The 52742-nt window shown below is 37.2% G+C and overlaps 2 protein-coding genes and 1 long non-coding RNA gene across 5 annotated transcripts; 1 reads left to right on the top strand and 2 right to left on the bottom strand.

Annotated features, from left to right (window-relative positions):
* Positions 1–23770: 23770 nt before the first annotated feature.
* Positions 23771–26070, top strand: LOC130731971 (uncharacterized). 2 transcript variants are annotated; one of them, XR_009016901.1, is made up of 5 exons: positions 23771–24293; positions 24381–24431; positions 24593–24762; positions 25052–25304; positions 25954–26068. It is a non-coding gene; the product is annotated as an uncharacterized LOC130731971 (long non-coding RNA). The 2 variants fall into 2 exon arrangements; XR_009016902.1 differs by lacking the exon at positions 25052–25304 and having other exon boundaries at positions 23778–24293; positions 25954–26070.
* A 2150-nt stretch (positions 26071–28220) lies between these two features.
* On the bottom strand, positions 28221–50808 carry LOC130738799 (protein translocase subunit SECA2, chloroplastic). 2 transcript variants are annotated; one of them, XM_057590956.1, is made up of 31 exons: positions 50484–50801; positions 50201–50405; positions 50040–50104; positions 49537–49657; positions 49328–49419; positions 49101–49166; positions 48930–48994; positions 48748–48835; positions 48520–48585; positions 48271–48386; positions 47420–47510; positions 45283–45366; positions 45101–45193; positions 44900–44995; positions 44713–44798; positions 41152–41230; positions 40911–41024; positions 40602–40697; positions 40460–40523; positions 40051–40340; positions 39323–39378; positions 35253–35370; positions 34872–34952; positions 33032–33111; positions 31531–31585; positions 31382–31451; positions 31064–31253; positions 30841–30964; positions 29315–29389; positions 28756–29239; positions 28221–28661 (listed from the first exon to the last, which is right to left on the bottom strand). In XM_057590956.1, the coding sequence occupies exons 1-30, from the start codon at positions 50691–50693 to the stop codon at positions 29078–29080; spliced, it is 3198 nt and encodes a 1065-aa protein (XP_057446939.1). In that variant the 5' UTR covers positions 50694–50801; the 3' UTR covers positions 28221–28661; positions 28756–29077. The 2 variants fall into 2 exon arrangements, with proteins under 2 accessions (XP_057446939.1, XP_057446945.1); XM_057590962.1 differs by lacking the exons at positions 28221–28661; positions 28756–29239; positions 29315–29389 and having other exon boundaries at positions 31040–31253; positions 50484–50808.
* Positions 35394–39243, bottom strand: LOC130738818 (DNA repair protein recA homolog 3, mitochondrial-like). The gene has a single exon (XM_057590985.1). It carries the CDS (start codon positions 38530–38532, stop codon positions 37552–37554), a length of 981 nt encoding a protein of 326 aa, XP_057446968.1. The 5' UTR covers positions 38533–39243; the 3' UTR covers positions 35394–37551.
* Positions 50809–52742: the final 1934 nt, after the last annotated feature.

Genomic DNA, 52742 nt, shown 5'->3' with positions numbered 1-52742 from the left:
CTTTAAGTGAATATCCATTTCTTAAACTATAACTCATCCGCTTACCCAAACAACCTGATAAGTGTCGTCACGTTCTCACAACTCATAACTGGATCTTGATATCCATAGTCATAACTTGTTATGCTAATATCATTCAAATCTTATCACACGGTTCATTATGTCCGCAGTCTCATAATCAACATAAATCGATTACCAACTTATAACCAACTTTAACACTCTACACAACTCAGAATTTCCTTTACTTCAAGATCTCTCTTATACTATACCTCAAGGTCTTAATCCGCAACTCATCTTCAGATCTCCAATCTCCTACTCGTACGTGATTCTCAACTCTCAAGGTCAATCTTAACCCTAAGATTCCAATCCAACTTAGTAAATCTCACTTAGTAATCTGAGCATATTTTCTTTGAAATCCATATTAACAACCTCAAGGATTCAACTTATGCTACAACTTTCTTTTTCTACTTAATCATTGATTCAACACTTAGTCACTCCCGAAAACTCCTGACGATTCTCTAAGTCTTACACATTCAAGTTAAACTTCCTGGGCTTAAAATCTAAACTTTTATCTAGTTTGCATCGGTAATGTCCTTTGACCCTTTAACACCTTTCAAGTGAAAATTCATTTCTTAAGACTATAATGTCTCCACAAATTAATCATGTACTTAGCAAAACTTATTCCTCGAACTCGACTTCAACAATCTAGTTCAAAGTTAATTCTTCCCCATCTTGCTACTTATCAAGCTATCATCTATAACCTGATTAAATCCAACCTATTTGGTCTCTAACAATTCCACTCTGTAATCACATAACCTATGACTTCATAACTTCCGAGAAAATACCTAATATGTTTCCAACATTAAATCTTTTGACTGAGTCTACTTCTACTTGGAGTAATCACACGAACCAACCAATTAATGTCTATACGTCAATCATCAACTTCCAAAGGTTCAATTCTTAATCTTGTACAATCAAGTGCTTAACACGAACTTTCCTCCCAAATTCAACTAATCTTCGATCAGATCAAGTTAATCTTACCAATCCTTCTATCAAAGTCCATAGCCAGCTGTGATTCCGAATATCACCCCCTCAATATTAAGTTGATCAGACCTAATACATCGAAGGTGGAAATCTAGAAAAACCTACTGGATCAGTCAATGAGTTCATATCATCCAATAGTCACAAATATCTTGATATTAAATCCTCAATGATGTCGCTTCGGAACTACACACTCCCGACATCATAGGTATAATATCCATACGAAATCTCTCTAAGATTCATTCCTTAGCTTCTAGCTTCTGGTCAGACGCATCGGTACAAGACGACTTTCTAGGCTTAACGTGTAATCTTAAACCTCGGGTACTTCTATAGCTAAAATACGAGCTACGTTCAAATAAGGTATTAGTAGGCGTAATAACTATAAGGTCAAAGCTTAGACAGTATAAATAAGTTAGGTGTGTTTGCACACGCTACGAGAGTAATGGAATATATTATACTGAAATGAGAAAGAATGGTTAGAAAGTTACCATCGTTCTGTTAAGTTAGACAAACAGTTAGTACTCATCATAAGATAGCATTTCCATAACTATACAATATGATTAAGCAATAACTTCAATCAATTTTTAAGCGAAAAATCGCTTGCAGACAATCAATTTTCACTCTTTGCAGAGTCACACAACCTAGCACAGAAGACCTATTCCCCAACAACTCCCGAAAGACTCGACCGTGCTCTGATACCACAATGTAACACCCCGATTTCGGTGGCGTCACTTTAGTAACCAAAATAAACTTAATGCGGAAAAACGTGAATATATATTTTTTTTATAATAATAACTAAGACAAGACTGAATTAAATAAAACCCAAAAGCGAAAAGCAATAGAAATAATATACAATATATAAACAGCCCCCCCCCCCCCCGCTGTGGTAGCAACCTCGTCACGAGTAACCTCCAGTGACGGAAAGAAAGGTGCAACGCCCGTAGGCAATATATACAAACCAAATGAAAAGGGTGAAGTGCCCGCAACACTATCCCTCAAAACTGAGAATCAGCTGACCCAATGGCCTGAAAATGAGACTTCCTAAGTCCAACCAACTCTCTGTGATTCCCGTAAGGAAACCACACAAAAAGCTATAGGCGGATCTACCCTGTCCCCTAAGTAACAAATGAAGCAAGACTGTCAGAGCTAAAACTCTACTCCTACACTAATCCTAACTCGAGGAGCTCATACCAACACTCAAAACTATGTGCTAGCATGATCGTCGTCTGAATCAGACTCCAGAACGACCAAGTCTACCAACCCTATCCGTCCTCCCCTCGCAACCGCAGTGCGCTCCGATGCTGGACTCACGGGCTTAGGGCCCGAACCCTGATCATCGATGATCGCAACGGTGGGTGCACTAGACCCTGCCGAAGGCACTCCCACTGGAATCTCCTCTGAGGGATCCTCCTCGTCTGAAGACAATGGTGGTGGTGGTGGTCCTCCAAGTCCTGGTCCACAATGAACGCCCGGTGGCAAGTTGAAGCTGATAGAGCATCGCCTCAACACTCCTGACCTCAGAAGTCCTCCGCTATCCACGTGATCCTCCATGATACGCCCCGAATACGTCGCTCGGTGGCTCGCGGGGTCAACCACCCACGACCCGGGGTCGTCCTGATCGATCATCTCATACCTAATCCCCCCCCGAAGGGTGGACCATGGTATACCAATCCGCAATATTCATCTGACAAAAGGCGTTGTCCGCCAAAACACACACAGAAGACGCGAGGGTCAACTCTAAAGAACTATGTAGATAATAAACCCAATAGGTACAAATAATAGATAGCCACTTAGGCTTATAACTAGAGATATCATTCCTAGGGTTGCATGTTCAACAAAATCATAACGACAATAATAACAATTAGCATGTTCCAAGTAAGTTTATCAAATAGCAACCACACTCATCAACTAAGTCAGTATGCATGTTGCGTGATATGTATGCAGGTTAACCCAGTCAACCAATATGCAATCCGGAACGGATGGACATCATCGGATCAGCCCTTCACCAGCCACGGTGGTGCCATTTCGGCCCGTGATGTCTCTTACTCCCACTGGGTAGTCAGATCAGCAGTAAACCCGTAGGTCTGCCATTTCGGTCTGCTACAAGAGACGTCTACAAACGCTCTTTCACGGCATTCCGGGTCTTATGACCATTTTGGAAACCGACGAGGTCCAGAGTACGTCCTGTGTTAATACCTCATTAATGTTGCATGTATGCAAAATGATTAGTCAAACAACGTCTCCGACCTCACTCGACACGTCGCCACGTGTTCTAGGGAAGTTAAAGTCTCTAAAAGCTTACCCTAAGGTAAAGTCGATTCTGCGACAAGAGACACACTTCACAACACACATCGCTGCTCCAACAGCACAAGAGTATCACGTACTCGGGAACTAACGGTTCCCCGGACTTATCCCCAGGATAGCCCCAACAACATCGCTGCTCCAACAGCACAACAACCAACGCTGCTCCAACAGCACAACAACCAACGCTGCTCCAACAGCACAACAACAACAGACTCAACACTTGGATCCGACGACACTTCTCGTTTTCCTAAACTATGATTTCCATCCAAAGCCTCCTTTCGAGATTATTACCCTTACTTAAAGATTTAGAGGTTGTTTAATGTCTTATGAATTTTCTTTTCAAAATAATATCCTTTTTAGTCTTATCGCAATTCCTATAAGTTCTCGGGATCTTCGAATCCCCAAATGACTCCAGAGAATGTCTCGATCCATAAACCCTATACAACCCGAACCTCGTTCGTCCTATCAAACTTTCTCAAAACTCTCAAAATAAAATCGGCATGACCTGCCCGCTATTCTCACCGTTCAGAATCTCAGATTCCAGTACAGAGCATATTTAAATCATCACAATCAACAACATGTCATATATCAATAAATCGCATCATAAACACTTAGCACTTAGCATATACAGCATGCACCACACATCCTAGATTACCCACATAGCACATAGCATTTAAGTCAATCTTCAAAAACATTCAGTAGATGAATCATCTACATTGTCAGCCGAAGCCTCAGAAAACATTTTCAATCACACACAATCTCAGTGCATAAACAGTAAACAATGTCGAAATATCGACCCTAAGCATTAACTAGAGATTCAGTGAGAAGCCCTCACCTGAAAGTTCTCCAGAATGATCAACTAGTGCTTCCTCGCTCTCAAAGTGTTGCTCCTCGGGAAATTCCTCAAAAGTTCCTTTAAAACAAAATCACAGAAATACTATCAGAATCTATCGAAAACTAAGTTATCGATACGTACTAAGGTTACTCGAAGTAATCTATACTCTAAGGTACGATAATCTAGCGCGAAAGACAAGTTTTCGGAAAAAGGAAATTTCTTCCTCCCCCTTAATAGGGCTCGGCCACTTTGGCTAATTATGGGGCTCGATTTTTCTTCGATCAAACTTGGTTCCTATGCTTTCATAAGCCGTAACTAAGGGTATTCTGAACTCGGAAAAATTATCGGATCAAAAACTGTCGCAGGGGTATTTTGGTCATGATTTTTAACTTAGGATTTTCAAAACTGAAATCCCAAAAATAAAATTTTGCAGGGACGTCACCAACGACGTTTATGACAACTAATCCTACTAGCACTAAGCTAAGGCGATAGTTTTCAGCCTAAAGGTTGGAACTTTACTCAAAAACTACATAAAATGGGTATTTTAGGTTCAAATTGATTCCGGCGGAATTCCGGCGACATAACGGAAAATCTAATCCGGCAGAAGTCATCTTGGGCACATGTAGAAGAGGTTTAGAATCAGAAATGAAAGATTCAGGATAGTTTTGCAAAAACCCATAAACTATCCACTCAGAAAACTCTACAGAAAAGCTATGGAAAAAGCGATCGGAGGTAAGGATTAGCGACTATACCTCGAAACCTTGAAGCAGCAACTGATTGATCGACGATCAAGCAAGGTTTGAACAAAAGCTCTTCTTCCTTCTTCCTTGTTCTTGGCCGCGGGTTTGAAGAGAGAAAATGGAGGAGAATTTGAATTTTTCTTCCTTTCTTTGCTATATATAGAAGGTGGAAATTCGCGGGAAAATGAAAGTTTCGCGAATCTGATTTTTCCGGCATCATTCTCCATGAATTCTAAGATAGGTTTTGGTAAAGGAATTCCCAAGCTAAGAAGATGTCTCCTTGTATTTTTGGCAACTAATGCAAAGTCGGTGCAAAGTCGGTGTAAAACTATTTTACCCGATAAGTTGCTTTTTGCCTCGAATGTCGGAATGGAAAACTTCCTTCTGAAGAAAGATTGAAATCATCAAGAGAAATGGGTGTACGCGTGTAGAATATCCATTTGAAGCTCTGAATAGATAAAGTCCCCATAGTCGGGTGATTCTAGGGTTTTGAAATACCAGGGATTCGGTTTCGGCAAACTTCCGATGGTTGGAATCGGACGTTCGTAGATCCTAGAGTTTCGCCTTGAGACGATCGTGATATATGGAAAAAGAGAAGTTCTAACATTTCTCTGAAGATTTTTGGAATTAACTGCCATCGTGCCTAAAAGTGAAAATTAGCTATATACTAGGGTTTCTGACCTAGGTTTAAGCGTGTAACGATCGTGCTATAACTTTTATCGATCATAATGCAATCCTTGAACTTTTCCTGAACTTTCTCCTTCATAAATATATTTCATTTAATAAACTTTCGTTCAGGTTTCCCTTCACATTTCATCAACCCTAATCGTGAATAAGAAGTTTATTCACTTAGCATAAGCTTAAAAACTTGGGTCTTACATTACTACCCTCCAAAAAGAAAGTTTCGTCCTCGAAACTTAAGGGTCCGTAAAAGTTCTGGATATTATTCCTTGATCTTTTCTTCTAATACCCATATAGCACCGTCCGTGTCTTTGTTCCAAGTAACTTTTCACTAAAACACTCTGCTTTCCCTTCGATTGTTTCACTCTTCTAGCCCCAATGCTGGTTCGACGGCGTCTCAAAAGACATATCATCTTCCAACTCTATGTTGTCTGGTTCGACCACTTGCGTTGGGTCTCCGTTTGAAGTAATACTTGTTGGCATTCGTGCAATTGCACAACATTAACCACTCGTTCCCTTGCTTTTGTTCGTCCAAAATGTTGTTTAGAAACTCGGTACATCTCTACGCTCCGGAGTGAATGCTCAACTTGTCCTCGTGACGTGCACTCATGATCCAAAACTCAACTCAATCGCTTGATCACTCCTAGACGAAACATTACGTTGGAATCTAATAATCCATTAATGTCACTTCCAACTCCGTAAATATCGTCGCTCGCACCATGAAATCAATCTTCTACTTAGTCATCATTCAAATTAAAACTCGACCATGAGTCTTAATACCTTGTATATGACAAGACTCATCCCCTTTATCATCAATTCATCGACCACTCACAAGCTAGTCATCCTCTTATTATCTAACAATCCATTATTGTTGTCTCCGTCCTCAAGACCTTCCTTACTCAAACCAATTTAGACTTACTGAAATTCCTAACGCTTCGCATAAATCGAGACTTATCCTCTAGAAGATCAGTTCATAACTGTACCCCAAAGGTCTTAACTAGTCATTTTATCATCCGATCCTCCAACCTTCTGAGGTTCAACTACTATCGTAACTGCTATCACCACTACACCCCTTATTCATACATGATTTTCAACTCCCTAAGTCAATCTTAATCATAGGATTTCTTATTCAACTGAGCAAAATTCACTTGCTAACTCTAGCATGCATCACCGAAATCCATGACAAAGTTCCATTCACTATTAGACTCTGAGTAGCCTGTCCAAATATGATAACTTCAAGTATTCAGCTTAATACTAACACTTTCCTTCTTGTAACTTGATTACCATCTCGTCGATAAACTTCTTAATCCCTCAATACTCCTTAAGTGAATATCCATTTCTTAAAACTATAACTCCTCCGCTTACCCAAACAACCTGATAAGTGTCGTCACGTTCTCACACTCATAACTGGATCTTGATATCCATAGTCATAACTTGTTATGCTAACATCATTCAAATCTTATCACACGGTTCATTATGTCCGCAGTCTCATAATCAACATCAATCGATTACCAACTTATAACCAACTTTAACACTCTACACAACTCAGAATTTCTTTACTTCAAGATCTCTCTTATACTATACCTCAAGGTCTTAATCCGCAACTCATCTTCAGATCTCCAATCTCCTACTCGTACGTGATTCTCAACTCTCAAGGTCAATCTTAACCCTAAGATTCCAATCCAACTTAGTAAATCTCACTTAGTAATCTGAGCATATTTTCTTTGAAATCCATATTAACAACCTCAAGGATTCAACTTATGCTACAACTTTCTTTTTCTACTTAATCATTGATTCAACACTTAGTCACTCCCGAAAACTCCTGACGATTCTCTAAGTCTTACACATTCAAGTTAAACTTCCTGGGCTTAAAATCTAAACTTTTATCTAGTTTGCATCGGTAATGTCCTTTGACCCTTTAACACCTTTCAAGTGAAAATTCATTTCTTAAGACTATAATGTCTCCACAAATTAATCATGTACTTAGCAAAACTTATTCCTCGAACTCGACTTCAACAATCTAGTTCAAAGTTAATTCTTCCCCATCTTGCTACTTATCAAGCTATCATCTATAACCTGATTAAATCCAACCTATTTGGTCTCTAACAATTCCACTCTGTAATCACATAACCTATGACTTCATAACTTCCGAGAAAATACCTAATATGTTTCCAACATTAAATCTTTTGACTGAGTCTACTTCTACTTGGAGTAATCACACGAACCAACCAATTAATGTCTATACGTCAATCATCAACTTCCAAAGGTTCAATTCTTAATCTTGTACAATCAAGTGCTTAACACGAACTTTCCTCCCAAATTCAACTAATCTTCGATCAGATCAAGTTAATCTTACCAATCCTTCTATCAAAGTCCATAGCCAGCTGTGATTCCGAATATCACCCCCTCAATATTAAGTTGATCAGACCTAATACATCGAAGGTGGAAATCTAGAAAAACCTACTGGATCAGTCAATGAGTTCATATCATCCAATAGTCACAAATATCTTGATATTAAATCCTCAATGATGTCGCTTCGGAACTAAACACTCCCGACATCATAGGTATAATATCCATACGAAATCTCTCTAAGATTCATTCCTTAGCTTCTAGCTTCTGGTCAGACGCATCGGTACAAGACGACTTTCTAGGCTTAACGTGTTATCTTAAACCTCGGGTACTTCTATAGCTAAAATACGAGCTACGTTCAAATAAGGTATTAGTAGGCGTAATAACTATAAGGTCAAAGCTTAGACAGTATAAATAAGTTAGGTGTGTTTGCACACGCTACGAGAGTAATGGAATATATTATACTGAAATGAGAAAGAATGGTTAGAAAGTTACCATCGTTCTGTTAAGTTAGACAAACAGTTAGTACTCATCATAAGATAGCATTTCCATAACTATACAATATGATTAAGCAATAACTTCAATCAATTTTTAAGCGAAAAATCGCTTGCAGACAATCAATTTTCACTCTTTGCAGAGTCACACAACCTAGCACAGAAGACCTATTCCCCAACAACTCCCGAAAGACTCGACCGTGCTCTGATACCACAATGTAACACCCCGATTTCGGTGGCGTCACTTTAGTAACCAAAATAAACTTAATGCGGAAAAACGTGAATATATATTTTTTTTTTATAATAATAACTAAGACAAGACTGAATTAAATAAAACCCAAAAGCGAAAAGCAATAGAAATAATATACAATATATAAACAGCCCCCCCCCCCCGCTGTGGTAGCAACCTCGTCACGAGTAACCTCCAGTGACGGAAAGAAAGGTGCAACGCCCGTAGGCAATATATACAAACCAAATGAAAAGGGTGAAGTGCCCGCAACACTATCCCTCAAAACTGAGAATCAGCTGACCCAATGGCCTGAAAATGAGACTTCCTAAGTCCAACCAACTCTCTGTGATTCCCGTAAGGAAACCACACAAAAAGCTATAGGCGGATCTACCCTGTCCCCTAAGTAACAAATGAAGCAAGACTATCAGAGCTAAAACTCTACTCCTACACTAATCCTAACTCGAGGAGCTCATACCAACACTCAAAACTATGTGCTAGCATGATCGTCGTCTGAATCAGACTCCAGAACGACCAAGTCTACCAACCCTATCCGTCCTCCCCTCGCAACACACATCGCTGCTCCAACAGCACAAGAGTATCACGTACTCGGGAACTAACGGTTCCCCGGACTTATCCCCAGGATAGCCCCAACAACATCGCTGCTCCAACAGCACAACAACCAACGCTGCTCCAACAGCACAACAACCAATGCTGCTCCAACAGCACAACAACAACAGACTCAACACTTGGATCCGACGACACTTCTCGTTTTCCAAAACTATGATTTCCATCCAAAGCCTCCTTTCGAGATTATTACCCTTACTTAAAGATTTAGAGGTTGTTTAATGTCTTATGAATTTTCTTTTCAAAATAATATCCTTTTTAGTCTTATCGCAATTCCTATAAGTTCTCGGGATCTTCGAATCCCCAAATGACTCCAGAGAATGTCTCGATCCATAAACCCTATACAAGGCCCGAACCTCGTCCGTCCTATCAAACTTTCTCAAAACTCTCAAAATAAAATCGGCATGACCTGCCCGCTATTCTCACCGTTCAGAATCTCAGATTCCAGTACAGAGCATATTTAAATCATCACAATCAACAACATGTCATATATCAATAAATCGCATCATAAACACTTAGCACTTAGCATATACAGCATGCACCACACATCCTAGATTACCCACATAGCACATAGCATTTAAGTCAATCTTCAAAAACATTCAGTAGATGAATCATCTACATTGTCAGCCGAAGCCTCAGAAAACATTTTCAATCACACACAATCTCAGTGCATAAACAGTAAACAATGTCGAAATATCGACCCTAAGCATTAACTAGAGATTCAGTGAGAAGCCCTCACCTGAAAGTTCTCCAGAATGATCAACTAGTGCTTCCTCGCTCTCAAAGTGTTGCTCCTCGGGAAATTCCTCAAAAGTTCCTTTAAAACAAAATCACAGAAATACTATCAGAATCTATCGAAAACTAAGTTATCGATACGTACTAAGGTTACTCGAAGTAATCTATACTCTAAGGTACGATAATCTAGCGCGAAAGACAAGTTTTCGGAAAAAGGAAATTTCTTCCTCCCCCTTAATAGGGCTCGGCCACTTTGGCTAATTATGGGGCTCGATTTTTCTTCGATCAAACTTGGTTCCTATGCTTTCATAAGCCGTAACTAAGGGTATTCTGAACTCGGAAAAATTATCGGATCAAAAACTGTCGCAGGGGTATTTTGGTCATGATTTTTAACTTAGGATTTTCAAAACTGAAATCCCAAAAATAAAATTTTGCAGGGACGTCACCAACGACGTTTATGACAACTAATCCTACTAGCACTAAGCTAAGGCGATAGTTTTCAGCCTAAAGGTTGGAACTTTACTCAAAAACTACATAAAATGGGTATTTTAGGTTCAAATTGATTCCGGCGGAATTCCGGCGACATAACGGAAAATCTAATCCGGCAGAAGTCATCTTGGGCACATGTAGAAGAGGTTTAGAATCAGAAATGAAAGATTCAGGATAGTTTTGCAAAAACCCATAAACTATCCACTCAGAAAACTCTACAGAAAAGCTATGGAAAAAGCGATCGGAGGTAAGGATTAGCGACTATACCTCGAAACCTTGAAGCAGCAACTGATTGATCGACGATCAAGCAAGGTTTGAACAAAAGCTCTTCTTCCTTCTTCCTTGTTCTTGGCCGCGGGTTTGAAGAGAGAAAATGGAGGAGAATTTGAATTTTTCTTCCTTTCTTTGCTATATATAGAAGGTGGAAATTCGCGGGAAAATGAAAGTTTTGCGAATCTGATTTTTCCGGCATCATTCTCCATGAATTCTAAGATAGGTTTTGGTAAAGGAATTCCCAAGCTAAGAAGATGTCTCCTTGTATTTTTGGCAACTAATGCAAAGTCGGTGCAAAGTCGGTGTAAAACTATTTTACCCGATAAGTTGCTTTTTGCCTCGAATGTCGGAATGGAAAACTTCCTTCTGAAGAAAGATTGAAATCATCAAGAGAAATGGGTGTATGCGTGTAGAATATCCATTTGAAGCTCTGAATAGATAAAGTCCCCATAGTCGGGTGATTCTAGGGTTTTGAAATACCAGGGATTCGGTTTCGGCAAACTTCCGATGATTGGAATCGGACGTTCGTAGATCCTAGAGTTTCTCCTTGAGACGATCGTGATATATGGAAAAAGAGAAGTTCTAACATTTCTCTGAAGATTTTTGGAATTAACTGCCATCGTGCCTAAAAGTTAAAATTAGCTATATACTAGGGTTTCTGACCTAGGTTTAAGCGTGTAACGATCGTGCTATAACTTTTATCGATCATAATGCAATCCTTGAACTTTTCCTGAACTTTCTCCTTCATAAATATATTTCATTTAATAAACTTTCGTTCAGGTTTCCCTTCACATTACATCAACCCTAATCGTGAATAAGAAGTTTATTCACTTAGCATAAGCTTAAAAACTTGGGTCTTACATTAGCCTGTGACGCCTTGAGCTGACGAGGGCGAGGATTGATCGCCTTCTATGTGGAGGGACGCACCACACCCGAACAAGATGTATTCCGAGACTGTGTAGGGATGGACTATACAGTTGAGGAGGGCATAAGAGATTTGATTGGTACTACTCATAACAACAAGTTGCAACTTCTTTTCGGGAGCCCAACTCATAAGAACTCCATGGTTAAGTGTGCTAGCCTTGGAGCAATATTATGATGGGTGACCTCCTGGGAAGTTTTCCCGGGAAGCGCGCGATTGAGGACAAAGTGCGCTGAAAAGACTCGTGTTGTTACCGTGAGGCCAGTCGTCAAGTCAGGATGTTACAATTGGTATCAGAGCCGACCTCTCCCAGTACGGTGTGGTTCGAGGACGAACCAAGCGGAAGTTGGTGGGCCTGTGACGCCTTGAGCTGACGAGGGCGAGGATTGATCGCCTTCTATGTGGAGGGACGCACCACACCCGAACAAGATGTATTCCGAGACTGTGTAGGGATGGACTATACAGTTGAGGAGGGCATAAGAGATTTGATTGGTACTACTCATAACAACAAGTTGCAACTTCTTTTCGGGAGCCCAACTCATAAGAACTCCATGGTTAAGTGTGCTAGCCTTGGAGCAATATTATGATGGGTGACCTCCTGGGAAGTTTTCCCGGGAAGCGCGCGATTGAGGACAAAGTGCGCTGAAAAGACTCGTGTTGTTACCGTGAGGCCAGTCGTCAAGTCAGGATGTTACACAGGGAATCATGGCGGAGGTCCACGAAGGGGTATGTTCTAGCCACATAGGGGGGCGACCGTTGGCAGTAAAGGTGTTAAGGGCAGGATTTTACTGGCCGACAATTAAGAGGGATTGTCTAGAATATGTTAAGAGGTGTGAAAAGTGTCAAGTTTTTTCTGATTTACATAAAGCCCCGCCTGAAGAGTTAACAACCATGATGGCACCTTGGCCATTTGCTATGTGGGGGACTGACATTCTAGGACCTTTCCCAGTAGCTAAAGCCCAACTGAAGTATATCATTGTGGCGGTTGATTATTTTACCAAGTCGATAGAAGCGGAAGCAGTGGCGACTATTACAGCCACCAAGGTCAGGAGTTTCTTGTGGCAACGTATTGTGTGCAGATTTGGGGTCCCCATGGCTTTGGTAATGGACAATGGGACTCAATTCACAAGTAATGTCACCAGAGAATTTTGTGCAGATATGGGAATTGAAATGAGATTTGCTTCAGTAGAACATCCACAGACAAATGGACAGGCCGAATCATCCAACAAGGTTATTTTAAAAGGCATAAAGAAGAAATTGGATGAGGCGAAAGGTCTTTGGGCGGAGGAGCTACCAGGCGTCCTATGGGCATATAACACAACTGAGCAGACAAGCACGAAGGAAACCTCATATCGTTTGACTTATGGAACTGATGTCATGCTCCCTGTTGAAATTGAGAACTAAAGTTGGCGAGTAACTCGGTTTAATGAGGACAACAATGGGGAAAACTTGATAGCAAGTTTAATCATGCTGCCTGAGGAACAACGGGAGACACACCTAAGGAATGAGGCGGGGAAGGTCAAAGTTGCCAGGAAATTTGCAACGAAAGTAGTTCCAAGAACTATGAGAGTGGGGGACTTAGTGCTTCGAAAGAACACTATACCAGATAAGCACAACAAACTTTAGCCCAATTGGGGTGGGCCTTACAGGATAATTGGCGATGTTGGAGGAGGAGCCTATAAATTGGAACAACTCAATGGTCAAAAGATTCCCCAAACATGGAACGCCACTCATTTGAAGCAGTATTTCAGCTAAAGGCAACAACAAAAATGAATGAAGTCGCACTCTTTTTCCCTTTCTTTGGAAAGGTTTTTAATGAGGCGGCATATGTAAAGAATGAAGGGACAATTGCTCCCAGTTATGAAAAATGAAAAAATCATTTCAAGAAATTGTTTATTTTTTTGATTTATATGGCGAATTTATGCGGCGCAAGTCGTATCAGGGTATCAAAATACCGCGAATAAACCTTTCGGAATAAGAAAGTGTCGCCACCAAATATTAAAAGCCTTGGCAATTCTAGTGGCCACTAGAAACCAAGCCACGTCGAAAAATCGACTAAGGTATATCAACCGATAAACGACAACGATTTAGTAAATAAACAACGCCAAGATAACAACAGTTGAGTTAAACGGTAACAACAGTTGAATTGAAAAGAACTTCATTAAGATAACAAAAAGGGTGTGACCCTTACATCTCTTAATACAACAAGGAAGAAAAAGGGCAAAGCCCAAAAACAAAGACACTTAAACAAAATAGAACAACTGAAATCAAGCTAAGTTCTCATTGTTGGCGTTGTTGTCTTGACTTGCGACAGCTTGCGGGTCCTTCTCGCCATCACCCCCATTCTTTCCCTCGCCATGAGCATCTTCACCTTCTTCCTCAGGTTCACTCTCGGAATCAAATTGAGGAAGAAGGGCAACGTCAACATCATCATCGCCAACCACCTGACCATCTTGAATCTCCTTCAAAAACCCGATGCGAGAAAGGTCAAAGCCAGGTTCAACGACACTGATTTGCTCTTTGGCCGCCAGAAAGCCTTGAGCAAACTAAATGGATGCACGCCCTAAAATGGAGGCATTCAGGCGTTCATATTTCTTTTCCAGCTTTTGGCACTTAGCCTGAACAGCAATATGCTTGACATTGATGGCTTCCTTTAGAGATTTAGTCTTTTGAAGGAGCAAGTCAGAAGTCGCCAAGTCTTCAGTTAACTTAGCGCATTTCTCTTCAGCAGACTTCAGATGCTTATTGGCGGTTTCAGCGTCGACTTTCGCTCGCTCATACGCCGCTTTATAGTCAGTCGCCTTCTTCTCCAAACGATTCTTGGCCGCATGCAAATCCTTCACATAGTGAGCCATACCCGCCACGGTACTGGCGGCGGAAAGTGCATTGTGAATGGCCATGGAAGCAATATTGAGGGGGCCTTGACCAGAAACATCTTTGTGAAGTCGGTTGTCAAAGGTTCGATTCATGAAGTCCAAGCCATTGAAGTGAGGATCGGACAAATTTAGCAAAGGAAGAGAAGCCTCGCCTCCAATGGCTGAACTAGTGCCAGCAGGGCCAAACGGGGTCGGCGGGCGGTTAATTATTATGCTTGCATCTTGTTGGAGTGGTGGAACATCGCCATGTCCCTTCTTTTTCTCAACCGGCCTACTCTTGGAGGTCGAACCGGTGGGATTGAGAGTTATCTGGTGAAGAGGTTTACCACCAGCAGTTTTTTCAGCAGCGCCTGAAGTTTTTTGGCGTTTAGGATCCCTGAGGTTGTCAGAATCCGAAGCGCCTTCAAGCTTCTTCTTTTGCTCAGCTTCCGCCGCTCTTTTTCTCGCCGCTTCAGCAGATTGGGCGAGGTATGCTTTCATATTCAGCAGGCTGGCATCGACTTTTCCCTTACCCATCGTGGCTGCACAAGAAAGCATCAGTTAGAAGTCACATATGAATAACAAAAAACCAAGTTATAGATGAAGATTATAAACTTACTAAAAAATTGATTTAAGGTGCCGGATTTCGACGCCTCAATCAAATCATGACCAGAGATTACTGGCAAGGAGCGGAGATAATCGGCGACCCCTCGCTCAGAATCATCCAAGGCGTCATAGGAAACGGAGATTTTTCGACGAGGATTTCTCGTCCAATAAAAGGGGAAGAGAGGATTGTTATCGAAATCTCGGAACAAGTTTTTTATTTCGGGCGATTCAACAACCTTAAAATATTTTTTCTGCCACACTTTGTAGTGGCTCTTGAGGGCGGTGAATCGGCTCATTTTCTTGCGAGCTAAAAGAGGGACCCACTTTACGGACGTAGGTTTCTTGGTAACAGACTTATAGAAGAGAAAAAACAAGGGGTAGGTGGGCGTGAAGCTCAAATGCTCACAAAGAATTTCGAAGCAACGAATAAAGCCTCAGGCGTTGGGCTGGAGTTGACAAGGCGCCACATTCAGAAAAGATAGAACGTGGCATATGAAAGGTGAGAAAGGAAGTTTAATATTCAAGTCAGTGAAAAAATAACCATAAACGAAAAAGAAATCGAGCGATTCATCTGACGAATCTTTGCGTAAAAGAACACAGTCATCCTAGCCGCATGGAAGGACATTCAATTGCAGATCTTCGTTATTAGAAGTGGCGGGATTTATCTTCGTAAACCCTTGGGCAGTTATCCGAAGCGAGTTGATGCTCCCAATACTGCTCCAGATGGAACACCACAGACATTTATCTTCAACTAAATGCACGTTTTTACGCCATTCGGGCGAGGATAAATCCCCATTTGAAGAAAGAACAGAATCGACAGAACCGGCGGGGCCGGAATCATCGTGAGTAGAGGGCGAGGATTGAATTTCAATAACAGTGGGGGCAGAAATTTCCCCCTCTGTGGAGGGTGAAGAAAGCTCCAGGGAAGAAATACTAACATTATTTAAAGACATGCTGGGTAATTTCATAAAAGATAAAAGAAGAAGATGAACAGTTTCAAGAAAGATAAAGAAGATGAACAGTTTCCAGAAAGAGAAAACAAAACGAGAGGAAAGGGTGTAAAGAACTCACCGGAGGAAGAGATGGAAGATTGGGTAAGGAGAACGTCGGCTAAAGGGGAACACCGTGCAATGACGACGGCCGGAGTAAACAAAGGTTCGTCGGAGTTTGAAGAGGAGGAAGTAAGGAATTTCAGAGTTCAGAGTAAAAAAGTTCCGGAAAGGTGAAGAAACGAAAGATAAAAAGGGGTTTTTATAGAAGAAAAAGAGGAGAGAGAATGAGTGGGATAGTGGAGAGTCGTGGGATTTGAAATTCAAAAAGCTATGAAATGAAAAGTTGTAACTCCTCGAGACGCACAAACGGAAACTGCATTCATGGCAAATGATGACGAAATCCCGGAAAACTAGGATTACGTGTGTCAGTTGAAAAGACGTGATTGACGGTTACGACAATGGCGACATATCAACAAAAAACAAAAATGGCGACATATCAATGAACGAAATTGTGGCGACATGTCCACGGTTATGAGGGACGGCGATATAATTAACAAAACACAAAGCAAACGACGAAAGCAGGCGGCACATAAGTAGCATATTAAGACATTTCGACTCAACCTACTTGAGCCTCATGTCTTGGGGGCATGTGGACTGGGCGGGACATAAGGATTCCTTATTCCCGCCCAAATCAAGCAATCAAATGAACGAAAGCAGCCAGGGCGGAAATTACGAAACAACAATGAATCCCGCCCTTCCTTTAGACGGGCCCACAAGCCAGCTGGAAGATTCCCTTAGATTTGTCTTATGTGCATAGAGGCTTGGGCCCCGGTTGTCAGGCCCAAGTACAGGGAAGGTCCACATCATGATCACTCCCTCTATAAAAGGAGAGGTCAACACCTTGTAAAAGGTACCTTTTGAACATTTAATGAGAATATTCCTTTTATGATATTTTTGTCATTTTAGTGCTCTGTTAGGGTTTACTTTCTGTCATTCTCTTATGTAAGTTTTCCCTAGTACAGAACATTATCATTACTTTCTAGAACTAAATTAAAATAGAACGGGCATTTGATGATCTACTTTTTGGTGGAAACGAAAGTGCCAAAATGAAAATTAATTAATTCTAAGATGGAGAATGAAAAGGAGATAAGACAAAACAAATTATGGGGCAACTCGATTGCCAAACGCTCCCCATGTTCTAGCTGCATCATGAGACCAATAACAAATGTCATGGGCCAAATAGATTTGCTAACTTATTTCAATTAGATTCACACTTTCTCTTTTTTTTCCACAAAGTTTGTCAAGTGATCGACTATCGCATTGGTCCAACTAGACTCTCCATTAGAATATGCTATAAATGGATGATTTACCAATAATAAAGTGTTAGTCTATGTGTTTACACATGAAAATTCACTTGCAAACAAATAATTGAAAGAGTAATTTAAGATTTGGATCAAATAATGGGATGCGAATGCGAGTTGTTTTTATTTAGTGGTTTAGACGCAATGGCAAATATGTTCATTGTGTTGAATGTAGTTCGCAATAAAGTATATTTTTCAAAACCTGAATCAAAATGACAAGTTACTCTGGGAAAACTCGGAGAGCCAATGTTTCGGTGAACGACTTGCATTTCGAAATTGGTTTTGAAGTTCAAGTAGAATCCGAAATACACGAAACTAAAAGACAAGCATGAATAATTAAAGGAGAGCATATGGAAATTGCAATTATCTAAACAAAGCTTTGCAAAATTGATCTATGAGAAACTTCATGCTTCTCACCTAACACTTCTTTGCCTTCGTATAGAGAAGAAAACACCGTCGACAAAGAATAAGTGGGGGAAAAAATGGGCCCTCCATCAAAACAAGAGCTAGAGTCCACTAACCGGTAAAAATGTCATTCAGATTTCAATTTCAGAATCCGCGCAAAGAGCAAACATATTATATGTTTCCTCTTTGCGTGGAGAGACGAAGTTCTGAAATCTGAATGACATTTTCGAAAAAGTGAACCGTACCCCCTTGACGAAGACCACTCCTAGGGTAAAATGCGGGGAGTTTCTCACAATTTGATTAAATACAGAGACTACAGGTTGATACACAACTCATAATCATCCTTATACGAATCCATCGAAATCCAAAATCTCGCATTGATGCCTCAAGAAGTCTCCAATGCAACATGTATATCATCAGTTTTTTCCAAGTCTAGTTTAAAAAGGAAATCCCCTTGTTTTTTCCAGGATTTCCTTTAGAAATAGATAATTTCCTACAGAACAATCGCAGTATCATTAGTACTCCTTTTCGGAACAAAGCTCTCTATAGATGGCTAATGATTTCCTAAAGCACAGGTTAATTAAGTCCATAAATATACTTTTATTGTCTAATTTACCTTATGTGGACCTTAAGCTAGGAGGATCAATAATTTTGTTCTATAAGAAATAATAAAAAAAGTGGATATAATTCTCAATCCACTATTTTAAATATTATTGGTACACCTAAGATGAATTTATAAACCTTAATGAAGTAAGTTTGATATTTTCCAATTGTGTACCAAAAAATAATGTCTTAACTAAGCACTAGTACGGGCTATGATACCCTTATATGAAAAGTCCACATGACACTGTGTTGAGATTTGGCTCATTGTATTTTGGGCTAAAATCTTTAGTTTATTAGGATTTGATTTAATGTGGATTATAAAAGGTTTTAAGGGATTGTTATAGGATTTATTAGGATTTTATTGTAAAATAGAGATCAATAGAATCCACTATAAATAGGATAACAATGTAACCCTAAAAGTTGTACTTGGTACCACATGCTTCATGCCACAAGTAATACAAAGGAGCTATAGCTACTCTATAGCCGCAGAGGTAGGCAATTTGGCCGAACTGCGTGACCAAAGATGCTGTGTGCTTTATCTATGATTTCTCGCTCTAATACTCAGTGCAATCGAGGTGATGGAATCCGCTACAAGTGGTATCAGAGCTGATGGTTCGTGGGACCATGGTAACGGCAGGACAACTTCCGCTGAGGGACCGATGGTTAGTAACCATGGTAACGGTCGGGTAACTTCTGCGGAGGGGCCGATGGTTAGTAACCATAGTGACGGCCGATATCTTCCGCTGCGAAGGGAGGTCAACAAGGATTGCAGAAGTCGTTGTGAGAGGAGAAACCGACGGATCAGAAAGACACGGAACAAGGTGGAGATCTATCTACTTTCAAGAGGCAATGGCCACGCCAGGGAAGGAGAAGTGGATGGATGCCAAGGTGGAGGAGTGAAGCAACAGGGTGTTGAGCAAGGTGGAGTTGAATCCCAGAAATCAGAATCAGGAAACTAAAGCAGCAGATCTTCATAGGGGGAGTCCGGAATTCGCCAAGGTGGAGATTGTTGAGATTTGGCTCATTGTATTTTGGGCTAAAATCTTTAGTTTATTAGGGTTTGATTTAATGTGGATTGTAAAAGGTTTTAAGGGATTGTTATAGGATTTATTAGGATTTTATTGTAAAATAGAGGTCAATAGAATCCACTATAAATAGGATAACAATGTAACCTTAAAAGTTGTACTTAGTACCACATGATTCATGCTACAAGTAATACAAAGGAGCTATAGCTACTCTATAGCCGCAGAGGTAGGCAATTTGGCCGAACTGCGTGACCAAAGATGCTGTGTGATTTATCTGTGATTTCTCTCTCTACTACTCCGTGCAATCGAGGTGCTTGAATCCCCTACAAGTGGTATCAGAGCCGATGGTTCGTGGGATCATGGTAACGACTGGACAACTTCCGCAGAGGGGCCGATGGTTAGTAACCATGGTAACGACCGGGTAACTTCTGCGGAGGGGCCGATGGTTAGTAACCATAGAAAGGTTGGATATCTTCCGCTGCGAAGAGAGGTCAACAAGGATTGCAGAAGTCTTTGTGAGAGGAGAAACCGACGGATCTAAAAGACACGGAACAAGGTGGAGATCTGTCTACTTTCAAGAGGCGATGGCCACGCCAGGGAAGGAGAAGTGGATGGATACCAAGGTGGAGGAGTGAAGCAACAGGGTGTTGAGCAAGGTGGAGTTCAATCCCAGAAATCAGAATCAGGAAACTAAAGCAGCAGATCTTCATAGGGGGAGTCCGGAATTCGCCAAGGTGGAGATTGTTGAGATTTGGCTCATTGTATTTTGGGCTAAAATCTTTAGTTTATTAGGATTTGATTTAATGTGGATTGTAAAAGGTTTTAAGGGATTGTTATAGGATTTATTAGGATTTTATTGTAAAATAGAGATCAATAGAATCCACTATAAATAGGATAACAATGTAACCCTAAAAGTTGTACTTGGTACCACATGCTTCATGCCACAAGTAATACTAAGGAGCTATAGCTACTCTATAGCCGCAGAGGTAGGCAATTTGGCCTAACTGCGTGACCAAAGATGATGTGTGCTTTATCTGTGATTTCTCGCTCTACTACTTCGTGCAATCGAGGTGCTTGAATCCCCTACAAGACACTGTCTTATTAAAATTACTTATTAAAATTATGTGTCAATATCACACATTGTGATGTGAGTTGAGAGGATCCTAATCGAGTGACTACTCATAAATGAAGCCCAATACATTTCCCCTGGACAATGTCAGGAGATTATAGTGCACAAGACGTGAGAGTGTGTCAAGGGACAGGTTATTTCAGTTTATGTTCATGCATTCCATTCCATGCTTACTACTTTAATATACTGATTGGATTCCTTCTATGTTTCGTGACCCCCCTCCCCTGTGATAGCATAAGAAGTGAAGAAAACACATGGTGCTGAGTAATGGTGTCTCTCAGAAGTCACCCACGACAATAAGGGTGACAAAGAATTGGTCTAGGGTGCCTGAATATGCACATAGATTCGGCTTTTGCTCATTAATTATTTTGCTTTACCTTTGTTATCCACAATTTGCTATTCAATTAATTTATATATTATCCTTCTTCCACCATAGAAAAGGTAAAAATTCATCTTTCATGATGACATATGTCTTAACTTTTATTGGTAAGCTATGCTTTTCAATTTGTTAAAATGTGATATATAATAAACAATTTCACATCAAGCAAGCAAAGTCGACGTTGTCCTGGTCGGTGTTACCCACCTTTGATGATGTGTATGATGTGTACCTCTCATCATTTGATATATAATTAGTTCATAACGGTATATAACTTCTTAACTAAACAAATGTTTAGGTATATACTCATTGGAAATCCAAGTAGAGTTTACTTTCATAACTTCAAATAAAATATAGGCCTAGACAGAGTCAATTGCTTTACTTATGAACATCGTGAACATTTTTTATGATATAAATATATTCTGACTATTTTTTGGTTACAAAATATATTCTGACTATGACTTCAAATATTCAACCAGAGCATTATACATTTATACTCTAAAATTAGTAGATACCTCAATTTCTTTAAGCATTTAGTCAAGATTTTATAAATGTTGTATGAAAAAGAATTTATTGAAATAGAATCACTTACTTTACTTAACGTGATTTTAAAGTCTTAAAAAATGTAATTTTATGGCGGCCAGCTGTGAGAATACTTAGTAAAAAAAAAGACTAAGTTATATATTCTTAATCAAATACTACCTCTGTTTGTTTATACGTACTACGATCTATACCACTTCTGAAAGCTTAAGAAAGCATTATATTCTAAACTTTAAATATTAGATCCGACATAAAGGTAATAAGTTTATTTTATAGGGAAATGTTGTTAATAATGTTACTAAATTTGTTTCTTCATCAGAGCTTGAATCCTGGTTGCTTAACTCTTCATCCCCTTAACTCTTATGTTTCATAATTTTTACCACTTGAGCTAACCCTCGGGAACGCATAAAGGTAATAACTATTCATAAAGTAAATTAAGAAATTATATGATACTTCAAATAAAAATCAGAATACTAATATTATTTTTAAATATATGTATCAAAATTTTAAAGTGACATATAAAGAATAGAGAATGTATAGTTAATTTAATTTTGAACTATTAGGTCTCTTATAAATTAAGCATCAATATCAATCAATCAATATATATTAGAAAATAAGAACTCCTATCAGGCTGATTTAGTCACGTGTCATTCTCACGTTAATTCTTTGTGACGTGTCATTCTCACGTTAATTCTCATAAAAAAATTCCACGTGTCATTCTTTGGTTAATTCTCATAAAAAATACATTTTTAATTTATTTTTGATTTAGTTTTAGAGTATTAATTAATTTTTATTGAATTTTCGGATTTTTAATTAATTCAGGATTTTATGAGTTTCTATATTGATTTGCTAGATTTTGATAGTTTTTATCTATATTTATTTAGTACTTTTTTAAGTTTTAGATTTGATTAAGATTTAGGTTGTTTATTTCATGATTTTATCTTAATTTATCTTATTATTCATTTTTAGAGTATTAATTAATTTTTATGGTATTTTTATTGAATTTTCGGATTTTTAATTAATTTAGGATTTTATGAGTTTCTATTGTGATTTGCTAGATTTTTGTAGTTTTTATCTATCTTTATTCATTACCTTTTTAAATTTTAGATTTGATTAGAATTTATGTTGTTTATTTCTTGATTTTAACTTAATTTATCTTATTATTTATTTAATGTTAATTTCAGGAAAATTTTTATTTTATTTTAGAGTTATCTTTAGTGCATAAATTAATTAGGATTTAGGTTGTTTATTTTTATTTTAAATTAATTAATACTCTAAAAAAAATCCCACGTGTCAAATTTCTCATAAAAAAAAATTCACGTGTCATTCCATTTGATAGATTCTCTTATGTTGTGATTTGCTAGATTTTGGTAGTTTTTATCTATCTTTAATTTAGTCCCACAAATATTGAAACCAATTTTTTATAGGTAATTTTAAATCTGAATTTTTTTTTCATAAAATTTTAAAGTTTTAAAAGATTTGCCCTAATTATCTAAGATTTACCTAGATTAAATAAAAAACTAAAAAATTAAATAAAAATACCTTAAAAATTAATTAATAAAAACTCATAAAATCCTTAATTAAATAAAAATCCGAAAATTCAATAAAAAAAAATTAATTATTACTGTAAAAATAAACTTTGTCTTCACCTAAAATTTATTTCCATAACAAATCTTGAAACTGGATTTTTAAGTTAATTTTAAATCTGAGTACTTTTTCATAAATGTTTAAAATCTTAAAAGATTTTCCTTAATTATCTAAGATTTACCTAAATTACTCATTACTAATACTGCATCAGCCATCTCCTCCCCTACATGCCTCTACTGTGAACCGGTTGGCATGGAGGTAAAATGAGGAAGATCACTCGAGTATGCACCTTACTTTATGTGGTGCTGATAATTGTGTAAGTGTTTGACATCAATGTTTATGCTTCGCTTCCTAAAGGTTATATTTTGTTGCTGAATTGATTGACTTAATTAGTGAGCACTATATTTGGTAGTGTTGATTCAATTCCTAAAAGCCACGGCCTTTAATTTTCTCTTAATTTGTTCATTGCTCCCTATTTTGTGATTGTTTTGTTTAATTTCATATATGCTTTAGTATTTGTTGGTGGTTTCTGTGATGCTTCCATATCTCTTAAATAAACTAATGATATGATGCTTCATCTTATGCAACCCTTATTCTGAATGTACGACCAATTGATAGGAGACTTACATGCTTTTATCCTTCCCATTGCAAGTTTATTTAATTGCATCATTGCCTGCCAGTTTTGGCTGTCAAAACTTCATCTACAATGTCAGTATCATGAAGGCAGAGAAACTCTTTCAGAAGAAGGGACATCCAACAAAGGACATCCAACAAATTTGACCCAGTTAAAGAAATGAGATTTAGCTAAGATACTTATTCATATGATTGCTTTCAATTCCAGATTTTGCTATTTTTGCTTATGAATTAATAGTTTTTTTTGTTGTCAACTCTAAATAGCTTTTAGACATGGCTATAGTCTCCTTTATTTTGCTTTACTATCTGAATAGTGAAAGCTTTTTTTCAATTAGTACATGGTTAAATTCTAAATTTGCTTAACTAAAGGTCTGATTCTATTTGATTTTCAGGCAATTTCCTATTTGGCTCAAGAATGTTTGGGTTTATGGTCCGGGAACTACATCCTTATACCTCTCACATCCATGGGTATTAGTTGTACTCATAGCTGCATCTTCATAACTCATAAGTTATATTTAGTTTGGCTTCATAATTGATACTTGAATTTTTGCTTAGTGGGAAGCAAGCATTAACACAGTAAATGACCTGAATGGAAAGGGAATGTGGGTAAGGAGAATGAATCATATCAAATTTCCTTATTTTCATTCACCAATTTATGGCCTTTGCTCTTGATATCTCATTTCTTGCTGATAAATTTATAGCTACTGATTTGTGTTGATTTTGGATCTTAGAATTATGAATCTGATGCAAATAAGTAATTTTTCCAGCATGTGGTTCATTCTCCTTTTCGTCTCCATTTTGTTACTGCAATTCTTGATCTGAAGTGGAATGGAGTTAGTATATAAGATTGGTGGCAGAATGAACAGTTCTGGGTTCATATAATGAGGATAGGGACTTTGCTGAGCTCTATGGACATTACTTCTCATCCTAATCTTAGGTAAGGCAAGAAATTTATTATAGCCTTCACACATTCTGATTGCTTAGTATAAAAAGATTATTAACTCTTATCCGGGTTTTATGAACTTGCATGTCTGCTGCACACCTTTTTTCTGGTAATTCAATTGTTTTCCACTACCTAAACATTATTTCATTGTTCCTCTCAATCTGTTTTGTCCATCTCACATGTGCAATGTAAGCTCTTGCTTGGTTTGCAATTTGGTTTTGTATTTTTTTTATATAACAAATGCATCATCTTGCACAATTTAAGATCATTCCCAACGATGTAGAGTAAAAGAAAGACATTGATGCTCCCAACTACCAAAAAAGCATGACGATGATTGATGATCTGTGATGGATCTGCAAGAAAAAGAGCATGAGTTCTACACCAATGATAGTATAAAATGTGTTATTCTAAACACAATTGGTGACTACTATACAGCTCTAAGGGACCACACTTCTTGATAAATGGTGGCAAAAAAGAGCATGCAAAGATCAATGTTTGTTGTAATGATGTTTCAAGGTGTTGCCACCTATGTATAAGTAAATCTTTCTCCTATTTTGACACGTGTTATGCTGAAAATTTTAAAATCTTCTTTTTAACATTAGAGATTTCTTTATGCATATGTAACGTGAGATATTGTTTTATATAAAAAGTATCATTATATTTTTTTAAACAATCATTATATTCTAAACTAATTGATTGATATTGTGTTAAATTACAAATAAAATCAAATGAGATACTAACCGAATGCATTCAGTTATAAATGGAGAGGAGAAATTTCTGCACCAAAAATTTATTACCAAAACAAATCTATGTTGGCTAATTTAAAAATTTTAAATATGAGAAACTTTTTCATAAAATATTAAAATCTTCTTTTTAAAATTAGAGATTTCTTTATGTATATGTTACGTGAGATATTGTTTTATATAAAAAGTATCATTATATTTTTTTAAACAATCATTATATTATAAACCAATTGATTGATATTATGTTAAATTTCAAATAAAATCAAATGGGATACCAACCGAATGCATCCAGTTATAAATGGAGAGGAGAAATTTCTGCACCTAAAATTTATTACCAAAAGAAATCTATGTTTGCCAATTTGAAATCTATGAAAAATTATTTTTGTCGGTTTAAGGTTGGTAAATTTTGTACAAAGTCTGATATATTTCATAAATTTTGTAGGTACCCTGCAATATTGACTCAAACTTGGATGACTTCAAATAAACAAAATGATGTCATATTTTATGATTTATCTTTCACAATCCTAATTTGTGATACTATCACATTCTTTTTTTTTCCCATGATTAATATGTGTTTATCATCTGCTTTATTATAATTGTTCTTACATTCTTAGTATGTTAAATCTTTTATAATTTAAAATATTGATCGATGTATCAAATATAATAGACACATTATTTTTTTCCATTATTAATATGTGTTTATCATCTGCTTCATTATGATTGTTCTTACATTCTTAGTATCTTAAATTTTTTTATAATTTAAAATATGATCGATGTATCAAATACAATAGACATATTCTCCGTGCAACGCACGAGTAAAATAAACACTAGTTGTTAATGATTTAAATTCTTTCCAAATTCCAATTAATTGGGATTAGATTTCTCAGTATGGGTTTTAGCTGGTGAGCCAGCCCAACTCATAGGTAAGTTGGATTATAAATAAACTGATCACTTTTATCTATTCGGATAACATGTGATCATTTGACTCACTTAAATTCACTTTTTTATCATCATTAACTATTTTTCTTTATACTTTGTTTGTTTTTTATTTATTTATTTTTGGTTTTGTATACTTCATGGTGGGTTGAACTGGGTTGATTATTTCTTGATTGACCAAAAAGTGACCTAGATTTTGTTGAGTGAGTTTGGCTCATTTTGATAGCTCTAATTATTATAAGAATATAACTTTTATCTATGGTGAAGACGTGAACTAAGAAGAACATGGTTCACAAGTTAATAGGTTATTTACAAATAAATTTTTACATGTATTGAGAATAATGTAAATAACATATATTGAATGTTAATGGTAAAAATATGATTCATAATAGATCAGTTTTTATCGTAATCTATCATTTAACTGCACAAGAATATATTCTTAAAGTTTTTTTCTTTAAGGAATATTCCCTAAAGTTAAACTGTCCTTGAATTTTTTGTATGAAATAATTAAAATAAACCTGGACGCATCTTTTTTAATACATCGGGAAACAAGCATGAACGCATCTATTCAAGATATTTGTTAAACATTAGTAAATATTAAATAAATAAAAAGTAAATTTTTATCTTATATTTTCATATATATTTTGATTTTCAATTAATATTTTTTGAAAAGCTCAACATTTAAAAGGTCCTGGCCAGTCGCGTAACTGGCTAACTGCTAACGAGTACCCGATAACGGTATTTGGGTCCCTTGAGTGCCTTGCTAGTGGGGCACTATATATGTGTCTTTCCCTTCTTTGGAGGGTCAAAGCACACCAAAACCAGATAGCTTTTTTTAAATTTTATAGAATGTGAAACTTGGTTTAGTTTATAGGCTTACATACTTTATATTAGTTACCTTCTGAATATTGATAATGATTCCTTCAGTAGTAGGTTTCTTCCATGGATATTAATTAATACATTGATTCTCCAGGTCAAAGTATAATATAAATTTTTCTTTTCTGTGATCGATTGGAGTTTAATTCAAGGGATATAGCATATATGAGATATTGTATTATACATTAGGGATCAATAAAATATTACACAAACAGTGTAATATTGATTGTTTTAAATATACATATTAGAAGAAAAAAACTACTAATCAATATCCTCAAATCATCTTTCAATGTATAAAAAGAAAAATCCTTGAATCGGTTATGCTTGATTAGGTTACAATCCCCTTTAATTTTTTTTTAGATAAGCAATCCCCTTTAAATGACTTTACCTAGTATTTTCATCCCTGATCATCACCTTTTCTTATCTTTATCAAACTTTTTGCATCTTTGAAATTAAAGAGTTAATTAAAAAAGTATCTCCTTTTATAGGTTAAGAATCTCCATGTTCTTTATGATATTTATCATTCAATTTTGTTATTTTCTATTAATATGTCTTTAAGTATTTAACTTTAATTATAGGATGAAGTAGTTTTGAAATAAATTTGCTCTTATTTCAATTAAAATTCTACCAAGCGAAAAAGAGTTCAGTTTTTTCACAAATAACTTCTCGAGTTCGAGTTTATAATAAAAAAAAAAGTAGAAGCTTGAAGAGAAAAATAGGTGCTCGAAGAGTTTTATGTCTTTAATGAGTTTAGAGGTTGTTTGGATGCGGATTAAATACTAAATAGAACTTATTGAAGCTTATTCAATGCTTTTAATAATTGCTAAACTCCGTATCCAAATGGGCTCTTATTTGCAATAATTCAGATTAATTGAAACTTAATTTGACAAGCATATATAGCAAATTTCACTCTCTTTTAATGGTGTTTTCCTTCTAGCAGCTACCAAACAATCCCCATGAGTTCCTTCGTATTACTGCAATTGCAATTCATTATATACAATTCAAACATGCTTCATATTTTACATGCTGTATTTATAGCAACACTGACAAAATTTAAAATTACATTCAAGCCTGAGAATACATGAGCAACTATGACTTTCCTTATGGCCCTCAACTCCATTATCAGATCAATGCCCAGAAACTGTGCTAGAAAAGTTGGCTTATTGTTTCAGAAGACCCAAAAGAACAGAAAGGACATTTGCTAGCACATCTCTTGCTAAACCTCTTGTAAGTACTAGGAACCATGAACAGGTTAACTGCAATTCAATCAAGCAACAAAAATCATGTGATCCAAGCAAAAGGACTGGAATAAATAGGATCTGTCCCTTTGATTGCTCCCTGTTATAAAGTAAAACAAACAAAAAACTCACCTTAAAAACATTTTCCATGCCTCAGTTTGAAGGTAATAGTGCAAAATTTATTGAAGCGTTACCTCTTTTAAAGGATGCTCATATGATAAATTACTTTTGTGGCCATCTACATGAATCTTTCCTGTGAGTTCGACAAACCAGAAAAAAAAAGGGTAGAACTGGGAGATAAAGCAACCCTGAGTCCTAGCTAAAACCAATCTACAGTCCCCCATTTTATGATATCTACACCAGGCATCCTATTGACTAATTGAAACACCAAGAAGGCAAGAACATTGTACAGAAAATTAGCCTTGCAGAATTCGCCTTCTTATTAGTCCTTGGGGGAAGTTGGAAATTCTTCTGCTTAAATTATCTATCTTTAATCTAAGAACCATGGAACGGTTATTATAAAAATAGTTCTTGGGATTCAATCGGAGATGTCCAGTGTCGCAAGAGTGCTTCCACAGTTAACCTTCGAGTTGCACTGAGCATTGAGATGAAAAACCGACAACCATCAATTTTATACTCTTCCAGAGGATTTCTATGGCCGAAGCTCCTAACATTAACCTGCCACAACTCAAGATATGTCATTAGCTGTTAAGAACGCCAAAAAGATTAATCAGAGCAAAGAGGAAAAATTACCGCAGAGCTGAGCCTATTCATGTTTACAAGATGATCTCTCCAGAAACAATCCAAAGTTTTCAAAAGAACAGCTCTCTGTATTTCACAAAATAAAATAAATACTCACTTAACAAAAAAGAGAGAGGGAAGCTTAAAATTTCCAAGAAATTCATGAACAAGAAGCAATTAAAATGCAGTGAGCAAAAACATACAACAGAAATCCACAATCTCCCTATGCATATGCTTGGTTCCAATCCATAGTTTACCAATTATGCTTAATGTTACAAAATTGTCTTCGATGAAAAGTAAGAATAGGTACGTGACTACATCCGTGATTTCTAAGTGGTTTTTTCTTCTCCAAGACTTTTGATTGGTCAATTAAAAGTTTCGGTGCTTTCTTACATGCTTTCATTCGCACTGTATAGCAGTGCTCTTTGGAAAATATACAACAAAAGTTCTCCAAATAAGCAAATGAAAGAGCCCCACGTTCATATCCAAATCCTCTTAAATCAATAGAGGGAGAGAAGAATTCCCATAGCAAAAAGCCTTCTATTTCTACTTTTAAGAGAAGGCAGAGACATTTTAGCTACCATTGTAGTATCATTTTCCCCAAATTAAAGAGTTTAGATCATAACTTAGTAAAGCCAATATCACCAAGTGATCGTCAGCTGTCTAATTTTCATTGTGTTGCTAGAATATAAAAAAAATCTTAAAATACCTTTAATATTTTAGAGGGGTGTTAAAATATAGAAAGATAATGTATTACATCTTGATGATATCTTTAGACTTTAGAGTAATTTAAGGTAATTAGATTATGCCTTAGGATTGGTTTCTTTATTTCCTTATTTATATTTATTTGCTTTTTATTTAATTAGGATTAGGAGTCTTAATTAGTTCCATGTTTAATTAGAATTAGGAGTCTACACATTACTATAAATAAGGGTGGGTGATTTGTCTTTTGTAAGATTGCATCCAATTTATTATATCAATATTCTTTATATTCGTTTTTCCTCTTCCTAAACTAAAGACTTAATATTAATGCATCATGTGTGAATGTGAATATTCTGGGAAAAAATTTGAGTACATAATAATAATGCTGCAAATGGTGTAAACACACTCCCTTCCATTTCCTCTTAACTTCAAGTAGGCTCTTTTTATATCCTTCCCAGGTCATTATATCAACATGCTATGACGTGAATGTGATAGACATGTAAATCAATAATTCGTTTACTATTATTACTGAAATTTAGAAACTAGTTGATTCTAAAATAAATCTATGAAATCATTAATGATTCCAGAATTTGACTTGGCAAGAAGTACAATGCCTTATTGCAACTGATTACACAATCCAACCCTGGAAAGTGGAAACCAATAAGGTATACTTTTTGTACTTGATTTAAAATTCCTGGATGCAAATTTAGTGTGACAAGACACGATTAACATTTGATATTAGCATAGTGCTGTAGGCCTGCAGCTATTATCTGCATCGAAAAATGGCAACCAAAATTTTCATTTAAGAAAAAAAACAGTTAAAAAGAATATCTGACCTCAATTTCCTTTACATATCTCTCATCATAACCAGACTCTTCAACAACATTTAAATAGGAAGCTATTAGAAAATCTCCAAGATACTTGCGAAGGAGATTAGAAGTTGTTTGATACTTCCCATTCCTGTATTAGACATATAGTTAATTAGAACTCTATTAAATTTCGTATATCTACAGTAAAATAACAAACTCACTCTACCGTCAAAAAAACAAACAAGCTCACTCAATTAAATCATCAGTGCAAATAGCAAGCCATCGTCTCAATGAAGAGCTCTTCCTGCGAATACCCCTGAAAGCATTTGGAGGTGCTGGCAAATTTGGAAGGGAGAAGTTGACAATATCAACTGAACTCACTTCACTCAGTTGCCCAAGTGAATTTAGTAAAGTGTCATCACTAATCACTCCAAATGATTCTGCTAGAAGCCATTTGAGCATATTAATAATGATTACATAAGTTGACTGAGCAAAAACAGAAAATGAAGAGAATCAAATAACTGTGGAGATGGAATGGAAGGACCGCAGTTATTGCCAATGAGCCTACCATGCAACAGCTTGCCACCAATTGTCATAAACTCTCTCGAGAGATTATTCAAACCCCAGCTACGTGGATGCTACAAAATCAATTCAAAAGCAATAAATAAAAGGAATTTGTGCATAGAGGAAATATACATGCCAGAGGGAATGAACCACCTTCAACGGATCAGTATTACTGAAGACAATCTCATCCACAACTGCTTGCATGTACCTATGAGCAGTACATGCAAATATAAAAAGGAATGAGCAGTAGAAGAGGAAATATAAGTATAATTACATAAGAATTCACCTATATCATGAAAAGTGGACCAAAACTGAGTACTCTAACCTAATTATAGTTGCACATAGATAAGAGTAAATATTAGGTTCTAAAATGTGTATTACTATGTAAATGTCTAGGTTCAATGTATCATGTCAAAATAGTAATTGGAAAATTTGTTTTTGTATTCATTACCTTCAATATTTAATATTGAGTCTGTTGTGGTTGAGACACAGGGTTTTCAGCATATACTTCTCTTTTCTCTTTTTCTCAACATATTGCTACTTGTTTTTAATAAAATTCTATAATGGTTGTGCATTATTTCATGCTAAAATGTAACCAAGAAACGCATGAGAAGAAAAATAGAATGAGCATGAAATTAAGCATTTCCGTATCCACATGTTAGGCACACATCAATTTATAATCTTCACTCTCCACAAGATGCCAATATGTGGCAACCAAAGTCATCTTCGAGTTGCAATGTCTTGAAAGTTTCCAATTATATGGGGCTCTAATGTGTAACCAGAGCTTTTATCCAGTTCTTGACAGTCAAAAATCTGAGAGTATAAAGTCCCCCCCCCCCTGCCCCCAGCTGATTCAGCCTACTTGTCTAGACAAACGGCCTTCAGGTCTGGATCATTATAACTAGTTTCTCTCTCTTTTTTTATGGTATAAAAGATAAATACTATTATAAAAAGAAAGAAATAGCTAACATTGCACATGCCTATGTATCTCATACCATCGAGAAGTACTTTAGGTGATATTCCCATCCACATTTTATAATGCCTATTTAGCCATATTGACGGCCACGTAGTAATGTATATCATACAATAAAGACTGTTAATAGTATAGGACATATGGAAGAACATTAGGGCCTAGCGTTAAGACTTGGGATTTTTACTGATTAGCGGAAACTAAGGATTAGGCTGGTTCTAAAATAAACGGATAGAAAAGAAAGAACAATTTCTACGTCGGAACTATGATTCATGTTAAGAACTGAAATCGTTCATGATCCAAAGAAATGGTGGACTCAATAGATATCCAGTCTGAAAGATGCAAGTATGATGCTTCCTTGCATGAATTTAATCACAATTTTGAACAATAATATAAGACTAAAATGCCCTAAAGCTCAGAACTTGACAAAAATAAGGTGCCCAATACAGCCTGTGGAATGTATCAATGACACAAGAACTTAATTGAACTCCTTAACAGAACATGATTCATCATACATGAAAGATATTGTCAGATAGGATAGGCATATGAGAGTGGGCATTATAGATTTAGAAGACGGTTGTTGAATTAATCCAGAGGTTGATATTTATACTATGTGCAGTTTTAATTACAAGAGGAACCATCTCCTAGATTAGACCTAATCAGTACAAATCTAAAGGCACTCACTGAAATATGTGTTGAGAACAGCTTTCATCATCTCCGGTTAAGATTAACTGCCTTAGATCATAAACATGCTTCCGTTGCACCTGATTACATAATAAATACAGCAGCAAATTAGTTAATAGAGATTATTCACAAATTTCAAGATAAAGTCTGAGTTAAATTCTTAATAGAGTGGTGGTATTCTAGACCATGAAAAAGAGTATTACTCTTATAAGTTTAATCACACGACTATTGTATAAGATTTGAGGTAGACCTTAAGATTAAGTTACCCATTTCTGCTTTAATCTTTTTTTGGAAGAGAACTGTAGTAGACCTTTTAAGGAGGGTTTGGATTGGTGCCCGACTTCAGATGACAAGGCTGTTTGATTAGAGACCTTCTAAGAGGAAGAAATTTAGAGAGCTGTCTGGGAATTCAGTAAGGGTAAAGCACTTAGTCCTGAAGGTTTTACCATGGCTGTTTTCAAGGTTGTGGAATATTGCCAAGGGGGGTTTTTTTTAAAAGTGATTTTCTGAATTTCTTTTCTCAACCGAAAAATATCTGTAAAAACTGTACTCTAGTTCTGGTGCCAAAGGATGGGTTGACTTATAAGTTTGATTATTAGGATCAAACAACTAGTTTTTGTAAGATCATTACAAGGTTCTCTCTGAAAGGATTTTTGAATGTTGTTTGTAATAATATCTGAAAAATCAGAGTGTTTTTATTCCAGTAAAGCAGATTTTAGATACCACCTTATGAGGTTGTGGATGATGGGAAGAAACAGAGTGAAAAAAATTTAATCTTAAAATTGGACCTTGAGAATATGGAGTAAGAAAGGGTTAAATATTCATTAACTAAATCACTTAAAATTTTACCTTAACAGTGTAAAGAGATTTTAAACATGTCTAATACTCTAACCATATTTCCCCATCTTTCCCTTTTGCCATTCTTTAATTCAGTTATGTGGCAAAATGGTGAATATGACTGGATGTAAATGTAAAACTTGTTTACAACGTCAGTAACATGGTTATTAAACTCTTAAATAAATGTGAGAGTTCTTACCTATAATACTAATAAAGAAATGTGACTTTGTTAGTTTTTTTCTTAAGAAGTGGAGGTGAATCATCTGAAGTTATTCTTAATAACTGAACAAAGTGAATTACAGAATAAAAAATTCTACGAAGTACTAAAGTAACTCAACGGTTAACAGTCAAGGTTGCCAAACTCTCGAGTTGACTCTTAGAATCTTACGATTCTAGGTTTTAGGTCCCCAAAACGAGTCAACTCGCAAGTAAACTCTAAAATTCCAAGAATCGAGCAAACTCTTGCTGACTCGGTAAACTCATAGACTCGCGATTCTACACCGAGTCTACAAGTCACGGAGAAAACAAATTTTTCTCTAAATCCCCAAATTAAATAGGGTAATTTTGGGTTTTCACAAAAAGTTTTCAATAAAGACTAAGAGAAAGATATGGTTTCTTCTCGCCACTTCAAATTTTGAGCTATCTTTTATACTTTATTATGAATTATGCACTCTTGGTACTTTGATTATTTATGTATTTTACTGAACTTTGCTTTATTATGAAGTTTGATGCTGAATTTATTTGGTTAATGTCTCCTTAGTGGTTGTAGTATGTATTCTTTATACACCATGACCGGTTTTACTCAGGTTTTTATTTTGGTAGACTCGTAACTCTTACGATAACTCGACGAAACGAGTTTGCGTAAACTCTCGAGTCTGACAACCTTGGTTAACACAGTTGAATCAATCTAGAACTATCATGACAAGAAAGTGTAGTTAAAATGTTAAATACATAATCATGTTGGAATCTGTTTCTAAAATATATCCTCATAACCTAAACATACCTCCAATACTTCATCAAACTCAACAAGGTTCTTTCTTATACCGAAAAAGAACTTCTCTGCGTTGATTTGCAATGCTAAGAGCTATAAATATGTGATAGTCCCAGTTAGTAGTGAGAAGGTGAAACATCAAGCAAATCATATGAAAGATATACAAATAACTAACATTATGAAAAGAGATCACATGGAAAAAACAAATATATACATAGAAGAAATCAACCGAAATATTATACTGTATCTATTTTATAGTACAGGTTGCTCTTTATTTTATTGCATTTGTTATCATAAAAGAAATTAAGATATAGAATAGAAAGAAAGTGGGAAAGCATATGATATGACATTCTCCTAAAATCATATATTCACAGAAAATAAGTAGATTATAACCTGTTTTACAATGGCATCACCCTCTATTGGCAGATCCTCATCATTAGTGATCTTTGAGATAAGTCTCACAGCCCATTCAGTATCAAAATTGAACTTTCGGAACATCTCATCCTGCAAGCTATAACACCATTGGATAGTGTGAGAACTGACTGACAATGCCTAATAAGTAAATAACATGGCAAGTCATCCTGCTCACCTCAGAAAACAAAGAAGTAAAAAGAAAAAAGAAGCAAATAACATTCAACAGTTCAGCCATTAAACACAAAGTTCGTCACAAGCCCAAATTTATATGTCTACAAAGAAGTATATTATTACAAAATCTTGTATGTTTAAATGGTCATGTATTTCAAAAGAAAATTCGAATGCACATAAGGACACTTAAAATTTTAATTTGACCTTCCAGATTTAAGTACTAAATGTTTAGTCCAGCCTTATATCAACCAAAAATATTTGTCTTACACCAACAGGATTGATTATCTCTAAAATAAATCAGCAAATATAACAATCTTCGACTCATAATAACTAGTATAGAAATTTCTATATACAAGTCTCTAATGTTATAGATATACAAAATACATTCAGTTAAACTAGCTTCCATGAGCTCACCAATTTTATTACGTTGCTAATCAACGTACAGTCTCTTTTATTTGCATGATTCAAAACTCTTTTCAGTAGATTGCAGAAGCAAAACCCGACCCCGACCCGACCTGTTTTCATCCCTTATATACAAGAAGATGAAGATATAATCTCCACATTGATACCTAGATATGATTTTCTTTTCTTTTCTTGGGTTACAGAACACTGAATCTGATATGTACATCAAATGACTTTGGTTAATCGAACTTGATAATGAACACTGCATCCAAGAAAGAAGCAACTTGCTCAGGTCATGATCTTCCTGGGTAAGGAATATGGTATGACCTTTGATGATGAGCTCCACTTGCTCTTCTAAAAGAGAAAGTTCACGTCATCCAACATTTCAGTGCGAAAAGGCAACTATAGTGGAAGAAACTACGAAGGCCAGTGAAGAGGAAGTGGAGAGCAGTGCCTGCAAATTGGTAAGTGTGAGTCTTGCCGGAGGCGACAAGGGAGGAGGAGGCACAGGAATCTATATGGAAGCCATGGCTAAGAACCTAACAGAAGTAGAGAGATATTGTGTGTGTGTGTGTGTGTGTGAGAGAGAGAGAGAGAACGAATCTGAGCAATTGATATTGTATTGCTTGAATGGATAGATTACATCATGACTCATACATATAAGCTCATCATGAACTGAAACAAACTTAACTAACTCTTAATTCTAACTGACTAACTAATTACAACTGGGTTTTATCATGTGCTCAGGTACACACTGGACTAATATTCAAATAGGACCAGTGAAAAGCTCTGAAGAATATGCTAAAAATCTAGGACCAATAAAAATTAAGAAAATAAATCTGAAAATTGTCAGTAATTCGCCTTATGAATATGTTACATGTTCTGAAAATTGCATCATTACTTGTATAATATGACTTGCTCAACACTTTGCATCAAACAGAATCCTAATAGAACCCAATAGTTCTTTAACCGCTTAGAGTCAGTTAGGCTAATTAACTAAGATGCACCTGCAGCTCAGCTATAGAGCTGCGACACACACTATCATACTTTAAAATTTTAGCTTCACTTTTCTATCATTCTCCTCTTTTCCCAAAATTTCTAATAGCTTTAAATGAAAATGGACTAAGGAAGAATCAGATTGAAAGAAATAGTCAAAGCTCTGAAGAATTAAGTTTATTGTTTATATGGCATATGATACAGTTACAGGAACTGGTATTAATGGAGAAAATATGACAGAACTCAGGGAGGAAAGCTCCTGTACTTTACCAACAACAAGAACCAAAGCCTTTGGCTTGTAATCTCCTTCAGATGGGAGAAAAAAGGCACTGCTTAACATGAATACAGAGTAGAAGAAATGCAGCAAAAGAGAATACAACCAAAGCTGGTACACAAACTCGAACCTCCATAGCCAAAGCCATCAAAACATTCTCCAAAGTTACGCTATCCTCTCCACTATGTCCTACCCCTTCCTTACATTTCCTTTTCACTCCCATTGTCAAATAACCACTTAATCCCAAAAGCTTAAGCTGTTGGGTAAGGGCAACTTTAATGGTTTTATATTATATTCTAACACGCCCCCTCACGCAAGAGCCCTTTGGGCTTGAAGCGTGGACAAATGCACAGGCCCACCTACCAAGTGCTTAATTAAATTCCACTTTTTAATTAGAAAGTGAGGGGAGCGAGGATCGAACTCTAGACCTCTCGGTCATAAAGGCTCTGATACCATGTCAAATTGAAGCTCAAACTCAGCAGTTTTAAATGGAGGTGCAAGCTTGTTCTTCACAACCTTGACAACAACCTGGCTTCCTATAATCTCTTCGCCTTTCTTGACAAATCCTATTCTCTTGATATTAAGTCGCACAGAAGCATAGAATTTCAAGGCATTACCACCACAAGTAACTTCAGTAGGCCCACCAAATCCCCCAAAAGTAGAAATCTTAGACGTCACCTGGTTTATGAAAATCAATATACTTTGAGAAAGCGACAAAGAGTGGCTCAATTTTCGAAGTGCCTGACTCATCAACCTAGCCTGCATTGCCATGTGAGCATCACCCATCTCACCATCAAGCTCACCTTTAGGAACAAGAGCAGCCACACTGTCAACAACAATTACATCAACTGAACCACTACGGATTAAGGTATCCACAAGACTAAGAGCTTGTTCACCACAATCTGGTTGTGAGAGAAGCAAGTTGTTGGTATTCACACCAATAGACTCTGCAAGTGTCCTATCTAGGGCATGCTCAGCATCAACAAAGGCACAATAGCCTCCTTGCTTCTGTGCCTCCGCAATCACATGCAAAGCAAGAGTAGTTTTTCCAGAAGCCTCTGGACCATATATTTCCACAACACGTCCCTTTGGAAGGCCACCAATTCCTAGTGCTAAATCTAGAGCAAAAGAACCAGTAGGCACAACAGGTACATTTTTTGGTGAGACAGAGCGACCAAGCCACATAATAGATCCTTTTCCAAATGCGGAAGTAATCTGATCAAGAGCTTGTTGAAGGGCCAAGTCTTTCTTAGACATGTTCTCTTCACCTGAGTCACTTCCATCAGATTTAGAGCGCCTTCTACCTTTAGATGAAAAGCTCAAAGCCTGTGAAGTGCCACATATTCCTAGTTTAAAGCCCTGAGGGACGAACAGGGAGCGACTGAGAAGGATAGTGTTCCGAAACAGCCTCGCCATAGAAGCAAGCAGAGCGCGTTCCAAGCTTGAAAGTTGTCACCTGAATACTTATTTATACAGTGAAGTGTGAAGGAAAATGGAATTGAATTTATGTGGATGCATGCCAGTCATGGAGGAGTGAACTACACAGTTCTGCACTGCACTGCCAACAATCCCCGCCCCAGCACCTGCCAGCCAAACTAGCTGCACAGCATGCCTTCCGTGGGATTCGAACACGGGACCTGGCTCTGATACCACTTGTAGGATCACGCGCTTACCACTACGCCAAAACCAATTGGTGTTAGTGAGGGCGCAACGTTATTTCTTATAGCGTAGAGTCCCATCATTGCAAAAGTCTCCTCTCCAATACCTTGCTGTTACTTGTACATCATTGTACTTACACTCTCTCACTAGTCACTACTATTTCCACCTTACTTCTAGTAGAACTTCTACTTCTCCCATAAACACACATTATGCCCCTTGGCACAACGCTCTCCAGCCCACCCTCTATTTTACTTCTCTCATACATGTGTCGAGGTCCCATCATCACGTCAGTGCAAAGCTTGAACACTGAAACCTAGCATGGATACATGATTACCAACAAATTTGAAGATAGAAAACTCTCTTTTATTTTTAATAAACATCAACCAAAAACAAAGATAACACCCAATAATAAAAGAAGAGTCTGTCTGTGAGTAAGACTGAGCATCACCCCCAACCCTTTGTTTTATATAAGCCGATGAGACCTGTTAAGATTTGGATGTATATAATTAAAAACCATTCAGCAGCAACAGCATTATACAATTACTACCTGACCATAAATCGTGTTGATCCTGGATCGCCCTGCCTTCCTGCTCTGCCCCGAAGCTAGAGAAAATAATATAAAAAATGAATTAAAAAAAATCTGATCAAAATATGTGCCTGGGATAATCATTATAATTGTTAGATAATCATAAAACCATTCAAAGTGCTTTCACGTAACAGCTTAATTTTTGGAAGAGTTGGTTCCTAATAATATATACCGACATTAAAAATACAATATAAAACCTTTCAAGTGGCTTCACCCAAAAGCTTATGCTTTAGGGATAGTTGGTTCATGGCATGGTATTGAAGCCTCTATGACCAAGAGTGTAATTGGTTAAGCTTTGAAAGTGGGTTGAATGTGGTTAGGACACTTACCCACGAACATTTTTCCAAAGCACCAAATTTGTGCCATTAAGGAAAAGGACATTCACGTGTTTCTCAATGCCTACACAAACATGCTCCATATGGTCTAGAGTTTGATCCTTGTGCCCCAACTATTCTAACAAAAAGTTTAGTTTTAGCACAACGTAGGTGGGTCTGTGCATTGTCATGTTTCAATCCTAATGGGCTCTTGCGTGAAGGGACATGTTAGAAATATAATATATAACCATTCATGTGTCTTCACCCAAGAGCTTAAACTATTGGCATCGTTGGTTCATGACTTACAGCAAAAGACAATTGCAAGATACATACAACATGCTAGTACTTACACTGTTGCTATTCTTAATTACCAACCTGGTTGTCTATTCTCCGGGACTCGTGTAAAGATGTACCAATCACATGAAGGCCGCCAAGCCTTTTTACCTCAGATCCTTCCCGTAAACAATGTTCTTCACAATCCTTCAAAACTGAGAGATAGGCAAGTGCTACTGTTGGACCAAGAGGGTAAACCTCAGATTCTTCATTAGCAAGCTCCTCCAGCTCTTTCAAACTAAATGAAAGACTCGTTTCAACAGCATCCGAGATAAAAGATTTAGCCTTCTGATATGTCCAGCTTTTACCCTCACTTTTGGATACATATTTCGCTGAATAATTCATGTAACAAAGAATATAGCACTTACAGGTTAAAATCATGTAAACATGACGAAAACAAACAGAACTTCATCTGATATGGGAGGAAAAAAACACAAATAAAATCACACACCCATTAAGGCTGTCTTAGCGAGTAAGGCTAATGATGATGGTCCAACTTTAATCTTTGGAAGAACCTGTATCAAACGATACATCAAACAGAATTAATTTTTTAACAAAGAAAATAATATGCAAAATATAATAGACTAATTTACCTTTTCTGAAATAGCCTCACCAGCAAGTTCAAGATTTGGATCCTCTCGCGTCAAAAATGGAAGTATGCTATCCTCTATAATTTCTCTGGCAAGCATCTTCATACAACACAGGAAAAAAATTAAGAAGCCACTTCCAAGATCTAGCTCATGCCACCAAAGTAACATGCCAAACAAAAAAGACACCATCTAGTTACATAAGAGATGTAAATGATTTTATTTCCCTAGACATTCTACAGACAAAACAAACTACAATCCATATTGCACTCACAGAACACTAGTCACAAATAACTAATCTTAGTGCACACCTACTTTTGGATTTCCTCCAAGGATTATATCTGTTCCCCTGCCTGCCATATTAGTAGAAAGGGTAATGGCATGTTTCCGCCCTGCCTGTGCAACAATTTCAGCTTCTCTTGCAGCATACTGAATTAAACAAGGGAGAATTGGTGAGAGAGGCAGAACTTGGGGGTAAATGAAGAACTAATAAGTAATATATAAGAGATACAGAGCATATGCTTCTAAGACACCAACAGGTCACAGTGTCACAAACCTTCGGTCGAGCATTCAGAACATTATAGGGAATATTCCATTCCCTAAGCAAACCAGCCAAAAGTTCAGAATTTTCTACACTGTATAGGAAAAAAATGGAAAATAATTATTCTCCAAGTCTCAACTATAGTTAACTGAAAAGGCTTATGCACAAACATATTTAATATAGAGAAGTTCTACCAACACACTCTTCAAAACACTCAACGATTTGTCTAATTTTAAAATGTGAGCACACTTGCCTTGTAAATTGATCACTTTTTAAAAAAATGTTTTGACGTTGTGAAAAATGAACCAATCATAGGGTGTGTTGCTAGAATTTCTCTTTAATATATCCCACACAGGTACCAAACCAAGGTGAAGATTCCATTATTATAAGATAAAATAAATGATCATGAATCATGATGGCAATGATGAAGGAACACGTGGCTTAATGTAAAAATATCGGTGAAATAGAGCAAAATTTAAAATAAGATCATATACAGTGGTTTAAGTTTAACACTGCAATCACATACATTATTGCCAAGACACAACCGTCAAAGTCAAAGCAAATTATATTTCATTCTTTCACTAATAATTAATGAGGCAACAAACAGAAGGAAACAGTTAAGAACAAACTCTCTTAAAAGCTTGTTTTCTCAAATTAAAAGTCCTTCTCGGGTTGAAGAATGCACAAAGTTTAAGTTGCTACAGCAGTTGCACTTGTACCATTTCAACAACTGAAAGCACTAAAAGCTTAACTTGTTAGCAGTGGACCTAGTAATGGTTTTTGTATCAAACAATAACATTTTAATATCTTGCAAAAATTGCCATCATTAATAATTTCAAAATTCAACTTTCTTTCAATTGATTAATTTTGAACAAAGAAACTAAAAGAAAATAAAACTAAAAAGTTGAAATGGTCTGGATAATAGCAATTTTATTCAGTGATTGCTTACACTTAACTAGCTCTAATATTTATATGCTAATGTACATAAATCATAATATTGACCAAAAAGGAAAAGGAATAAAAATCTACTCTAATAATTAGCCTAAATGACAAGAACAGAATTTATTATAGAGATGATGATACAACTCTGGTTTTCGAGAGCCAGCCTCTCCCTAATTCTGGAATTCGAGAGTCCAGTCTCTCCCCATTAAACTCACAACTTCTGAATGAATCCTAACAGAAGATACAACTCCTATTTATAACCACCCCTGTATAATTTAAATTCAAACCATAGCAATTACCTAACTGCTCTGATCATAAAACTACCCACAACTAGTAACTATTTAACTAACACAACCTGTCCATAACTGACTTAATTTAAATTAAAACAACCCCAACTGCTACCGCTGAATGCAAACGCTACTGCAGGTACTGTTCATGCGCACCCTTTACCCAGCCCCCTATCACTAAATCACAGTGATATTTACAGAATAAAAGAAAGGGAATGAGAGAAATATCCAATCCTAGAATAGCAACTCCCCCTCAAGCTGGGTGAATAGATATCTATCAATCCCATCTTACAAGTATGCTATTGAAAACATTCTATTGACAGGCCTTTAGTTAAAACATCTACCAGCTGATGTCCAGAAGGAACATAATCTTCATCAAAGCAACTCCCCCTCAATGTGTATCGTCTGCTGAACTCGGTTGTGCACAATGCTAATAGCAGACTTATTGTCAAGAAATAGTCTCATGAGAGCTTCATACTTTATTCTTAGATTGTCAAGCAAAATCTTCATCCATAACAGCTCACAAACGCCTTGAGCATAACACTAATTTTTGTCTCTGCACTCAACCTTGCAACTACATTTTTTATTTTGCTCCTCAAAGTCACCGAATGTCCTCCCAAGAATACAATATCTCGTGATGTATCTCCCCTATCAACAATTGACCTCACATAGTCTGCATCTACATGTACCTCCATATATAAATTCTTCACCTTTATAAATAACTATCCTCTCTCGGGGCTTGTCTATGATTCTATTGACTGTCTGTAAATGTATTGCGTGTGGATTGTGCGTAAACTGACTTACCATGCTAATTGCATGAGCTATATCAGGCCTAGTGTGTGATAGATAATGAGCCTTTGAATTATGTGATTTTTCTCAATAGGTCCTCGAATGGTCTTACATTACAACCCAACTTGCCAATCTCCTTAAGAAGATTAAGGAAATACTTTATTTCAGAAATGAAGATACATTGCGTAGAGTATTCAACCTCTATCCCAATGAGTACTTTAATATCCCGAGGCACTTCATCTCAAACGGGGATGCCAACTTCTCCCTTAGAGCTTTGTTTTTCACGTTCAGCATCACCTGCAATTATCATATCATCTACATAAACCACAAAAAGTGAAAATTTATCATGCTGAGAATGTTATATATAGAAAGTACGGTCACCGTAGCTTTGCTTGCATCCACCCAAGGATATCATAGCCCAAGTATACCTCCCAAATCAAGCATGGGCAGCCTGGTTAAGCCCATAAAGAGTCTTCTTTGATCTGCAAACTTTATTCCCTCCATTACGGGAGTCGTACCTAGGTGGAATTTCCATAAATACATCCTCCGCCATATCTCCGTGCAGGAAAGCATTTTTGACATTGAAACAGTACAACTCCCAATCAAAGTGTGTTCCCAAGGAGAGGATGGTTCTCAATGTGTTAATTTTCACCACTGGAGCAAATGTCTCCTCATAATTGATCCCATATGTCTAGGTGTATCCTTTTGCAACTTACTGATTTATAATGGTCGAGTGTACCATCAGATCGATATTTCACCTTCTATATCCACCTGCAACTCTCTGCCTTCTTATCCTTCAATTTTTGCAGCATCTCCCAAGTCTCATTTCTTTCTAATGTACTCATCTCTTCAAAGATCAGTCTCATTTATATATCGGTCTAGTGTATCCACCTGCAATTCACGACCTTCTTATCCTTCAATTTTTCAACCATCTCCTGAGTCTCATTTCTTTTAAATGCACACATCTCTTCTTTCATGGCTCAAACCTACTTCTCATCCTTTGTGCAAATGCATAATGGAGGAGGAATGCGTCAACAGAACATATGAGAACTCAAGGAGCTCAACTTCAAGATTATTATCCCCCTGTGCATGTTTTTCCGTTTAATGGGATTGGCTACAAAGGGATCACTCAATGTTATCGGGCTCTATTAAAAAATTAATTTACAGGAAAGCATTGAGAGCAAGGTTCTTTTTAATGGTTTCTCCAAAAAGTATGGATATGAAAGATTTGAAGTTAATGTATAACTTGTAATAACCAACATAGAACAGATTGTAGTACTTAAAGAGAAAACATAGCAAAAAAGAACGAAAAAATCTAAAACTACAATGTACCCTTTTTATAAGGCATAAAAAAACATAGCAAGCAAATTCAAAGCACAGTCAAACTCTCAATCCCAGAACATATCTGTCAAAAAGATTTCCGTAGAGAAATGGTGAGAATAAGTACAGGTTATCCAGGCTCAGAAAGAAGCATTTGTAACTATCTCTGAAAAGAATGCAAACATAGTGAAGCAATAAACAACATTCATTAGAAATTTAAAACAGCCACAATACATACCTAGTTGTCCCAACTAAGACAGGACGACCTTGTCTGAACATATATTCAACTTCTTGACGAACTTGCTCCCATTTCCCACGAAGAGTCTTGAATAATAAAACCATAGAAAAAAAATAACAATTTACTATCGTGATAAAAAGATTATAGATACTAAAGAAGCACCAAAAATGAATATCAAATGTCCTACAGCAAATGCTTGAATAGGCAAATCTTTCCGAATATTAGGAAGATTTGTGGGCACTTCAATGACTGGCATCTGGAACATTTTCAAGAACTCTTTCTCCTACAATGATATTTATGGTCATCACGAACTCATAATTGCACAAATCATAATAGTAATGAGTAATGACAACTTAAAATTTGGTGTGAGAACTATATAAATCATTACTTCTGTTTTTGCAGTTCCGGTCATTCCTGACAATTTAGGATAGAGCTTGAACAATGACTGGTATGTGATCTGTGCCACAACAACAGAATCTGCCTGTGCAGGTTTAACAAAATCAAATTATCAAAAATAATTCTAATCGTGTTATCAACAAAATAACAAAATCAAAGAACCCCCATATATACCTGAATCTTCAAACCTTCCTTTGCCTCCACAGCCTGGTGAATTCCCTCGGACCATCTCCTTTTCTCTTCAACTCTTCCTGTCAGCTGAGAAATTTTCAAAATTTTGTTCATCATATCATCAAATACTTAAGATTTAAGAAAACTATCAGCAAAAAAAATCAATTTGTTTAGTGTTGTGCCAAAGTGGGTGCTCATCCAAGTCCCACATCAAATAGTGTGAAGAAGAAAGAAGTAGAGATTTATTATAAATATCATGAGTTAATTTGAGTTTTCTTCACCAGAACAACTCTAGTCCTTTGGGTGCATTGGGGTCTTAGGAAGTTATGTCATTGAGAGGATTTGCAATTTTGTCCTTGTAAAAATTGAATAGAGAGTGCCTGCAATTTTATCCTTGTAAAAATTGCAAGTTGAGTAATAAAATATTTTTGTTGATATTGTGGCAAGGCGTGCTGAACCACATTAAATTTTTTAGTTCTTTTTTTGGGGTTTTTCTACTTGTGGATATGCTTCCGCAAGTGTGGAGATTTCCTCTCCTGGTTCCAAACATTTAGTTATTAGATGAAAATGAAAGCTATAAATAGCAGTTGGAAATACAGGAAAATAGATCAAATCTGGTAGCTTTGGGGATCCTCTGACTAATTTGTATACTTGCCACCCTCATTTTTCATAATTAAATTAAATTTAGTAAAAAGGTAAAGTGATTGTCCAGATTTCAAGCACAAAGGGTCTTGCATAACGGAATGCATTAGAAATGGAAAAACAGCTCACTGTATCACCTATCAATCAAGCTGCTGGGGTAGCTGGTTGTTAACAAATATCATAGTCCAGCATACTTACTGTTAAGAGTTAAGTACATTATTTATATATTTAATGTGCTTGAGGGCATATTTATCCTTTGCACTACCATGTATTACACTGTAATCCTAGCCTATTTTAAGATAAATACATAGACTTACCATCCTATAGGGTACATAGAATTTCCCACATCATTCCTTCTTGCTTTTACAAAACATTTGGTTTGGAAAAGCACACATCTCAAGCTAGGTATAGAGCCTCCACGAAATGCCTGGTTATTTATCACTTATTGGTTATTTAACTTGAACCTTAAGTTCTGGACAACTAGTCCCCAAGTTTTGACTAGTCTAATATAAGTGCTGTATGACCGTATCCGTCTATGCAAGCAGAATGAATGAATTATATGCTCTATAATATCTATGACATCATGTCAGCAAGATTGCTGGAATCTTCAGAAGCACACATCTCAAGATTGCTAGAATTTCCCACATCATTCCTTCTTGCTTTTACAAAACATTTGGTTTGGAAAAGCACACATCTCAAGCTAGGTATAGAGCCTCCACGAAATGCCTGGTTATTTATCACTAGTCCCCAAGTTTTGACTAGTCCAATATAAGTGCTGTATGACTGTATCCGTCTATGCAAGCAGAATGAATGAATTATATGCTCTATAATATCTATGACATCATGTCAGCAAGATTGCTGGAATCTTCAGAAGCACACATCTCAAGATTGCTAGAATTTCCCACATCATTCCTTCTTGCTTTTACAAAACATTTGGTTTGGAAAAGCACACATCTCAAGCTAGGTATAGAGCCTCCACGAAATGCCTGGTTATTTATCACTAGTCCCCAAGTTTTGACTAGTCCAATATAAGTGCTGTATGACTGTATCCGTCTATGCAAGCAGAATGAATGAATTATATGCTCTATAATATCTATGACATCATGTCAGCAAGATTGCTGGAATCTTCATAAACAAAGTAAAATAGAAAATATAGGAGATCAAATTGATCTTAATATTCAGATACATGTCCTGTTAGTTCTACTAGGACAAGTTTGTTTAGGAAAGTTTTGGAAAACGTCAATAGAAGTGATACTGTCTGTTTTCTGGTGAGTTACTTATAAAATAGCAAATATTGGCACATTTTTTACATATATCAAGATATTATAAATCTTGAAAAGTTCTCTATGATGTATAAATTATGAATCCTTTTCCTTAAAGTTTCAATTTTATATATTTATAGGAGTGCATGATGCTCGTGCCCATGTTAATGCTATGCTTCACAAGTAAATGAAAACTGCATAATATTGAAAGCATAAAGAAACCTTGAAAAAAGTACCTCATTGATAATTAAAGCCTTTCCATCTCTGACAATGTATTGCACATCTCGGCGATAGAATTCCTTAGCTTTTAAAGCATTCATCACAAATCTGCAGTAATTAAATAACCATTCATGTTCAACTGATTGGACAGGAATTCTAATCCCAACGTGTTGGCCAGAATTTCCCCCGAAAGCAGTAAGTATTGTGGTGTTTATGACCATAAGAGTAAATCCCCATCAAAATATATACCAAGTACTTAATTATTAAAATAGGAGTGAAATAGAAAAAATATGTAAATCACATGGCCTTTAAACTTTAAATGGGTCTCTTTTACAAATATGTTGAATTGTTTTCTTTTCTTTTTATTTTCTCTTTTAAGCCAGATTCCTTATCCTCCCTTCACTTTAAAATATTATTATCTTCGTCTTAATAAATTTCTTCTTTTAGCATCATAGAAAAAGAAAACAAAAATGTAATCTTGTATTGTGATATTAATATTAGTAATACATAAATAATTTTAATGAAAAAAATCAACAAAGATATACTGATGATAATTCCCACCTTTTTCTCAAGCAACCATTGGGATATCAAAACAAGTAAATGACAACTATAATGAAATAAATACTTTTTAATTCAATAAAAAGTTTAATAACCATAAACTGACACGGACAATGTAAATAAATTTTACAGACTTCCAATCAGGTTTCACCATCTTGCCACATCATAATTAAACTAAACATAAAAAAGGACCAACAAGGCAAGATGGAGAGATGTGATTGCACGTACGTGTAAAACTAAAACTGTTTACACTGTCGGTGTATATTAGTTAAATTCTTCAACAAATATTTAAAGAAAAAGAAAAATTCACCTAGCCCAGGGATCATTTTCATCCCAAAGGTCACTAGTTTCAAGAGCCATTTCAGCAAGAGTGATTCCTTCCTCAGTCAGCTCCACTGAATTATCCTTAAGCTCCACTTTGTAATGCTGTTAACAAAACAAAATCTTGTATGAACTATTTTCTTGAATTAACCAATAAACTTAAGTTTACATAATGGCGAAAGAGAGAAACATAGTAAATCAGTAAATGATACAATGAAGTGCAAGAGATTGTACTTACAGTCTCCTGTATAAGCAGTTCAGCCACTTTTGCAGCAACAGGATATCGTGCAGCATCTTGATTAGCCTGTGATGCAGAAGGAGAATCAAGAATTGAGCTCAATCAGTTGAAATGTTTTTTTGTAATACTATCAACCTGGATATTGAATGAGATGATGATATGCTGATAATGATGATGATGATGAAGGAGACCACAAGAAACAACATCTTAAATGAATGTTAAGATTACCTCACCACTGATTAACAGAGGATTTCTTCCCTCATCTATCAGGACAGAATCCACCTCATCAACAATTGCAAAATGAAACGGCTTTGGCCTGCACTCATGCAGAATAGTCACAACTCACAAGTAATCCAATGACATTCGAACACAAAAAAACTTCTAAGTTCTAGCTAAGTAATACACACTACCATCTCATCACAAGCTGTTCACGATTTCCAGCAAGATTATCTCGCAAGTAATCAAAGCCAAGCTCCTATGGTAAAAAGGGGAGGAAAAGGAACAAAAGGAAACAAGTAATGTAAATAAATAAGTGTCCAACCAAGAAGATAACAATAAGAACAACTGACAACTGTAATTACCGAATTATTGGTATATGTTATATCGCATCTATAGTTGCGCCTCCGTTCTTCAGCATTCATCCCCCTCTGTACATGCAAACACCAGATAATGTATTTAAAAGTGGATCATGCTGTCAGTTTACCGAGCCCATTTTTACATCGCATCCTCAAAACACATACTCCAATCTATCCTACCAACATACACATGATAAATAAAACACATTTTTCTAATGCCAGAGAAAACTAACCTGAATAAGACCAACAGAAAGACCTAAGAAACGGTGAACACGCCCCATCCATTCAGCATCCCGTTGAGCTAAATAATCATTGACAGTTACAACTGCAAATAAACCAAGGAAAGAGCGAGTAATCTTTCGTACCGTCAAGTGCTGGCAGCACCGGAAGAATTTGCCCAAAAACCTAGTAAAACTGCATAACTATTGGCAATAGTACATACTATGTACACCCTCAGCGGTCAGGGCATTAAGATATGCTGCCAGTGTGGAAACCAAGGTTTTTCCCTCCCCTGTTTTCATCTCAGCAATGGACCCATCATGCAGCACAGCTCCCCCAATAATCTAACATGAAATTTTCATCAGGGACAAAACAAATAAATGAGAGTCAATAAGCCTAAGTGGTGATTTTTTAAACACATTTTACACTTCTCTCAATCTCTCACATTTATAAGGGTGGTGTAATGAGTAAAGTTACGTTCCCACCTCTTAAATGAGGTGGAAAGAGGTGGAAGATGAGAGAGATAGGAAGAAAAGAAAAAGTAAGAGAGAGAAAGTATAAGATATGATAGATAATAAGATGAGAGAGATAGTAATAAAAATAGGTGAAAATGAAGTGTATACAAAAGGAGGTGTGTATATATCATTACCCGTGGTGTAATGGAAATCAGCGTCAAAATTCATTATCGTATAGCTACACATATGCAAGATGGTGAAAGAGTGAAACCTGAACATCAAAATGGCGCATTCCAAGCTTTCTTCTCGCAGCTTCACGAACAACAGCAAACGCCTCTGCAAAATTCATCACAGCATTCCATCAAAAAACACAGTTCACACAAAGATTAACCAAACAACGACGCAGCAGAGTGAAAAAAACAGCGAACCAACCAGCTTGGATATCCGCAAGGGTCTCCCCTCGCTCGAGCCGGCGGCGAAACTCCGGGGTTTTAGCGGCCAGCTCTTCATCCGACAGCAACTGAATCCGCGGCTCGAAGGCGTTGACGGAGCTAACAAGGCGGTAGTAGTCACGAACGACCCAGTAGTTCAAGATTGTGAAGTCAGTGAGAGTCTTTCGAGCGCGACCGAGATTTTCCTGCAACCAAGAGAGTCAATCATTCACACACACGCAGGCATTTCGTCGAACAGTTAACAGGCACGAGCGCGAACGCACCTTCACGGAAGCGGCGGCGACGAATAAGGGAGCGCGACGGCGGCGTCGCAAGCGAGGCCAGGGAGGAAGGGGATGAGAGGGTCGAATGAAGAAGGAGTTGGCGTGAGTTGAGCTTGAAGTTGAAGTCGAAGCGGTTGTCTGAACGGCGAAGAAGGGTGGTGGGAATGAGAGCGCTGCCATGAAGGAAGGGTGGTTGGTGCAGCTTAGCATACCAACGATGGCTAAGCTGGGTTCGGTTGTCTTGAATGTGAGTTCTGAACTTCAATCCAAACCAACAGCCTCCTTGAAAAGAGTCAGCATTGTCTATAGAAAATGATTCCTCATTAATCAATTTTTCATGGGAAAAAGTAGAGTTATGATTCGGGGCTTGGATTTGCCACCTCAAACATTAGAAATGTCACCCCATATTTTTTTAAAAATTCTAGATACACCCTTTGGAATATATACGTTCGTAACATTTCAGTATCATTATCGAATCATACCTTATTCACAATTCTGCATAAACCACCGACATAGTTCGGCATCTTCGATTCCGAACATCTTCGGAAGGGTGTGTACCGAACCAATGTCGCACACTGCCACCTTTTGAGCACCATTACTCCTCCACCACTAACCCCATCACCATTACCCCTCCACCACCAACCTCATCACCATTACTCCTCCACCACCAACCCCATCACCAGCCCCTATTACTCCCATCTGATTCCCATTACTCCTCCACCACCACTCTTCTTCTTCCTCCACTTTTCTTCTTCCTCCCCTCACCACCATCTCCTTCCAAGTTTCATCTTGCACCACCCTCAGCCACCATCTCCTTCCAAGTTTCACCTTGCCACCAAGTTCCATATTTTGTTGCTGGTAAGTTTTATTTCTCCGCCCCCTTTCATATCCTGCATACACATTGTAGATACATTGTTGCTGGAAGCCTTTTTTGCACCGCCATTGTATGTTGCTGATCTCAAGCTTGTTTCGAAAATGTTACTGCGGAAGTACTCAAGAAATTAGTCTGCCGAAGTATTTCGAAATTACTATGTCCGAAGAATTTCGGAACTCAATATTTCGAAATGTTTAACCAGTGGCAGTTTGTTATATGCATGCTGAATCACAGAACCCTACCTATATGACGAAGATTTACTACTTCAAGGCGCATGTGATGCTGGAAATGTTGAGCCTAGCAATATCACTCTATGGGTGTTGTAGCATCCCGATCTGACGACTCGCCTCACGCTAACAACACGAGTCTTTTCAGCGCGCTTTGTCCTCACTTACGCGCTTCCCGGGAAAACTTCGTAGGAGGTCACCATCCCAATATTACTCCAAGGCTAGCACACTTAACCATGGAGTTCTTATGAGTTGGGCTCCCGAAAAGAAGTTGCAACTTGTTGCCCTGAGCAGTACCAATCAAATCTTTTATGTTCTCCTCAACTGTATAGTCCATCCCTATACAGTCTCAGAATAACTCTTGTTCGATTGTGAGATCGGTTCATTCATGTGCCCCTCCGCCTAGAAGCCTGCCAGGAGCCGCTCCTTGTCCGTGCCTCATTGCACCGGCGATCACTCCCCGCCCTCGTCGGCCCCATGCGTCACAGGCCCACCAACTTCCGCTTGGTTCGTCCCCGAACCACACCGTACTGGGAGAGGTCAGCTCTGATACCATTTGTAACATCTCGATCTGACGACTCGCATCACGATAACAACACGAGTCTTTTCAGCGCGCTTTGTCCTCACTTACGCGCTTCCCGGGAAAACTTCCCATGAGGTCACCCATCCCAATATTGCTCCAAGGCTAGCACACTTAACCATGGAATTCTTATGAGTTGGGCTCCCGAAAAGAAGTTGCAACTTGTTGTCATGAGTAGTACCAATCAAATCTTTTATGCCCTCCTCAACTGTATAGTCCATCCCTATACAGTCTCGGAATACCTCTTGTTCGGGTGTGAGATCAGCTCATTCATGTGCCCCTCCGCCTAGAAGCCTGTCAGGAGCCGCTCCTTGTCCGTGCCTCACTGCACCGGCGATCACTCCCCTCCCTCGTCGGCCCCGAGCGTCACAGGCCCACCAGCTTCCGCTTGGTTCGTCCCCAAACCACACCGTACTGGGAGAGGTCGACTCTGATACCATTTGTAACATCCCGATCTGACGACTCGCATCACGCTAACAACACGAGTCTTTTCAGCGCGCTTTGTCCTCACTTACGCGCTTCCCGAGAAAACTTCCCATGAGGTCACCCATCCCAATATTGCTCCAAGGCTAGCACAC

The sequence above is a fragment of the Lotus japonicus genome, chromosome 1 (genome assembly GCF_012489685.1).
Source record: "Lotus japonicus ecotype B-129 chromosome 1, LjGifu_v1.2".
NCBI classification, from domain to species: domain Eukaryota; kingdom Viridiplantae; phylum Streptophyta; class Magnoliopsida; order Fabales; family Fabaceae; genus Lotus; species Lotus japonicus.
This window is presented reverse-complemented; position numbering and strand designations above follow the sequence as displayed.

What these genes read in the sequence shown, in the direction of transcription:
- LOC130738818 (XM_057590985.1), bottom strand. Translation starts at nt 38,532, where the DNA reads ATGGCGAGGCTGTTTCGGAACACTATCCTTCTCAGTCGCTCCCTGTTC.
- LOC130738799 (XM_057590956.1), bottom strand. Translation starts at nt 50,693, where the DNA reads ATGCTAAGCTGCACCAACCACCCTTCCTTCATGGCAGCGCTCTCATTC. An exon ending in GACCGCTGAGGGTGTACATA is followed by an intron (nt 49,420 to 49,536) that starts GTATGTACTATT and finishes GTTTATTTGCAG; the next exon opens with TTGTAACTGTCAATGATTAT. An exon ending in TGCCTATTCAAGCATTTGCT is followed by an intron (nt 44,799 to 44,899) that starts GTAGGACATTTG and finishes TTATTATTCAAG; the next exon opens with ACTCTTCGTGGGAAATGGGA.